Below are 72,089 nucleotides of genomic sequence, written 5' to 3' on the forward strand. Positions count from 1 at the left end.
ATTAAAGTTTGGCTACAATTAATGGCTAACAAAAACACCCTTATGTATATAATTTGTTGGGAAACGTAGTACGATAATATAAACAACATTTAACCAAATATGTATTTATCTACAAAAAACAAAAAAAACCTTCGTAAATATCGCGCTAGGCTAGGGCTTCCGAAGCACTATGAGGCTATGAAACGAATTGGTGAATCGCCTTTCAAAATGACCATTGAGTTGAGAGATCCGAACGAACCGATTCTTTAGAATGAACCGGTTTTCCCAACGCTATCATTTACGCCCATGAGCTACACGCGATTTATGACTTCTTGCAGTTCCCGTTTCTTTCCTCACAGACTGCTCTTTGGCTGAGGGGGTTGCTCTTGCATTATTGCAATAAGAAACGGATATATTCAATGCCAAAGCGAATCTTTTTTGTTTTGAATACGTGGTCCGCATGGAAACAAGGAACGGCTTGCAGGAATGACAGATCATTGTGCGCTTTCACATTGCGTTGGATTTGATGCAGTAAGAGGGTGAATGGATGATTATGTTTAATTTTAATCCGTATTGACTAATTGTCTTTCTTTTGTTTATATATAATCGTGACAAAAAAGGGGTGGGGTGACCATAATCTTGATTATCTTTAAAAAGGCTATTTGGGGGTCAGCAGTCAGGATTAATCTTTCTTCTCTTTTCCATACACATATGTATGCACTTATCCTAATGATGTTTTCTGACTGACTTCACCTTCTTGACTTCATCACTTTCTTCTCTGACTCTTCTGTAATAGTAAATGCAAGTATGTTTTAAGGTCAGTGTATAGTCGCATAATCTCTTCTAAATGAAGGTGAGGTGAATTAATTTTATTGGACATTCAGTACAGTTACAGTTTCTTAACACACCTGTGCCTTAACTTGCTGTGAATTGTTAAGGACCGCATTTTACAATAATATGTTGCTTCCTTCTGTATAACATGAGTGAGATTTTGTCCATAACACTGTCCACATGGACTTTCTTGTGCTTCTTGGTCTTTTTAGGAAACTACTACCAGCTAATATAGGCCAAATAATGCTGTTGGACTCTCTGTAAGATGCCATGCTTTTCAGGGGAGACTGAACTGTGACAACAACAAAAAAATACTCAAAATTGAGAGAGAATTGTGTTAGTAACACATTAGCAAACAGGTATTTTACCAGAGCATGTGTTGTTGTATGCTGTGTGGTTTTGACTGATAAACAGTGGAAGAGTGTGTTTCTCCTCACTAGAAATACGTAATGAGGCAATCTTTCTTGTAAAGTAGATATTTTATGTCTTTTGCACATCAGAAAACAACCGACTTGCAAACGCTGGCTCAGTACAACTCTTGTATTTTATATCTGACAGCACATGAATTATGCATTGGCCTATCTAAAAGTTTTACGCTCTCATGCGCTAAAATAACACTAAACTTTATCTCAAGAACACTACGAAGGAACAAGGCTCCCACATTGTTATTTGGGCACTTGTAATGTATTTATAAACGGTCTTTCTATTCCGACACACACATTCAACACACTCTATGCATGTCTTGAAAATGGGATCATTTCTTATGTTTAATGTTTAATACTTCAGTTTTAGTTTTACAACCCCATATCATTGTTTAAAAAAACATTCAAAGGAAGAACACGAAAAGGCACGGAGCCTGAAAACACTGGAAGTGGTGAGACATTCAGAAACTATAATACACACTTTTTGTTTTAATTTCATAGTATCTTATACCGTCTATCACAACATATGTTGACCTTTCAACACTTAGTATCTTAGTAACACTAGTATCCCTCGCCTTCTAGCAAAGGCTTCCTCAAGCAGCACCCAGAGAAGGGAGTGTTAACAACCCTTAGTACAGTTAAACTGCTGGGAGGCCTTGCTGTAAAATGTGTCAATAGAGCTCATGTGTTGGCCCTAGCTGCAATATGCTAACCACATAAGCTTGTGGTGTTTTTATTGTGAGATGAAGAGATGTAGAGCTATGGGAAAAATGATGGGCGTCAGTGGCCTTTCAGGCAGTTATATGAACAATTTTATGGTATATACTGTTTATCACTATGAATGGCTGTTACAAGCTTCAGACTGTTTTGTTGGCAGCAATCTGGGCAATGCACAAAATATGTGTATTTGCATGTGCTTTTCAGGATCTAGAAGCGATAAGCGCAGTGTTTCTATATACAAAGTAATACTGGATTGTAGGTCAAGACTAACAATATAATCAACCAAATACTTCAGGAGTGCCGTGTAGCTGAGGTTGCAAGTGTGAGATCTGCATATTTGACAAGCACGTGAAAAACGCTTTACGAATGTCTAGTAAATAAGGACTACTTTTAAATTTTTTAACAACAGCGTTTGTGATGTTTTTGACTACTATTCCTGTTTGTGGGTGTGTGTATGGTGTTTTTTCCACATCTGCTCCTTAGTGATGGACTGCACTCCACTGTACAGCTGGAGAAAGAGAGAGAGAGTTCAGGATAGTGTTCTGTTTGGGGCTGGATTGTCCTGGCTAAATATAGAGCTGCCAATGTTTCTGACACAATTATTTCATTTCCATCAGGCCTCAACACCCAGATTAAAGAGAGCGAGGCTCTGTAATGCAATTTTTCTGTTGCGATACTGTAACTCACTGTAACTCACTGTCATTCTCTCTTTCTCTGTCCATTTTGCAATAATACACACACACACACACATATACACACACACACACACACAAACATGCTGTTGACATATTTATGATTCGAAAAAGGGTGTTTTAAAGGGTGTACTGAAAACACGGCAAGTGGGGAAGTTGATAGTGATTGTGTGATATTTATCGATTTGTCTTGGAGTTTTTGCATTTTTACTTGACATAAATAAAAAGAATATCAGGAAATTATTAAGAAAAGCAATAAATGGTATTAGGATATATTACAGGCTAGAATCGAACCTGTGTCACCCATATGATCACTATATCTTCAGTTATTTGGAATATTGTTTTGAACAGTACAATACTAAATTTAAGATTATCTTAGCAATATCATTAGTACATATTCATATATAAATAATGAATGTATATCTAAAAGGCAGAACAGAATATGTATACAATTATCCATAATATTTGTAACATTGACGTAAAAATGACATGAAAACAATTTATACACATTTTTACATGAATACATATTTTACAATTTTATTAGAGAGAAAGATTATAAAATACTGAAAATGTAAAAAAGTGTGTTTTTTTTAACCACTTTACTATTACATGTAATGTATATTAGTTAAATATAATGTATAAAATATGTGTTTACACACACCACACACATCTTACTGTTTTTAAGATCTGAGTGTTCATGATCTGGTTATGTGTGTATGCTTTTATACAGTATGGTTGCTCATTCTGAAAACTCCAGTTTGTTTTCTTTCCCTTCATTACTTCTGTTCCTTTCACTGTCCCTCCCCCCTCTGCTCTCGTTCTTTCTGCTCTCTGATTTTGTCTTTCTGCCTGTCTTGTATTCTTGTTTAGTAGGTGAAGAAATGTTATTGTTCTGCTTTTGATCATCCATGACTGCCTCAAGGGCAAGGCAAATGTGAAAGTCTTGCGTGTGCATGTGTGTTTCTACATGAGTGTATATGATATGCATTACTCAGCTCTTTGAACACATGTTAAAGGCTTCGCTGGCTGAGTGGGCCTCTCTGTCAAATGATGTGTGTGTTCATGTGTCTTAGCTTTGTAGGTGTAATGGCTGTGAAAATCTGAGTTTTGATGGCTAAATGTAAAAGCCTTCAGGGACTCTCCTGCTCCAGTTAGCACTACATTTTGACTATATGCTCTAATAGCAACTGTCCATCAACTCACGTTAAAATAAGCCACTGTTTCCTGATACTGACTTCCTTTCTTCAGTGGAATGCAAAAGGGTAATTAAAAAAAAGATTTCCAAGAAAATTATAGTTAATGTGGAGCTTTCAAAAGACTCTAAAGTATTGCAGATGTGACTCATACTCTTTCAAGTCTTCTGAAGCCAATGTGTGACAAAAAGGCCGAAATTTAAGGTCAGCGGTATTAAAGGAAACGTCTACATTTATTGCAACATTCACGTCAAACACGAAGCTGATTTGAAAAGTGACTAAGTAGCTGTTCAGGCCATGAAATTCTTTTGAATTAAATTAAATTCAATAATTATCCCCATAGTTTAGAAATAGAATGCAGTGTGTCTGAGACTGTAAGCTGAGATCCAGATCTACAACAAATGTATAATTTGAGATTGGGTCCAGATAGAAGATATTTTGAAGAATGTTTCAACTGTTTGTACATACAGTGAAAGTCATTGGAGTCCATAACAATATCAAACCCTGTTGGCTTTCATTGTATGAAGAGAAAAAACACTTTTCAAAATATGTATGTGTTCCAACCGTCAGAGAGGTTTGGAACAATAAGACTGAGTAAATGATGCCAGAATTTTGATTTTGGTGAGCTATCCTTTCATTAACAAAAAAGCACAGAGAGATTTTATTTTCACAAATCATTTTTCTGTGTGCGTATTTCTGATAAACACATATTCTAAGATGTATGGTGAACACGGATATATAATACACACACTTTCTAAAATAAAAGTGATAAATGTTTATATATTTTTGAATATTCATATAAAATAACAATTTTTACATGTCTGCTGTTCATTTTTCCCATTTATTGTCTGTTAGAACTCTGAAAACTGATTAAAGTCAACAGAGCAAGCCTTGTAAGATTAGAGAACTATTCGCTCTGAATTGGGAATCTGTGTATCGCAATAACAGAATGAATTTTGTAAACCGATTTCAGTTTTCAACCGCCTCTAGACAGTTCATCTAGACAGATCACATATCAAAGTCTTCAAAAACTTGCATTCCTGCTTCAACAAAAGAGATGTATTTGGCCTGTGCTGCCCTGTGACATATGCAACAACTACTAAATTGTCTCCAGAAAAGTAATGGATCGACACAGTGCCAAAACCGAGATAAGAAGAGTGAAATCTGTCTGATGTTATTAAACGTTTGGCTGTAATTGTTATCGACTCCTTTATGATAGGGTATAATAACATAAAAATACTAAGCCCCTGGCCTCCCTAACATGATACACTTTCTGTAAGTGCATATGAGTGTACATGGAGTAACTTTAGAGGAATTATTTTTGTGTGTGTGTGTGTGTGTGTGTGTGTTTTCAGGGCACTATGAGGTAACCCCAGAGGAATGCTATGTGTGCTTGTCCAGGTCAGATTTCTCCCACTGATAAGAGAAATGAAGACTTGAAAGTGGTCAGTGCTATCTTGGCAAACTCACATACCACACGCTTATCAAGAACATACAGGTATTTACCAGTATTCTTAGATAACCAGCAATTAAGACAATCGTCCCATTCTAAATAACCACAAATTCAAAACATGCTTTGTTTTTTTCAGAACACAATGTTTAATATCATTCTTGTGATTTCAAAAGAATGGTTTGAACACCTACATAAGATATATTGATGTTGATGAGTCATTATTTTTGATAAGTTTCTATGAGAAGTCTTAAAGAATACAGATAATTGCAGCTAGAGTGAATATTTGCTGTCAGAGGGAATAAATGCAATGAATTTTAGTTTGAGCAATTTCTGTACTGCGTAAATGTGTTGTATGTAATTTCCGTGTGAATTGCAAAAATGAAGACTTTTCAAATGAGTTTTAAAAACTGTCTGCCATTGTTCGAACAAGAAATTAAATTATTTTTATATATATATAATTTAAGCTGCAGAATAGTTTGCCATTAATTAATTAATTGAGGCACCCAAACCTTCTGTGAATGTGGTGGGGAATGCAGAATATAATTCTATCATGGTTTAGTACGAGTGACTTGTGATGGAATAAATTTGCCCATGCTGTGATCTAATTTTTAGACCTGTAAATCCTCTTATAGGTGTGTATTTGTGAGTGTGTTGATGTGTTGGTTGCTTGCTTTGAGGTGGCAGGTGGCACTAGAGCGTGAGTGCACTTCAAATTAGTAATTTATGAGCGGATAAATCAATGCACAAGGTCTGTGCTGGAAGTCTCAGTATAAAGCCTTGATACTCACTCACATCAGAATACCCATTTGGTCCTGCAATCTACCATGTCATTCAAGTTTTAGCAGCTAAGAAAACTATAACTAGCTAGAAAGCTTAGTCTAAATGTGTTTGAATGCTGTGGGAAAGTGCATATGTGATTTCAAAGATCAAATTTAAAGTGACACCATGAAACTGATCAGTCAGAATTCTCTGAAGGTGGAGACCTGGGGGCCAAAACAGCTAAGAAAAATAGGTTCCACAACAGCTCAAGTAATAGCTGAGTACTAATGAAATAAAGTTGATATCCTAAGGATCATGCCTTCCGTTCTTTAATAAATTATCACCAGCAGATATATTCCAACTAGGAAGGAGGAAGCGGAAAGCAAGCGAAATGCATTTTATTACTTTAGCTTCTGTACTGACTAAAGTCGAGTAGTCCTGAAACAGATGCACGCTGATATTGGCAGCAGAGGTGCTTTACAGTGCTTTAGGCATTGCTGCAGTGAACTCTTGATGCTGTTCCTGCATTTGCTGTCAGCGTATTGGAGAAAAGCTGTGTACATCTACATTTATGCATTTGGTAGATGCTTTATCCAAAGCGACTTACATTGCATTCAAGGTACACATTTGATCAGTTCTTGCTTTCCCTGGGAATTGAACACATGGCCTCTTTTCTGGACTGCTGCACTGTATTGCAGTTATTTTTTACTAACTGACATAAGATAGCCCTAACCTTTTTTAAAAGGTTTTTGTGTTTGTGCTCTGAATTAAATTATGTATTGAATTAAATTGTTGTATTTGGTGTATTGTATAAGGACTTTGTTAAAAAATCTTTCTTTCTCTCTCTTTAGGTTAATGTTTGATAACAGAAAGCCCCTAGAAACGATCCTGTCATCTTGCACAGCTTCATGTATGTCCTGAACATCGTCAGCACTTTAACTGTCTCCGCATTCCTCCCTTCGCTGTGTTAAACCAGTCACAGCACGGACAGTATTACAATGGACACAGATTCCATCCACTCTGGTTATTCCCACCACTCCAACAGGTCACGGGGGTCAAACAAACAGAGGTAAAGGGCTGAACTGCCTGTGCATGTGCATGCATATACAGTACACCATACTCTCCTTCTCCCGCTAATGTATCTCTCTCCTGAGGATTTTCCCAGATTTCCTCACACTTATTCATGGAGAAAATTAATGTTGTCATCATGAAAAGATTTTGCATTTATTTAGAGCTTTGTGTATTAACAAAATTGAATGAATTGTTCTGTGAAATGATTCTGTTGCTCATTAGTGACGGGATATATTTAATTACTTTCAGATGTAATTATTGAGAATTTGCCTCTGATGATTCTAAATTACTTTACTTTAAAACGGTAATCAGTGCCATAACTCATTAAAGAAATGTTTTTGTTTAAAGGTTCACTCAGTATTTTGTCTTCATTAAAAATGATGTACTCGCATGAGATAAAGACTCTATTTGTGCAATTCTAGACTGAACAGACTAGACTAGGCCTGTTGAACATTTAAAATCATTTTTAGGTTTTTTTTTTTTTTTCTGTATTGTTTTAAGTTTGCTGTTTTATGACTGTTGTCATGCTCACAGATTTGGGCTGGATTTTCAGTTTATCTGAGCCAGAGATTTTCAACATATTCTCCCAGCTCTCCTTGTCATTACTTACTGATATACACTTTAATGCTATTAGACTGTGTTGACCCCACCCACTGTAATTAAGAAGTTATTTATTGAGCTCCACTATTGTTTGGTTTCCTATAAAATCTCCAGTGAAAAGCCCAAACAGGCCTGAGGAATTCCAGCATGAAAGCAGAGAATGTTTGTGTCTTCACTGAGAAAGCCACAAATGAATGTCCTCTTTCTGTTCGGCTGTTAAACTTCCTGCCACTTTTTACTTCTTTATCCCTGTTTCTTTCCATTTTTATTCTTTTCCAGTAACTATTTTTTGGATGAATCTGTGCATGCATCCTATCATCTCCGTATCTTACCATAATCGTGTCAAAGTCAAGTCAAGTCAAAGTTTATTTATAAAGCACTTTTTTTAAAACAACAAGTGTTTATCAAAGTGCTGTACATGCAAGAAGTAATAAAAAATGATACAACCAGTGACACTAAAAAACACTAAGAGACAATAAATCAATAAAAATAAGCAGCTCTCACATAGCGTTAAATGCCAAACTATAAAAATACGTTTTTAGGCTAGATTTAAAGACAACAAGTGTTTGAGCCTGTCTAATGTAGGTGGGCAAGCTGTTCCAGAGCTTCGGTGCCGCCATTGCAAAAGCCCGGTCACCCCTGCTCTTCAGCCTTGCCAGCGGGACAACCAAAAGCAAATGGTCAGCAGACCTAAGTGCTCTTAATGGAACATATGGCTTAATCAAATCGGACAGATATGTAGGTGCTACCCCATTAAGAGCTTTAAAAACAAAAACCAGAATCTTAAAATGAATCCTAAAACGGACAGGTAACCAGTGAAGGGAAGCCAGAACAGGGGAGATATGTTCCATCTTTCGTGTACCAGTCAGCAGACGAGCTGCCGCATTCTGGACCATCTGTAGTCTAGAAAGAGAGGCCTGACTAATGCCTATATAAAGGCCATTGCAGTAATCCAAACGAGTTGAAACAAAGATATGTAAAATTCTTTGAAAGTCTTTAGGAGACAGAAAAGATTTTACCTTGGTAAGTTGTCTCAACTGGAAAAAACTAGATTGAACTACAGAGTTAATCTGTTTATCCAATTTAAAATCACTATCCAAGATAACTCCTAAATTTTTAACATCAGGCTTCACAAATGGATTCAATACTTAGTTACTTCTGTTCAGTACTTAGTCTAGTTTAAAGGGGCCATATGACATTGCTAAAAAGAACATTATTTTGTGTATTTGGTGTAATGCAATGTGTTTATGTGGGTTAAGGTTAAAAATACATACTGTACATTATTGTTGCTTCTCTATGCTCCGCCTTTCTGAAACGCGTTGATTTTCAGAAGCGAGGTGTGCTCTGATTGGCTAGCTAGCTATCCAGTGCGTTGTGATTGGCTGAATACCTCAAGCGTGAGACGGAAATGTTACGTCCCTTACCGAATTGTGATGCTGTGTCCCGGCGCGAGGACACAAAAACAATAAAACCCATTATAACCGAGGCATTTGTTGCATCCAGTGGGGACATAATTACTGATTATAATGACTTGTACTGTCTTTTTATGCGTTGTATCAAGCCGCATAAACATTACCATGTCTGCATTTGTGATCTGAGAAATGACAAACAACAAGCCCTACTCTACACTGCTCAAAACTCAGGTTTGAATCATCAGTGGCAAATTCTTTAAATAAGAAAACATACTTACAGGCTGTAAGTCAGAAGCGCCAGACTGTCCTTGCAAAGTTGGAATTGCCCCACATTATAGAAACAGCCTTTTGTGCAAGCCAGCATTGTAGGCTACTCTTCTAGGTTCGGGAAATAGTCCTCCGTAAAATGCACTGCACAGTGCACACACTCTAATATTTGGGTGAAACTGTTCTGGAACAGTGTTGTAAATACAACTGATTTCTAGTTGTGTCCTCTTTTGGAAGCCCAAACAAAATAATTGCGCTTTCACAACGAAACACAGCATCTCCAGTTTCACTTGGATCAGTGGGCAGGCTCAGCTATTTTGCAGTTTACATCAACACACATTTATAATGTCTGGGTGAGGACGGACACCTCAGTGTTTCACCAGGGGCTATCATACTGCCTCTCCCATTCAGCATCAACACCCAGTTTATATAACTTATAATTACAATCCCATGCTTCCTGCAGGGCATTTAGAATACTGAGATACATACAGAGTTAAGTAAATCTGCACTGCTGGTAAAAGGGGTTTTGTTGTTTTATTCATTGATTGCATTTTTTTTAAATTCTTCGGGAATTCAGTGGCAAGACCTTTAACACTGTTAAAAGCAAAGAAAATATGTATTCTGGAGGCCATTTAGATATTTTTAGAAAGTGAAAAAAGAAAAGAATTAGAGAATATGGTGTGGTCCAACAGTTGAAGATGTGGTTGAGGTTAGAACCCACTCCAGCAGGACAAAAGAAAAAAGAAAAAAAAGCCTTGGGTTACTTTAGAGGGTCTGAAGCTATAAGAGAGTACAAAAATTTTTTTTTTAGTTAAAAAATGTTAAAATTAAATGAATTTTAATGAATATTATTATATCGATGAATATTATAAAATACTTAATATATTAATTCTTTATCTCCAAATTTTAACCTTGTACTTTGTTGTTGGAGCAGCTGTTAGGTTTAGTCCCTGTAGCTCAGCTGTGGACATGTTCTATAATATAACACAATCCAGAGTAGCCAGCGTTCCCACTCTGCCCAGGCTGTCCAGGATTAGAGTAAAGCAACAGAGGCTTAACATGTGATGACTTGCTGTATAAGAAGAAAAGGGAGTATTTTAAAAACATAAGGGCAGTATTCAAATTGGGTTTGATCAAAACATGTACCTTCATAAACTGTCAACTAGTCTCTAAATGTAACAGTTAGAGGTCAGTGTAAGACAAAAGCAATCTTCTAATCTTCATAATGCATTCTCTCTCGTCGTGCTCACTGATCTAACACGATCACAGAGTTACTTTAGAAAACTATAGTTGAGTGGTTTTCAGCTGGTGGGTCGTGAACTCAAAAGGGGTCACACATCTGCTCTGACAGGGTCATAGACTGCATAGAAAAAACAATGCTTGATAGGACTTACTAAATGCACATGATAGATAGATATATGTATATATATATATATATAATGAAAATGACATGCAAGAGTTCTCATTTTCATTGAATGAACTAAAACTTAAAACTAAAAATTACATATGCATATTTAAAAATGACAAAAGCACAACAAAATTACAAATTAAAATGAAAGCAGAAAATATTTAAAAAATGTCCAAATCAAAATATAATCAAAAACGATAATAGTATATCAATAAAAGTAACACAATACTGATTGTGATTTATTATTATTATTTATTTTTTTTTTAACGATAATTTAAAATAAATAGTCTTGTCAGTTTTTGTGTCATGATGCTGTTTGTTTTTTGCAGTGAATAATTGGCTAAACCAGGTGAAAAACCACTGGTATAGTTAAAGGGATCGTTCACTCAAAACTGGAAATTCTGTCATCAATAACAGCCTCATGTTGTTCCAAACCTGTATTAGCTTCTTTCTTCTGCTTAACTCAGAAGTATGTGGGTAACCAAACATTTGCTGGTCCACATTGACTTACAGAAGTCAAATACTCTGGAAGGTAGTAGACACTTGGTTGTGAAACAGAACACATGTGTCATCAATCACTGTAACAATGTCATTTTCATGCTTCTTTGTGAAAGCTGTATATTATTAAACACACACAGACAGTGTGAGAACAAAGGGTGTCTTTGCGGATATTTGTAGAGGTATTTGCTGATGTCAATAATCACTGTCTGAAGCTGTTTGATAGTATGTGTGTTTGAGCGTGTGTGTGCAGTAGTGTTGTATTTGATTGTTTATCTGTTTTGTTTTGTTCTAAGGCTTGCCAGGCATTAACTATGAAGACTAAAAAGACTGAGTGAGCGAGAGAGTGAGAGAGAACACTGTGTTTGGATTAGGGTCGTCACAGCTCACTGCATCTAACCCAGTTTGCAGCAGATGCTCCAGCTAGGGCATGTGCAAGACAGTGCTAGAGGAAGCCAGCGTGTGTCAGCGAGAGGATGAGGAGTGAGAATGATGATGGTGGTTATCCTGTCATTAGTCTGAGTGTGTTTCCACACTCCCATCACCATGGCGACAGCGTTTCCCTCACCTCCGTCGCTGTGTGTGTCTCTCTCGTGCAGTGAACGCAGCAGCAGGGATCGGCACAAATCACACAGCCGAGACAGCAGCAGCCGCTCGGACAAAAATGTCACCATCAGTGCATCGTCAGCTCAGCCACAGCAGCCGGATCAGGGCTCCGCCCCCACAGACGCCCAGGTGAGTCAGACACTGAATCGATTTGAGGCCCATTGATGTAGAAGTCACCAGGGGAACTGAACCTGTGAGTTGCTTGAATAAAACACCTTCTCGGAAACCACTCTATACAGACTGATGAGGATTAGAGTAAAGCAACAGAGGGCTGGGGACTGTGACGATTGGCTGTTAAAGGAAAAATGAAATGGTCATATTGGAATTAATGTTTTAATATTAAAAATATTTTAGCAAATCAAAGCATGCTATTTTTTTGTTGTTGTTTTTTGTTTTTACATGTAAACCAGTCTCCAGATTTAAAGTTATTAATATAGTCAATATTATATATCAAATATTGATATTCTATATAATATCAATATTTTATAAAACATCTATTGTAATTTCATATAATAAATATTACACTACCGTTCAAAAATTTGGAGTCAGTAAGTTTATTTAGATTATGAAATTATTACTTTTTCAACAAGGATGTTTTAAGTTGATCATTTAGTTGATCAGATTCAAATAAATGACGTTCTTTTAAACTTTCTATTCATCATAGAATCCTGAAAAAAATGTATCTTGGTTTACATTAAAACATATTATGCAGTTCAGATAAAATATATATATATATTTATTGAGCAACAAATCAGCATATTATACTGATTTCTGAAAGATCATGTGACGCTGAAGACTGGAGAAATGACTGCTGAAAAGTCAGCTTTGCCAGCACAGAATTTTATATATATTTTGATATATTAATATAGAAAATAATTATTTAAATTGTAAAAATGTGTTTCACAATATTACTGTTTTACTGCATTTTGATCAAATAAATGCAACCTTGGTGAATGTAAGAGACTTCTATTATAAACATTAAAAGGTCTTGCTGACCCCAAACTTTTGAACTGTAAGTTGATATGGTAATGATATATGTATGTGTATATATTATATATTATTAAGTAATTTTCTTATCTTTATTTCACTCATTGCGCACATTGCAAACCAAGAAAAAGTCTCACATGCACATACTTGCATACAGTACATATAGTGTAGATGCACGAAAACAAACATGCTTGTTGTTTTTAATGCTGCACTGCATATGCTATTGTGCAGAATGCATTTGATGAGACTGTATGTGATGGGGTGAGGGTGTCATCCTGACCTCAGCTCAGAAAATACACAGGCATAGTTAACAGAGTAAAGAGGATAACAGGGATTTCAGACATGCTCCAGAAAATAGAAAAATGCATTAGATTTACTGAATGTTATGTGCTGCCAGAGTAATTAAATTGTGAAGTGCTCAGTATTTTGACAGATTAAAGCAAAGAACCTCAAAGAAAAGAAGCCCCGCCTTAAAAGGCCAATTTAGAGTCATTTACAGCTCAACTAACGAATATTATTCATGTATATAGTCCTTTATAAAAAATTACAAGCTACAAGCTTTTTTTAGCCTCCAGTCTGCTTGCCTGCTAGCACTCCATTGTAAAAAGCAAGTCCCAGATGTGGCTCATGCTGTTTCACAGCGCATGCATAAACAGCACACAAGCGGGGCTGCAACTTAACTGCCATAGCAGGCTCACATTGTGCTTTCACACTTACTGTGTTTCTGCTGCATAAAAGAGCTGCAGGTTTATACAGAAACTAAAGGGATTTTTGGTTTACCACAATGAGTATTAGGTGTGTATAATTGAGAATTATTATAACAAATGTGATTGTGAACAAGGTGGATCACACTTACAATCAAATAGTAATTCATTTACAATGGAACCCAAACTCTATAAACTTTTTAAATTATCTGGATTGACTCTGATTTACTGTCAATGTTTAAACTGAATGAAGGCAGATAGATGTTTTTTTTTTTTTGTGAAACGTCAAGTAGCTGACTCTGTTTCTTTATAAAAGCCAATATTGTAAAATGTGTTAATAAACTGGTTTATAGTGTTTCAATGTATTTAACTTTACAGGCAAAATAAATATTTGCTGCTATGAGCATGTATTGTGAAACAGGAATAACGTTTATATATCAGTTTTCCTGTGATGTTGGCATTGGTTATATGTTGGCATATAGCTGCATTTGAGTTATATAAAAACACATGTACAGGAAATAGTCAGGTCACAGGGAAGGTGAGGTGACTGCTGGAATATTATCAGAGAGACAATGAAAAAGGGAATGACAGAATACGAGGGTAAAGTGTGTGTGTTAAAGGAGGGGGTTTTGTGGTATAGACAGATATGGAAAATAGGAGTGACATACATCTCAGTATGAAGGGACGCCACTTTGTACTTCCTACTGGGTCTCAGTTATTCTGACCTACTTGGCTCTCCCTCAGGGGCAAAAGGCATACAAAGTTTTTATAGGTCCTCATGTCTGTCTACATTAATTTGTGCAAGTGTGTGCATGTTTAAGTGCTCTACACTTCTGACTAAAAAAGACTTTAAAACATGGAGGGAGTCTGATTGATTGTGTTTTTAGTGCATTAAATTTTATAAATCAATACTGAATAAAATTATATTTGTACACTACTGTTCAAAAGTTTTCCTGTTTTTTTTAGAACAGATTTTCTTTGAATACTCATATTCAGCAACTTCATATCTATCAAATAATCCTGAAAATAAATGTATCTTGGTTTCCACAAAAAGCAACATAAACGTTTTTTAAGCATTAACAATAATAAGAACCACTATTAACTGAGCATCAATAATAACTGATGATAACTATAATTGATAACTGATAATAATAATAATTACAATGTTTTCTGAACATTGGACAGTGAAGACTTCACTCACAGGTGCTTCATGATGCCATAGAAGAACCTCTTTGTCTAAATGGTTCCATGAAGAACCTTTAACATCTGAAGAACCTTTCTGTTTCACAAAAGGTTCTTTGTGGCGAAAGAAGGTTCTTCAGATTATAAAAAGGTAAGAAAGAGATTTTGACTGAATGGTTCTTTGTGGAACCAAAAATGGTTCTTCTAGGCATCGCTGTGAAGAACCTTTTAAGCACCTTTATTTTTAATAGTGTTGAGTGAAGGCTGCTGAAATATCAACTTTACCATTACAGGAATCAATAAAATTTTAAGATATATTAAAATAGAACACAGTTATTTTAAATTGTAATATTTTTCACAGTGTTGCTGTATTTTTGATCAAATAAATGCAGCCTTGATGAGCATAAGAGACTTCTTTCAAAATATTAAATTAAAAACCAAACTTTTGAATGGTATGTATGAGGAAGCAAACATATGCCAATACCAAAATTTCATGTTTGTTAAACAGGTTTCATCTTCGCATAGATAATTTGAATTACAACCGCAGATACACACTGGTGTATTTGGTAAAAAATATCATAGTAAATCGAGGAAAGCCCCTGGCACCGCTAAAAGGTTAATGCCATGCCCTTGAACGGCTGTCAGGTCTATTCTTCCCTTAGTAATTTCATCATGTTGGCTCTGATCTTCTTTCGTCTTCCTGTCATTCAGACTGGGCCTCTGGAATGTTTTCTCCAGTGAGGAAACTTTAGACGTTAGTGAACAGAATGACTTGGAATAGCAAGCATGTAAGTCATAGCTTACTTGCTAAAGGGTCTATGTTTATGTTTGCTTGTTGTGCCCTTGTTTGAGTGGGTCTTACTTGCTAGAGTCATTCTGATTTATAAAACAGATAGCTCTGGCTTTGTAATTTGATTGGTTGAATTTCAAAGGCTACATAGATATACAGTATGTTAGTCACAGACCTTATTTCATGCATTTAACAATAAACCCACTCAAAAAAAACATAGACTTCCGCACTCTATTAGCCTCTATCAGAGTGTCATCATCAATGACAGATGTCTATTTTAGTCCCTCCCCTTCCCCCCAACTCATTCTCTCATGACTGTTTGACTTTGATTTATCTCGCTGCTCATAGAATCCTAATAGCCCAGAGTCATAATGAGATAGGTAATCTTTTTCTAATGCAGCTTCTAACTTTTCAAAGCCAACCTCTGTTAAAAGGAATGTCATGGGTTCAATACAAGTTCATTCAGAATCAAGTTAAACTCTGCCGAAAGCTGTCAGGTACTACACAATATCATTTTAAATTACTGTGCTATTAGTCATGTCTGTAATTCTATAATAATGTCCATATTCATTATGGTCATTTTCATTTGGAGTTGTGAACCTGAGAAACGCATCTATGCAGGTTTATTTTGGGGAAAAAATGAGAGGAAAAGGATGGAGGGTGGAGAAGAGAGAGGTGTAGGAGTTTCTCACACTTGTTTACCACTCCCTCGCTTCCTGCTTTTCTTTCTGTGGTACAGCTCAGACTGTGGCTCTGTGAGAGGGAAATGAGCTATAATCGAGTCAAGCAGAACACTAACACACATGCAAACACACACTATTAGCTGTGCTGTGTGCTTCTTTTGTCTCTTTCAGTGGGGGAAGCACATTCAGCAATGTGGACTGTGGGCAAAATGGAACAGACCAGACCGCACTGTTGTACAAGAGTATGCTCTCTGATCACAAAACAATCAGCTCATAAGAGTTATTCAATTAACAAAGGCCTCACTTAAAAAAGATCTTTGAGGAATAATACGCCAAAAATTGAGTGTAAATATTGTTTATTATATAATGATTACAGCAGTATTTTTCACTAGTAGTTACCTCTGGTTCTAGCAAAACTCTTTTGGAAGCTGATCCTGTGACCCCATCTGATGGGCTCCTTTTTTCTTTTTTAAATAAATTGAATGTGCATCCGTGTTTTTGATTCCACCAACTTTTACAACACACTTTGCTTCTTTAACCTTTTCCATCTGCCATTTCCTCACTTCTGACGATGACCCCTAAAGTTATTTTTGCACAAGCGTTGGCACAAACCCTAAACTGTGCAACAGAAAGGGATTTTTTTTCTTTTCCTTTTTTTCTTCCCACTTACTAATAATCCCTCCCTTTTTCGTCACATACAGCATGCGCGTATCGCATATTCTATTTGTTAGTTGTCTTATTCTTTATTTCTTTGGCCCATAAGCTGTGCATCATGGTTCTTTGAATCTAACAATACCATGTTTTGCAAGGTCTGCCATAATGGTCGTTCCTAAACTCATTGAATTGAGCTTATTAAATGGTTGGATCATTAATTGCTGCATGCAGCTGTATTTTATGAATGAATTGAAAACTTTATATTAAATTCACTAAACGACATTACCATACAAAATACAGCTTCTATTCATACAAATATGCAAAAAGCAAACAAGTCCATAAATAAATATATAAATAGTTGCAGATGAATAATCTATAATGGAATTCTAATCTGTGCTGCGTTTCACATTCTACTGGCATTCACTCAGATGTCCTGCTGTTAGAAAGTTCTCATTTGTTGTTAGTCTGTCTCTCGGTTCTCAGGTTCATTTATATGCAGATGTATGTGAGTTGTGGGTATTTGTCATTAATATATGCTGATGAGGGAGACCTGGGTATTTCCGTACTGTCTGTCTGAATTAGCCGAGAAGCAGATTTGTCATCTCACCAACAGGAATGGAAAAGGAATGGGGCAAATCAAACCTGTAAATGTGTCTTTTTCTGTATTATCGATCCTGAGTGCTGGGTTTGGGCCTCTGAGATAACGGGGCTTTTAGGAGTACAGTATGTTGAATTTTTTATGTGCATGATATATCGCTGATCCCTTCCCACCCCTTGACAGGATGACAACTGGGGTGAAACCACCACAGCGGTCACTGGAACATCAGACCACAGCTTGTCTCAAGAGGATTTGGCTGGCTTCGGGAAGGAGACGGAAGGGCCAGTAGAGAAATTGAACTGTGTACGCTTCCTTCCTTTGGCCCTCACCCTCGTCCTGGGCCTGCTGGTTCTGATAACCCCCTTGTCCTTCCTCGTGCTGCCCCAGCTGATGTGGCCGGAGCGCTTGCAGGCTTGTGGTACTGCCTGTGAGGGCCTGTTTCTCTCGTTGGCATTCAAGCTCCTCATTCTGCTGCTGGCTGGCTGGGCGCTGTTTGCGCGTCCGGGACGAGCCTCCCTGCCCCGGATAGCAGTGTTCCGCGCCCTGCTGGGGTTGCTCACACTCCTCCTGCTGCTTTCCTATTGGCTGTTCTTTGGAGTGCGCATCTTGGACTCGCAGGTATGGGCAAATGTGTGTAGTGACCATGAAGAGTCAAGAGAAGCATGTTGAGATTTGTGGAATTGTGATTGCGTAAAGAAAAATAACTGTTTTCATTTTAAATACATTTTAAAATGTAATTTATTTTGTGATGGCAAAGCTGGGTTTTCAGCAGCCATTACTCCAGTCTTCAGAGCCACACAATCCTTCAGAAATCATTCTGATGTGCTGATTTGGTGCTCAGGAAACATTTATTATTATCAGTGTTGAAAATCATGATACATTTTTCCAGGATTCTTTGATGAACAGAAAGTTCGAATGAACAGCTTTTATTTCAAATAGAAATCTTTTGTAACCTAAATGTCTTCAATGCCACTTTTGATCAATTTAAAGTTTCTTGTTGAAAAGTGTTCATTTAATAATACATTACATTTTTTTTATAACACTGAACATAAAGATAAAACAGGATGTGCTTTTTCGAAGAACATCACTGAATTTAGTACATGTAATTTTGATTCGCTTCGTTTATTGCTTTACTATCTGTGCTTGACAGGATGAGAACTACCAAGGCATAGTGCAGTTTGCAGTATCATTGGTGGATGCTCTGCTGTTCATCCATTACCTGGCAGTGGTTCTGCTGGAGATCCGACATCTGCAGCCCTGCTTTTCTCTCTGTGTCGTGCGCTCCACCGATGGAGAGACTCGCCACTACAACCTGGGACAGCTCAGGTGCCAGCTGATTACAATGACCAAACTTTGATCAAAACTACTACAATATGCTGTTTAACAGTCTGTTTCATGCTCTTTAGTTAAAAGTAAAAAGAAAGAGGCTAGAGGTAAGTTTCTAGTCACACTTCAAAATAAATGTTCCTACTAGTACTAAAAAGTTATGCAGAACCACATTGGAAAATTATTTTTATGGTCTAGTTCTATAGAAAACCATTTATTTATTGATCTGTTAAAGAATCTAGAAACCAGTAAGCTGATCTGTGGAATCTTTTAGCAAATAAAGAAGCATATGCAGTGAAAATGTTTTTTCATAAGAAGTGGGTCCTTCATTGAAACCTAAGAATCATTGAAGATCCTTTATTTGAATTCTGTTTTATACATCAAATCTGCATACCAACTATATATATATATATATATATATATATATATTAACATGGAAATAGTTTTTCATAACATTAAAGGTTTTGTCTCCGTAATTGCACTGATTATATGGCTGAGCTGCTTTCTTGCTGAAATATTATATGTGCTTGTCTGTATACACAAAACTGTGTGTGTGTGTACCGTTTAATGCATTAATAATAAGTTGAGGTTGGGCCAAGGGAAAAAGGTCCATTAATCACTCCATTACAGACACTCCCTACTTTGCCCTGCATTTCTTCCCCTCTCCCTTCTCTCTCCTGCCCATCGCTTTCCTTTGTTCTTTGCTCTCATTGTTTCATTGGCTGAACATTTTTGATCCAGTGCTGCTGCAGAGTCAAGTGACCGTGCGCACATATACACACAAAGCAGAATGAAATCTATTATTAACTGACGTCCAACGGCTCTGTTTAATGAAATACATGATAGGATTGTCTGTTCCTGTGTTTTAATAGACACCCAAACCCATATTACCAGTGAATATTACAAGGTTTTTTACAATGTTGATAAGTCTCTCTCTCTCTCTTTCTCTCTCTCTCTCTCTCTCTCTCTCTGTAGCATTCAGCGGGCAGCCCTGGTAATTCTTGAACACTATTACAAGGATTTCTCAGTTCATAACCCTGCCCTACTGACAGCTGCAAAGTCCAGGGCAGCTAAACATCTGGCTGGGCTGAAAGTCTATAATGTAGATGGTGAGTATAATCTGTGTAAAATCACTGTCTGTTTTTTGACCAGACTCTTATTGTTCTCTTGACCAAGACCAGTCATTTTGGAATGGCTATAGGAAAGGCTTCAAAATTGAGATGCCCTTAATATGTCTAATATTTCTCCTAAACAGCAATGAGAGGTTATACGTCTCCTGATACACAGGTTATTGCACTGAGAAAAAGTAATGCAACATGTCTCCTCTAGAGTTTCAGAAAAGATCAACGTCAAGAACTGTCAATCAAAATGTCTGAGATTTCAACACAAACCTTTCTCAGCATGTTCTTCCAATATCAGATTATTTGAGAAATGCTATCCATGTTAAATGTAAACCCTTATAATCTGTTAACCTCAGTACAACTTCACATGATGGTTTTAATGCATTTCAAAGCATGCATTGAATCACAATACAAGACAAGATTTGGAGAAATGTTGTATTACATGCTTACCAAGGGATCCTCTGCAGTGAATGGGTGCCGTCAGAATGTCCAGCCTGCTGATAAAAACATCACAATATTAACATGACAAGTAATACACATGACTTCAGTCCATCAGTTAATGTCTTGTGAAGTGAAAAGCTTTGTGTTTGTTAAAAAACAAAACAAGGTCATTTTTTCAATCGGTATTATGGATAGAGGAATTGTATTTTTGCCAGTTGGAATGGTTTGAAGTTACAAACATGCAGCTTTTTGCTTCAAAAGGTGTTGATTGATTTACTGAAGTCGTGTGGATTATTTGTGGATTATTGTGTTGTTTTCATCAGATATTTGGACTCTAATTCTGATGGCACCCCAGGGCTCGCAAAATTTCTAAATCCCTGGTAGCCCTTCGGGCAGGTACTCTTCAGATTTTGGTAGCCCGAAAATTAATTTAACTAGCCCAAATAAAATAAAGACCATAAATGTCAATCAAAAACATTTTCAATGCACAAGTATCAACGAATATCAAGGAAAGAGTTTCATTTTACTATTTACAAGGTATTTGCAGAATTCTTAAAAATCTATTTAAGGCAATTTGAAAAATTATTTCTTATACCATTTAAAGTATTTAAAACTGTCTAAACTGTTAAAGTATTTAAGGCCTTAAAAACTCTTCAGTTTAGTTGTATCAAATTTAAGGACCCGTGGGAACAATGTTCCCTCAAATTTTTTTTCTTGCTGAGCAAAACTTTTCTCTATTGGGTGGACATTTCAGTCACCTGAGCAAAAGCATTCTTTATACCAAACCTGTACAGCACGCACACAAAAAAGTGTGTAACTTTTAACTTTAATGTGCTATTTATATTTGATTTGACCCTTGATGTAACTAAATGATGTACATGTTTACCTGAGAAAACATTTTTACTGTACAATACACTGCAGTTCAAAAGTTTGGATCAATAAAGTTTTTTAAAGAAGTTTCTTAGGCTCATCAAGGCTGTATCTATTTGATAAAAAATACTGAATATTATTTCACAAAATAATATTGTGAAATATTATTGCCATTTAAAATAAATGTTTTCTGTTTTAATATACTTTAAAATGTAATTAATTCCTGTGAAGCAAAGCAGTATTTTCAGAGTCACATGATCCTTTAGAAATCATTCTAATATGCTGATTTTTAATCAATGTTGGAATCAGTTGTACTGCTTTTTTATAAAAAAAAATTGATACTGTATTTTTTGGGATCTGTGATATTTAAAAAAAAAAAACAAAGTTAAAAAGAACAGTGTTTAGTCAAAATAGAGATTTTGTTACAATATAATCTATTCAAAAGTTTGGGGTCAGAAATATTTTTAAAAAGTTTTACTTTTAAAAAGTTTAAAGAAAGTTAAATAAACTTTATTCAACAAGGATGTGTTAAATGGATCAAATTGATAGTAAAGACTTATATTGTTAGAAAATATTTCTATTTTAAATAAATGCTGTTCTTTTAATTTTTTTATTAATCAAAGAAAAAAGAAACACAGGTTCCAAAGAAATATGAAGCAGCACAACGGTTTCAACGCTGATAATAAATCAGTATATTAGAATGATTTCTGAAGGATCATGGGACACTGAAGACTGGAGTAATGATGCTGAAAATTCAGCTTTGATCACAGAAATAAATACTATTTTAAAGTATAGGTATTAAAATAGGAAACCAATATTAGAAATTTCAATAATATTTCACTATATAACAGTTTTTTCTGTATTTTTTAAATGAATACAGCCTTGATGAGCAAGAGACTCCAAGTCAAAGACTCAAAAACAAGGTCAATTATTTATCAGGTTTATAGTATAGCCCTAACATAATAATGTAATTTATAGAATAGAATAGAATAGAATAGAAACTGAAGCCAAACTTAAGGTGAGATCTGTAAGTTAAATATAAAAAACGTGAACATATGAATTCTTCTATAGCTGTCTAAACATCGTTATGAAGTACAGTTTGTACAATACTCTTGTGTGTGACCGTACATGTTTCAGAGTTTTGTTACCTTCTTTGCCCATCCTCCGTTATTTCCGGCACTTAATCAAGCCAGTCTTCTTTAATACATGAGGACGTTTTAATTCACGTGTCATTGCGTTTGTGTTGTCTCTCATGTTGAGCGCACCGCAACCATTGAAGTATTCAGTTTCTACAGCCACTCATTTGGTGCACATCGTTCTCTTTCTATGAAACCGGTTCTAACTCTGTCGTGACATCAGCTCTATGGCGGTTTGCCCGTGCATTGCTATTCTTTCCCTTTTACTACGGCATTCAATCAAATGGCTTCCCAACTCATTTTTGTGTGCGCGAGGGACATTATTTCTTCTGCGCGGCCGCGGTGGAAGAAGAGCGCGGTCGCGCGCGCGCTCAGCTTAGAGGGAACACTGCGTGGTGGGAGCCCTGTATTTAAGGTAGCCCGTCGGGCAGGGCAGTGATACATTTTGGTAGCCCGACTGGAAAACACAATAGCCCCTGGACGTCAGGCTAGCTATTTTGCGAGCCCTGCACCCATTCACTGGATATTATCCTTTGGTGAGCAAGTGATGCAATGCTGCATTTTTCCAAATCTGTTTTGACAAAGAAACTTAATTTATCTATGTTTTAGGTGCCCTGAGGCTGAGTAAATATTAAACACATTTTCGTTTTTTAGGTGAACTGTTCCTTTAACCTTTGTGTATTATTATGTATAAAAATTTACATAAAGCGTTATATAAAAAAAATATATTGTTTTTATTTATATATTTCAAGTAAATTATTTTTGTATTTGACCAACCCTGCTCTTCTCCCCTTTATGTAACCAATTGTCTCATTTGTTTTTATTTGTATTCCTTGTGAGGAATTTTAATAGAAACATCTGAGACTGAAAAAAGTTGGAAAAAAATGACACTTGGGATGAGGATAAACTCTTATACATCAAGTCTCCTATGCTGTGAAGTTATATTGTCCTGAAGTTATTAAATGTGTGTAGACATACCAAAACAAAAAATCATGCACGCTTTTAATGCAGCAACCGTGTCAATCAGTCGCCACCATCATCTAATAAAGTTTCTGTAATGTTTCTTTCTGCAGAGTTTAAAGCCAAACTGAAAAGCTATCTTTTCGATTGTAAGTTCAGACTGTGTAATGCATTCAGAAATCCTTTCACTGAGACACTGAATTGTTGAGTGCTCCACATGTCTTGGTTAGTTGCTTGTGCATGCAGTCATTGTACACTGTGCACAAGGTCACAGACTCATCTAAAAAACGATTTGCATCAAGAAATCCTTCTACATGTCTTGTCTGCCATGAAGAGGGTACTCATCTCTGCACTCACTATGCTCTAAAAATCTGTTAAAAAAATCAATAATTCTTACTCATCCCAGATCTCAAAAACACCCAGTATCTCTCCCTCTCTCTCTTTGTTTGACATTTATGATGTGCTGTCAGTGTCAGCACAAGAAATGTACATACGCCATGATGCAGGGATGCATACTTGGATCAAGATAACCCCGTAAGCACTCAAAACTTCCTTCATGCCTGTGGCTATCGAACGAGGCCAGGAATTTGTGTGTGTGTGAGTGTGTGTGTGCATGTATTTGAAAATCAGCAGTGTGTAGCTCTTTGTGCTTTGCTCGGATTGTCAGAGTATTAATAATGTATCACTAGGAAGAAAATCCTCCCCCAAAAAAATTCCACATTTTTTTTCCAGGTTTCAAAGCGCTCTGAAATAGTCTACACTCAACTACATGTTATTGTCAGTGTTTAAAATTATTTTCCCTATTTTTATGTGTATGTGCATTTTTTTTGTCTTTTGTAATGTTACTCACAAATAACAAGTGAGGAAAGGGTGGTTTCAAGATTTGCTGGTCCATTTTCAGTATATGATTTTTGGAGGTGATTCAGTGAGCTATAGAAGAGACCACATACCTGCTCTGCTACCAAGGAGAGTCATGCTGCCCTTGTTATGCATTATTAATTATATCTGTGACCTGAATATGGATAAATATGCATAAATGATTCTGTTCACCACATTACTATGCACACAGAGCTAATAATATGCATTACGTGTGATCATAGCCCGTTTCCACATGAAGATGTGCTTGGCTGCCAGTGATCTTTTTTTGCAGTAGATATACCATGCTGTTCTAAAGTTTGGGGTTTGGTAAGCTTTTTAAAATGTTTTTAAAAAGTGTCTAATGCTCACCAAGGCTGCATTTATTTGATAAAAAAATATAGTAATATTATTACAATTTAAAATAACTGTCATTTCTTCCTGTGATGGCAAAGTTGAATTTTCAGCAGCCATTACCACAGTCATCAGTATCACGTGATCCTTCAGAAATCATTCTAATATTTTGATTTGGTGCTCAAGAAGCATTTCCTTACTATTGCAATTGCTGAAAATGCTGCTTAATACTTTTGTGGAAAGTTGTTGAGGGGATTCTTTAATGCAAACAAAGTTCAAAGGAACAGCATTTATTTGCAATATGAATTTTTTGTAACATGAATGTCTTTACTGTCACCTTTGATCTATTAAATACATCCTTGCTGAATAAAAGTATTAATTTACTTTAAAGAAAAAACATCTTACAGAACCCAAACTCATGAAAAATTAAAAAAACACAGTGAATTATATTAATTATTAATCGTCATAAATCAATATGACTGCTTTTGAATTATACATTTACATAATAATCTGCAAGGGTATCTGTCTGGTAATATAGAACAATGTCAAGGTGACTTTTTCTAGAGTTTTTTTTTTAATTGTTGAATTGCATTTGGTCTGTCCCATAATGCTAATCTTTCTCTTTCCAGGTTCTGGTAGCGATGCTGCAACCGCTCAGTCTCGGGCTAAAATAGCAGCTGCCGCCCGACAAAGAGACACCAGCCACAATGAGCTGTACTACGAGGAAGCAGAGCATGATAGAAGAGTCCGAAAGCGCAGAGCACGGTAAGAGAAGCTACAGAAAAACAGAGTTATGTGTAAAATGATGTGATGGAGCATGCAGTTAAATGAAAGAATACAGTTGTGGTTTCAGTGAAAACTACTGCAGCTTAAAATGCAAGATTTTCTCATTCTAGGCTGGTCGTGGCAGTAGAGGAGGCGTTCACACACGTCAGACGGCTGCAGGAGGAGGAGAAAAAGAAGCCGCCGGGAGATGAGATGGATCCACGTGAGGCAGCGCAGGCCATCTTTCCCTCCATGGCTCGAGCACTGCAGAAATACCTGCGCACCACCCGTCAGCAGCACTGCCACAGCATGGACAGCATTCAGGCCCACCTTGCTTTCTGCATTACAAACAACATGACTCCAAAGGTGAGACAAACACTGACACAACATAGTGTGTGTGGAATGAATCTCAACGTCTCCTAATTGACACTATCAAAAATGCCCTCAAATATATATGATTAAAGCGCCCATAACAGGATAGAACCTAAATATTTAGGTTTAATTTAAGTGTTTTAATTGTATACATAATTTACATCCATTTGGATTACAGAGTTTTAATATAAACTAAATATGATGCATATTTGTCAGTCATACATAAATGAAATGGGTAAAAACTGATTTCTGTAATAGTACTAATAAACTGAATTTGTTTTAAATGCATAACAACAAGGTTTATATGTTTAGCATCAATATATCTTATTGGTCAATCCCATACTAATAACTAATCAAATATTGGCAGACATATTTTTACCATGTTAATCATTTTTAACTGAATATATTTATCGTTTTCATTATAGATTGACACTGATCCTAAGCCATCTGAATAAATGTATTTTGAAAATATGATTATTTCAATCAAATCAAATAGATGGGAGTAGTAAATAATAAATATGCAATGATTTTTGAGTGCAGAATTTTTACCTATTTCTTACCCATTTCATTGGGTGACAAATTTACATCGTAAATATAGCCTAAATATTCACAACTGATATTAGTCATTGACCTCTGTGTAAATGGGCAGATATTAATAACTTCAGGTTATAACATCAGCATAAACACTACTAAATACGAGTCGGTTGTACCTTTATATGTAACCTTACGTATAAACTAAATATTTACAAAAGACTCCAAATGTCAGGGTTTTGGACCCGTTTTCCTTGTTTTACCCCTGTCTGTGTTCCTGGTTTTCCTTTTATGGTCTTTTTCCTGTTCTTGTTTAGTTAATTGATTATTCCTTGTTTAGTTCATCATGATTCCTTGCACCTGAGTTCCTTATAATTCTTGATTACTCCTCACCTGTATCAGTTCTCCCTGGTTACGTTCCATGTGTTTATAAGCCCTGTGTGTTCCTCAGTTCCCTTGTCTTGCGTTGAAGTTGGTTTGTGGTGGTTGTCTCCTGAGCTCGTGTGCCTCGTTTTAGCCACAGCCTGACACCAATGAGGAATAACATTTTGAAATTAAATGTAATTATATTTTTGAGAGCAATTGGATGCAAATAACTAAGCTGCTGACTGTTTATTTTCAGAACAACAACCATTTAAACTTTAAAATTCACTAATTTACTATATTTTCAAATAGAATGTTTTACAATCTGACAGTGTAAATAGAATTTGAAAGCTTACAAAAGCTACATTTTTATTCACTCCTGCAAGAAGACAAAATGTTGCCATGGTTACAAATGCAGGAGTGAGTGCTGCTCCGTACACACATGGAACGATAATTTACGGGACTCACTCCCGCTGCCGCATATAAATTGGGTTGTTACTCCTGAAACTTGCAGTGTTTACGTGGCCATTGTGTCAAAGCAGCTTTACAGTAATAAACAGAAAAATAACAGAATCAATCATGGAAACTCAATTATAGAGATTATACTGTAAAACTGCTCAATAGTCAAGTCAGTTCAGTGTTGATTTAGTTCAGATCAATAACAGTGTAAAGTTCAATTTAGAAACGTGTCAAATTGTGCTATGAGCAGAAATGCCATTTATTATTCAGCTTTAGTCAGTGTTGATTTAATATAGTGTCAGTATTGCCAGATGCAACTCTAAAGAAGACAATAGTGCTATCATCCTGCTTAATTTAGTTTGAGTTTTGTATCTGTGCAGTCATCCTGATACATTTTTGAAAGTTAAGTGTCTTTCTGACTCCAACTTAGAAAGCCAAAAGGCAGCAGGAACCACTCAGGTGACAGAATTAGAGGAAATTAGTCAGGGGACCGGAACGAACACACTGTGATATTATGATGTGATACAGTATGTGATTTTGGATACAGCTTCCTCACTTATTACTGGTATATTTAATTTTACATTGTATGTTCCAAGTCACAAATATTACACACAACTCACTGTAGGATACTATAAGACATCAGTGAACAGATATGGATACTGTTGTTCCCTGCTAGGCATTTCTGGAGAGTTATCTGACGGCTGGACCCACACTGCAGTATACGAGGGAGTGCTGGCAGACCCGGCAGTGGACGCTGGTCAGTGAAGCATCGGTCACCAGTCCCCTCCGTCACGGCTCTGAATTCCAGCTCAAATCATCTGACTTCAGCTTAGTGGTCACCAGCAAAGCTATCCCTCACCTCAAACTCAGTGAAGAGTACGTCCACCCCAAGTCCCACAAGTTTGTTCTACAACTACAGTCCGAGACCTCCGTCTGATGGATTCGGTTGCTTTTGTCTGTTTGGTTTTTCTACACATGTAAATTTTGGACTAGTACTATTTTGTTTGAAATTCTTTTTCACTTTTTCACAGTTTATAAATGGCATTTTACATAATGGATGTATTTTGATATAATATTTGTTATTAAGAACAGAAGAGGGGAAAAAAACAAACAAAAAATATATACATGTACAGTATGTATCCAATTACCTTGTGCTGACTGGTGTGATTGTGTGTTTGTGCTGCTTGCTTGTTTGTATGTTTCTTTCTGCATAGAGCAAATGCTAATTATTGGCTGTGATAAGCATCAGACTGAGGCATCATGGGTAAAGGTTTTACAAGTAGATATTATTTAGGATATCTATGTTTGTGAGACATTTTTTCAGAGATGGAATTCTGTAAGATCTAGTAAGGTCAGAAACATTGGTTAGAGAGCCTGATTTATCAATGCCATAACAGTGGTATAATAGCCATTATTCCAACATACATGATCATTTTTAGCCTGTTGGATTTTTTTGAGTTCTACCATTTTTATATGTTTGGAAAAAATGGGTAATATATTGTGAGAAAAAACAGCTGTTCCTTTGTGATTAATAAATTGTGATTTGTAGTTTGCCTCTATTTTGTGTGGCAATTAAATTGTGAATAAGGTATTTTTACGTTAAATATTTTTAAGTGTGTGTGTGTGCATCATCATTAAAACAACGACTTGTGTTTGTAAAATACAAGCCCGTTAGTGCTGCTTAACACATTTATAAGCCTATATATGCTATTGACTGCGTTTTTGTCCAAGCTTGACGTTTTTTGCTTATGAAGCAAAAGTAGAGGAAAGAACTGTAATGCCTTTTTTTTTTTACTGCTCTAGTGAAGTTTTCCACTAAGGATAATATGTGATTTTTTTTGTATTTAATGATGAAGAACAATTATGTTTTATATTATTTCCACATTTTCTAGCTATGTTACGGCATATATTTACCCATTGTGTGTTGTAAGTTCTGTCCTATCATACAAGCCCATTCCATTCAGTTTGTCAGGAATTATCAACAATTTATGCCATAACCCGTTACAAGCCACAAACCTGCTTCAAAAATGATTTATTAGTGTTATATTGCAGATTTATATTGCAGATACAGTTTGTATCAATAGAGAGCACTCTGTAGATCCTCTGAGCATAACAAATGAACAATAGTCACAAAAAGTTTTTCATCTATTAAACTGTAAGTTCAATGTAAAAAAAAGTTCCTTTAAAAGAAGAGTCAATGCTTTGCTTCATTGCGTCAATGTAATGCAAAGCCTTTGGAGGACATAGAGAAGAAACTAAATCTAATTTCCTTGGGCAAAAACATTTGAAATAAATCAGATTTCACATTTCAGATGTAACTTTGTGTTTTGCTTTTTAGTGTAATAAATAGTGGAACTGTTTTCTGGTAAGACTGGTCAAAGATCCAAAGGGCGTTTTGTGCCATTTTTTGATTGTATGACATTTCATGTTGGACAAAAGTATTGGGTATTTCTTGCATCATATGTTCAGCAAGAACATGTTATGATTTGTGGTAAATTCTTAGTCACTTTCAAACTGGAATTTCTTATGTTCTTCAGTTACCCATATATCTGTATGCACATTTATATATATATGTAAATATGGAATATTTAATGTGCTGTATGTGTAAAACAAAATGTGCGTTATGTATATATTTATTTAGGCTATTAGTGTATTTAGTTTAAAATCATTTTGTGTACACCTCTGCATGTGCATTTGTTTTTATTACTGTAATCACCATAATTTCCACTGTGGATATAAAATATAACATTTTGGACAGTTGAATCAGATTGAAATGAATTGTTTAGATTTGGCTGAAAAGATGCACAGGGCATGGGGATTTCTGACTAATAATTGAGCAGCCCAATCATTCTCACCAAAGTAAGAATTTTTGACATGCCGATTGTCATTTTAATGTTCAATGATTGTTTGATGGTTTATTTTCTGTACCAAATATATAATGTCATAATGGACCCATAAGTAGCTTACTAAAACAATTTTCTTAAAACGAGGGAACGAATTAGTAATTTGTGCACACAATTATGTGCGGGGCTCCGTAAATTCTATATAGTCTAATAGTTGGGAAGTAATCATTTTAAAATATTTCTAATAGTTAATTTAACTATATAATTCACTCAGGCTGACAGTAATATCCAGTGATGAAAATCACTCAACATTTTTCCTTAGTGTACATTGTCAGCTAATTAACATTTTATTTGTTTATAAATTTTAAACCAATTGTCAAAACTTAAAGGTTTCGCTACTTCAGTCTTTTTACCTCTCTCTTTCAATGTTAAACCTGATGCTTTGCATTGGAATTTGTGCTATGCTTTGATTTGATTGGTCATTTTAATCTTTTTAACATTGACAAATGTTGCTAGACTGCTGAGGCGGACCAGCCCCCAAAGATGCAACTTTTAAACCGTTTTGCCATCCTAACAACAAACAGCACAGCACAATGAAGTGCAACAGAGCAGTGCAAGGATCTTGGAATATTGGGGGAGACAATTTGGCCATTTTTATTTGTCCTCCGGGACTTGTCTTGGTAACACTTTATTTTAGGATCTCTTAACTAGTTGCTTGTTAACATGCATATTACTAGAATATTAGCCATTTATTAGTAGTAATTAAGCACATATTAATGCTTTATGCTATATGACCTTATTCTACATCCCTAATACCAATACCTAAACTTAACAACTACCTTACTAACTATTAATAAGCAGCAAAATAAGAATTTATTGAGGGAAAAGTCGTAGTTAATAGTGAATAAGTGTTCCTTATTCTAAAGTGTTACCCTTGTCTTTCTCAGTGTTTAGAACGTTTCAGTAAAGCCTTGTTAGTATATAAAGAGAAGTGTCTTAGTCTGTCATCAGGATAAATGGAGTGAAAGAACGTTCGCTTGACACGTTTGGTTTAAACAGCTCGTTCAAGTCTTTGTACAGATATCAGAAGAATTCCAGCATAAGGAACAAGTGAATAGTTTATTTTTAATGGCATCCCGGATCATGTCAGAGGATTGTTCGGACTTCAGAGCATGTTGAATCCAATCGGAGTTATATTAAAAATTGTCCTGGCTATTCCAAGCTCTATCATTGCAGTGGGTGGGTGTTTCTGCTCAACAGTCCAAAACATGTCAAATAAAGCATGCACATCCATAATAAAACGTTCCTCATACGGCTCCGGCGGGGCCAATAAAGGCCTCCTGTAGCAAATCCATGCATTTTTTGTAAGAAAAATATCCATATTTCAAACGTAATAAACACTATCCAACCGCCATGGCTTCCGAAGCATGAAATAAATTTCAAATACATTTTAGTATATTTATTTTTCACTATCTGTTAAAATGATGGAAAAAACTTTTAAATATCACTCAATGTTAATATTAATTAACATTTTTGATTAAGGCAACGTATGTTACATAATAAAGACATATTACTACAAAGATATTGAAGTGCACGATATTGTTGTGGAAATAGTCAAGCTTTTAGGGTTATCCGTACGGTGGCTGAGAGAGCTCAATGCCCTGTAACTTCAGAAAACACATGCAAATAGAAAAAGCACCAGCAAATCAAGAAAGCATCTTCATAAATTTGACAGCAGGTCGTGCAAATGCTCACAACACAAACAAGTAAAGAAACGCACTGCAAATGCTCACAACAAAACCAAATAAAGAATTGTATTTGCAGTGCATTTCTTTGTTTGGTTGTGTTGTGTGCATTTGCAGCGCGAGTGTTGTCAAATTGACGAAGTTGTTTTCTTAATTTGCAGGTGTTTTTCTATTTGCATGTGTTTTCTGAAGTTACAGACCCAGACCCCAGCCAACCCACCCTGGCTCCTCCCTCCATCTGATCTACCTTGGCTACCCCTGTCTCCATCCTGGTTCCTCCCTCCATCTGATCTGCCCTGGCTCCTACCTCCCTCATCTCCTCCCTCAACTCTGTCTGTCGTCCTCCTCCCAGGTGTCTATCCACCACCCAAACCTCCACCTGTATTGTCCGCCTGCCTTCCTGCCAGCCCTTCGCTGTCCCCTGTTACCATCCCTTCTCCACTACATTTTTCCTCCTCCACAAGTCCCCCTCTGTCCCTCCCTTTGTCTCTACAGCGCAAGGTTGCGCCTTCCGGGAGGGGGGTGATCTGTCACACCATTGTCACTGCCTGTGTCATTATTATTGTCTTAGTCTTCCCTGTGTGATCTAGTTTCTGTCTCCCCTATGATTTTGTCATTATGTTCAGCTGTGTCTTGGTAATTATCCTCATGTGCCTCCCTATTTAAGTTCTAGTCTGTTCAGTTTGTCTTGGTCCAGTGTTAATGTTGTGTTGTGTGTGTGTTACCTGCCTGCCTGATGTAGATAGCCTCTGTGTGGACTAATTAAAGACTGTTTACGTTATTCTTCTTCTTTGTTCGCTTATTGTACACCACAACCATGACACTAATATTGGCTGACATCATTGTAAGCTTTTGAAATATATGTAAGGTTTTGGATATTAATGACTTAAGTGTTGCTACATCCTTCTGAAGAAATTACTAATTATTTGGATCAGTATTCTAAAAGATCTTGGTAACCCAATAGTAATGATTTAAGTTTTACCAAAATCTAGCAAAATTAATTACTAACCAGAACCTTACAAAAACCTAAAATGTTTGCAATGATTTCAATAATTAGGCTACTAGGGAGTTATCATGATCTTCACTTTAGAATTTTGATCCAAAAAATTTGTAATTTCTTTACAAAAATGTAGTAACACCCAGTGGCGGAGCTCAAGTTTTATACATGGGGTGGCCAGGGGATGGCCAAGGCTAATTCAGGGGGTCCATGGACCATGACAGAAAATCAGTGTATAACTCCAACCTGGCATAAATAAGCATGAATAAATCCTACGATTGCTGATTACTTCACATTACCACGCATTATCTATACATTCCTACCGTAACTTCAAATGTTAGTCTATTGAAACTTATTTCTCTTAATTCTATCACCTCATTAACCAGTGGCTGGAGCAGCCTGGAGTGAGAATTATTCATAAATAATTAGCAAGTCTGTGATTGACACTACCAGTAAGAATTTTAATATTTTATAATTCTCTTCTGCTCACTAAGACTGCATTTATTTGATCCAAAATACAACAAAAGCAGTAATATTGTGAAATATTTTTACTATTTAAAATAACTGCTTTCTATTTTAATATATTTTAAAATGTAATTTATTCCTGTGATTTCAAAGCTGAATTTTTTAGATAAAAAACACTTATTATTATTATGTTGAAAACAGTAGAGTACATTTTTTTCAGGTTTCTTTGATGAATAGACAGCATTTATCTGAAATAGAAACCTTTTGTAACATTATAAATGTCTTTATCGTCACTTTTTATCTATTTAAATCATCCTTAATTAGAAGTATTCATTTCTATAATACCCCCCCCCCCCCCCAAAAAAAAAAATAATAATAATATAAATAATTCAAACTCAAATGACTCAAAGCTTAAAAAAACTTATTTCAGATAAATGCTAATCTTTTTATCTTTGTGTTCATTAAAAGAATCCTGAAAAAAACTCAACTGTTTTAAATATTTATAATAATAAAGATAAAAAATGTTTTTTGAGTAGCAAATAAATATATTAGAATGATTTCTGAAGGATTATGTGACACTGAAGACTGGAGTATGATGCTGAAAATGTAGCTTTGATCACAGGAATAAATTACATTTTAAATATATTCAAATAAAGCAGTTATTTTATATAGTAAACATATTTCACAATATTACTGCTTTTGCAGCATTTTGGATCAAAGAAATGCAGGCTTGGTGAGCAGAAGAGAATTCTTTAAAAACATAAAAAATCTTATTGTTCAAACACTTTTGACTGGTAATGTACTCTTTATTTTTTTCTAAACTAAACTATACAGGGAACCCTATTGTTAAGGTTAAAGTAACAATTGGTTTGTATACAAGTTCATTTTAGACCATTTTTATAATAACATTATATCTATTCATTTTTATTAATTATAATAAAAAAGCAATTATGAGTAATTATTTAAATGTAAGTTTTGCTAAATTCTCTTTTTTCGCACAAGTTATGGACACTGTGTGGATTTTTACTTGTTATGTGACTATAATGTAGTAACTAGACTACATTAATGTTTTCTATAGTAATGTAGTAACTAGACTACATTAATGTTTTCTAGCTGCTGTCTTTCCGCGGTTGAAACACTCATTGAGTGATTACATGAGACACTATACAGTCAGTAAGTTGTAGTGTATCTTTCACCATGGATCGGATGTTCATTCAATGTTCCTACTTCATGCTAATTAAATGCACTCCTTAATGCACAAACTTAAAAAGCGGGAGCGCGCATGATCCGTCACGCCAGCCACTGAACAGCCTCAAAACTGTATTTAATCGTTTAAAATTCCTAATAAAACTAACAGAATTTGATTTTTTTTTTTTTTTTTTTTTTTGCGGATCTTAAATTTTTGTTGGGAGTTGAAAAGTTTTGCTTGCGAGTTATGTCTCAGTGGGCGGTCTCTACCCACCAGGATGAAAGGCCTTTCTATTGGTCACTCTAGATTGAAGTCCAAGTATAGGTCTCTGCAGCAAAGTAATGGGAGTTACCATATCGGGGCGTTTTTAGACCATGTGTCCTGATTGGCTGACGTCATAGTGATGGTAGGTTTAGGGGTGGGGTTAGGTAAGGGGGATCATTTTGTTTGTATGATTGAGAAACTCCCAGCAGTTTGAAAACACCCACAAATTCAGAAACGCCCTCTTTTACTCTGCAGAGACCTCAATCTCTTGAAGTCACAGGTCGACCACGCCCACTACGTTTCCCCGGAATCCCCGCCCCTGCCGCCGCCAGAAGAGCAAGCAGGTTGTATCGAGCAACACGTCGTTTACTGGGTAAGATAACCAGTGTTGGGGGTAACGCATTACAAGTAACGCGAGTTATGTAATAATATTAGTTTTTTCAAGTAACTAGTAAAGTAATCATTACTAGTAAGTAAGCATTAATTTTAATTTACAAGAAAATAGTGTAATGATTATGAGTCGATTGCCTGTGCTGGTTATTACACTTAAGGCATGTGATTGATGTTTGGAGTTTCTAATTAAGTGTGCTTTGCATGAGATGTCACCATATTTATAGTGTGCTGTGAATCTGGAATGAGTATTTGATTCCCTTTTAAATGCGTGTTCACGGTTTAATGAACTAATATGACCAGTATATGTAATCAGGATATTTAAGTGAGACAATGCCATATGGCTGCTATTGTTGTTAATAAAGTGTAATTCTTTATAATTCTTGTTTTGGAGTGTGTTTTGTGTGCTCCTCCCGGACCAGACCGGGTCAGAATTAAAGGTGGTGGCAGCATAGGTCATAATCCGCAATAAAGCTCGCCAGTTCATTACACTGGTGGCAGCGGTGGGATTGAACTGTAATATACCCATTTTTTGCGGGGTGGTAAATTATTAAAATGGAGCACACTGAAAATGCACATTCTAGTCAGGAGTTTTCTGCTGAGACTGCTATGAGTATGACTGCTTCTGCTAATAGTTTAGTGAATCGTCCTGTGTTCATGCCAGAGACATTTACAGGTAGTGGCCGTGATTGGTCTGATTGGTCACAGCAATTTGAAATGGCTGCAGAAGTGAATAATTGGAATGGGGATTTAAAATTGAAGTTTATGTCACTTTTGTTGTGTGGCAGAGCGAGAGATGTGTTCTGTGGTTTGACCATAGAAGATCGTAGTAGTTATGCCAAACTTAAAGAAGCATTAAGCAAGTGTTTTGATCCTTGCGAAAGTGAGGATTGGAATCGTGCAAGTTTGTCAGTTAGGCGACGATTACCAGGTGAAAGCGCACGTGAGTTTGGTAATGCTTTAAGGCGATTAGTAGCCAGATCTTATCCAGTGGCTAACTGTGATACTCAAGATTTACTCGCACGTGAGCATTTTATTGCACATGTTGGGACCGGTGAGCTACGAATACAGCTCCGTAGTGCTAGACCAGCTACATTAGAGGCAGCCATAAATTTGGCTTCTGAATTAGAGCTCATTCGAGAGTTAGAGCTTAGTCAGACTACACCTGAATTGAAGGTGCGCGGAGTGTCTAATAACAATCCTAACGATATCCAAATGGCTATATTGCTTGAAACGGTAGAAAGCTTGCGCCAGGAAGTTAGAACTTTACAGGTGTCTGTTCAAAATCTTACTAAGACTCAAGTTAATAATGCCTCTTCTTTTAGGGCTCCTTCCCATTCGGAATTACATGGTTTTAGTCGGGGCCAGAAGGGCCGGGGAGATGTATGTTGGGAGTGTGGTTGTGATCGCCATTTGAGAAAAGAGTGTCCTTATGTACAGGGAAAATAGAGGGGGCGGGTAAAGAAGGCCAAATGCTCGCCCCCCTCCCCGATTATACGACTGGCCTGCAAATTAGTGTGTCTTGTAGTGAACAGGGGGTCGGGGTGTTTTTATCAGCTAAAGTGGGAGGTGTAGTCTGTGAGTTGTTATTAGATACCGGGGCTCAGGTGTCGGTAGTGTCTAAAGAATTCTGGCAAAAAGCAACAAATGGTGGCTCTGAATTAGTGCCCTATTTAGGGAAGGTGTCTGTAGCTGATGGGGGACAAATGAATATTGTGGGAAAATGGCCAACTGTGTGCCAGATAGAGGCGTTGGTTTTGGCCACAGACTTCTTAGTGGCTGACATACCTTTGCAGGAGATCATTTTGGGCACCGACTTCTTGAGGAAGTTTGGTGCAGTAATTGACCTAAATGCACAGTGTTGTACCTTAATGGGGAAGAGCTTACCCCTACAATTGGGTAATGTTAACAACAAGACCAGGACTGTATCAGTGAGGCAGGATGTGATTGTGCCCCCAAGAACGGAGGTTATAATCCCTGGTAGTGTGGAAGGAGTGGGGCTAGAGTGTATGGAAGGAATGCTGGAACTAGGGATGCACCGATACCACTTTTTCCAGTACTCGCCCGATACCGATACCTAAATTTTTGGTACTTGCCGATACCGAGTACCGATACCAATACTTTTATTGTATTTGTACATTTTTTAAATATTGGGTAAAGAAAACAAATGAGTATGTAAAATGTTAGTTGATTAACTTCATTTATCAAATAGATAGATACTGTCAAACCAAAATTTATTCAGACACCTTCAACATTTCTCACATTTTATTCGCTATAGTTTAGAAAATGCTAATAAAATATTACAAGAACTCCAAGTTAAACTGTGTCAGAACAAATTTAGCTTGATAATACCTTTCTATCAATCAATCAAAATTATTCAGACAGCTGTTGGTATGACAATATTTACACAACTATCAATACTTTGTCGGACCACCCTTAGCCTTAATGGCAGCCTGTAGTCTCCTGGGCATGCTGTCAACCAGGTTCATGAAAGCCTGAATTTTTTTTCCATTATTTGGTCTGAATAATTTTTGGTCTCACTTTTGCATCAATTTTACTGATAGTCCACTGTATGAAGAATTTTTGGGTATAATTTGTCACAGTTTACTTTATTTTGCTATCCTCAGTTACTTAAATTAACTATAGTGTCCTGCACCCACTAGTAAAAAAAAATAAAAAAATTATATCTGGTCTCTGAATAATTTTTGGTTTGACTGTATATCCTTCGGTTATTTTTCACACTTAATTATGCCCATTAAAATGTAATTTACAATTTTTTGTTACTTTCACTGTTATTTTTTTATTTATTTATTTGCTCTATGGTACATCATCTTAAATAGCATTAGAGCTGCTCCATTGCCGCGGCTCAGTGCTGTAACCACGCTTTTTGCTGTAATTATGCAGGGAACCACTCGTTATAAATCAATCATTTTCAGATATAGAATTTTTTTTTTTCATCTGAAACATGCTGCGATTTAGATTTCAAAGCCATATAATTGCAGAAACACGCATGAAGCAAGGAAAACACGCACAGCGCGCGCACTTATGTGTACCGGAGCAGATGACAGGGACAAGTACAAAACAGCCTAGCGCATTTCACACAGGCTGATAGTTTCACTTGTGTTTCACTCGTGTTCAATGCTTAAGGTTAAAAATAAATGATGTTTAAAGTGAATGAATGTCCCTAGATGTTGTCATATATTTACGATTTAGTTTTAATTCAAATGATGCGTGCTGAGCGAACATCAATAAAGATCACACCACAGAAGTGCGCGCGCGCGCTCTCTCTATCGCTCTCTCTCCCTACTGTTAAGTAACTTGTGCATTGTTTTACTTACTCGTTTTTGACATTTCCGACCGAAGTACAAACTTTCCAGTGATATCTGTGAGAAAGGGATATTCACTCGACAAGCTCGCGCATCTGCGCCGCCGCGCGCTGGATCCACTCAGCGTGTTTTGCTTATCAGCTTGCTCACATCAGCTATACAGGCATTAATACTGAATGTTTAACATTATATTCATTGCATGTACATTTTTAGACATCCTTAATCTCTAATAACTACATTATGCTGTCTGTTTTTCTGTTGTTGGTGTTTCTTTGTCTGAATATGGCACTGATCACATGCGTGGTATCGGCGTTTAGTATCGGGGCATTTTAATGAGTACGAGTACGAGTACATGAGCTCAGTATCGACCCGATACCCGATACCAGTATCGGTATCGGTGCATCCCTAGCTGGAACCTTCGGATAGATTGGTTACTGAAGTTCTGGTGGCCCGTGTGTTATGTAGGGTGGAAAAGGGAGTGCTGCCACTAAGGGTTATCAATGTGACCAGTGAGGAACTTATTTTGAGGAAAGGGATGACTATTGGGACTTTGTGTACCGATGTTCAGACAGGGGACAGTGCAGTTAATTCTCTAGGTTCACTGAAAGATTCATTAGAGCAGCCATGGACAGCCGAAGTGCTGTTGCAAAATCTGGGGTTGAATAATAGAGGCCTGGAACCCATACAGTTACAAGCTGTTCAAGAATTATTGAGTGACTATCTTTCTGTTTTTAGTAAAGGTCACACGGATTTGGGGCGGACCCATTGGACCCTCCATCAAATTGACACAGGGGATGCAAAGCCCATTAAATTGGCCCCTCGTCGGGTACCACTCCATTTGCAGCAGGAGGTGGCAGATCACGTGAAGCAGATGCTGGAAAGTGGTATCATACGACCGTCTTGTAGTCCTTGGGCTGCTCCTGTCGTTCCAGTGAGAAAGAAAGATGGTGCATTGAGGTTTTGTGTCGATTATCGCAAGTTAAATGATGTCACTAGAAAGGATGCATATCCCCTTCCACGTATTGACGATGCATTAGATAGCTTAACTCATGCACAGTGGTTTTCTACTTTAGACTTAGCTAGCGGCTACTGGCAGGTCGAAGTAGACCCTATTGATCGCCCCAAAACAGCCTTTATAACAAGACAGGGGCTCTTTGAATTTAATGTTCTTCCTTTTGGGCTGTCCAGTAGTCCAAGTACATTCCAAAGGCTTATGGACTTGATTTTGGCAGATTTGCAGTGGTCGGTGTGTTTAGTTTACTTGGACGACATTATAGTTTTCGGGAAGAATTTTGGGGAACATCTTCAGCGGTTGGGTCAAGTGTTGTCCCAATTGCAGGCTGCCAATCTCAAAGTAAAACCATCTAAGTGTAATCTGTTTGCCACCAAAGTGCAATACCTTGGTCATGTTATTTCGGCTGAGGGGGTTATGGCCGATCCCAGTAAAGTGGAAGCTGTACAATCATGGCCAATCCCTAAAAATCAGACGGAGGTACGAAGCTTTGTGGGCTTAGCCTCGTATTATAGACGATTCGTAAGGGGTTTTGCTGAGTTGGCTAGACCATTACATCGGTTGACAGAAAAGGGGAGGCGATTTCAGTGGGATGATTCTTGTCAGGTGGCTTTTGAGAAGTTGAAATTGTGCCTTGTTACTGCTCCTGTTTTAGCCTATCCAGACCCCCAGCGCTTGTTCATCCTGGATACAGATGCCAGTGACGTGGGGATTGGGGCTGTTTTGTCACAGGACGTCGATGGTTTGGAGCGAATGGGGGCGTACGCTAGTAGAACTTTGAGTAAACAAGAACGTAAATACGCCACCACAAAGAAAGAACTTCTTAGTGTGGTTACTTTTACGAAGTATTTCAAACATTTCCTTTTAGGGAAGGAGTTTTTGCTGCGAACAGACCATAACTCTCTTCGTTGGTTGCATAATTTTCAGGGTTTGGAAGGCCAGTTGGCCCGCTGGTTGGAACAGTTGGCTGTTTTCCAATATAAAATTGTTCACCGACCAGGTAAAGATCACATTAATGCTGATGCACTATCAAGATTACCGGCTTATTCTGGGGAGGTTGTGGCTAGCTCTGTTAGCTATGTAGAGGTAAAATCTTCACCTCAGGGTGGTGCTTTGGAACAGGGAGAGTTCTTGAATCAAGAAACCACGGGGGTGGAAGGAGGAAAGAATGATTTGACAAGAGCTCAGCATAGTGACCCAGAGTTGAGTCTGATGTTAAAATTGAGGACTCAGAAAGGTAACCGACAGGAAGTTATGAATGCCTACCCATCCCTTAAAAAGTATGCCTTGGTCTGGGAGCAGATAGAGGTTCAGGGGCAGAGGTTGGTAAGGGTGTTGCCTTCAAAAATTGGTCTGAGTGCAAAAACCCAAGTTATTATTCCACAGTCTATGGTGCCAGACATTCTGAGGTTGCTGCATAATATAACTACGGGAGGCCATTTGGGAGTGCAAAAGCTAAAAGAAAAGGTGAGGGGTCGTTTTTATTGGCCAGGATGGTATAAGGATGTGAAACGATGGTGTCAGGAATGTCCTGAATGTGCGGTTCATAAGGAAAACGGTCCGGTTCCCCGGGCCCCTCTTATTCCTTCTGTAACATCTCGTCCTTATGAACGAGTTGCACTTGACATATTAGGGCCCCTCCCTGAGACCCTCCTTAAAAACAGATGTGTGTTGGTTGTGGGGGATTATTTTTCAAAGTGGACAGAAGCTTACCCCCTCCCAAACCAGGAGGCAAAGACCATAGCTAGAGTACTTGTAGAAGAGTGGGTGTGTCGGTATGGAACCCCTAGAAGCCTGCATTCCAACCAAGGTCGAAACTTTGAATCAAATTTGTTTGGGGAATTGTGTCGGTTGCTAGGCATTAATAAGACAAGGACATCTCCATATCAACCTCAGTCAGATGGAATGATTGAGAGGTTTAATCGTACATTGCTGTCTATGTTGTCTTTTTATGTTGATGACAATCAGCAGAATTGGGATGTCCTTTTGCCTTATGTGATGATGGCTTATAGAAGTAGCATTCATTCCAGTACTGGCTTTACCCCATATAAAGTTTTATTTGGTCAGGAGATGGTTTTGCCTATTGATATCATGATGAACGTAGATGGACAAGAGCGATTTGCAACTGTGAATGAGTATGTGAAGGGGGTAGCTGAAAGTCTTGCAACAGTAGTTGGGGCAGTGAAAAATCATCAGACGAGAGCCTCGGAACATCAAAAGTTGCATTTTGACTTTAAAGCTAAGTTTCAGTATTATTCAGAGGGTGAGTTGGTGTGGCTAAAGAATAAGTCTAGGAAGAAGGGGGTGAGCCCAAAATTGCAGAAACGGTTTAAGGGCCCATATAGGGTTGTGGAAAGGGTATCTGAAGTGTTGTATAGGATACAACCAGAGGCAGGAGGTATAGATCATGTGGTGCATTTTAATCAACTGAAACCTTATGTCCCTTCAATAGTTGCAGAGTCTGGGGGTGGCCATACAAGAGCCAAATCTGACCAGGAGATTACATCTGCCCAGACTACGGGGAAGAAAGAAAGGGGTCCAGGCTTTGGGTCTAGTTGGGTGTTTCGACGATCGCGGCCACCTGATGTTCCTGTTGCTGTTGGGGACATCCATTCATCTGCTTCTTCTAGTGCCATTGAGGGGTTGCAGTTGGTTGTTTCACCTGCTGCTGCTGGAGTACCTGCTTCACCTGGGCTGTCGGCTGCTATCAGGGGCTCTCAAACATCGCAGCTTTTTGAGGCTGAGCTGTCTTCTGCTTCGACAGAAGCTCCAGTTGTGGACAGCTGTTGCCCCCCTGTGTCTCCGGTTATAGTGAGAGAGCCTCCCTTACCTGCTGGATCTACTGTTGCTGAGGGGGCTAGCAGGAGCGATTTGTCTGTGGCTGGGGAGAAGTTGCCCACACCAGCTATACTTATTACAGAGCGGGGCCGTCCCCTACGAATACGAAAACCTCCTGTGTGGTTCAAGGATTACGATGGACCTGTTTAGGGACTCGGGGACGAGTCCCATTTTCTTTCAAGAGGGGAAGTAGTGTAATGATTATGAGTCGATTGCCTGTGCTGGTTATTACACTTAAGGCATGTGATTGATGTTTGGAGTTTCTAATTAAGTGTGCTTTGCATGAGATGTCACCATATTTATAGTGTGCTGTGAATCTGGAATGAGTATTTGATTCCCTTTTAAATGCGTGTTCACGGTTTAATGAACTAATATGACCAGTATATGTAATCAGGATATTTAAGTGAGACAATGCAATATGGCTGCTATTGTTGTTAATAAAGTGTAATTCTTTATAATTCTTGTTTTGGAGTGTGTTTTGTGTGCTCCTCTCGGACCAGACCGGGTCAGAATTAAAGGTGGTGGCAGCATAGGTCATAATCCGCAATAAAGCTCGCCAGCGGCCCCTAGTGGTGGCTGAATTCATTACAATATCTTGTGTTCTTGAGTGAGTTACTTTTTCCCCATTTATTGACTGACAGTGCGCTGTGTGAACATGCTGTTACTGTAGTTCTGGACTAAATGTGAATGCGCATGAATTCATCCCACTCGCAAAAAAACAAATTTAGTATTCAGCTAAATGGATTAAAACTGTGAAATGCAAACTCAGAATATGACGCAAACCTGCAATAATTAAATATTTTAAATAACACTACGGATTTACGGATTCATAAATTATGACCGTATGCACACTCAAGTCTATTCTTGGCACCCAACAGCTGTTCAAAATCATGCCGCGCCACGTACAGTTTGCCATTCAAAGTTTTCTAAAATACAACGATTTGGGACTGATGTCTGTACATTCTGCCTTCACCCTTGTCTGCAAGACTGTGTATTGTGCATTTTAATAACAGGTTTGTTTTGTACTATCTTTAAGACATGCGCACTGACAATTGCAAATACTTCAATACTTCAGTTGTGTAACTTACTTCAATTACTTCAATTGTAACGAATGATAATCAGGATTTGTCAGCCAGTACCACTGTAGCCTTGCAGAGACTGCTTTGAAGACCTTTTAATGAACTAACTTCCACATTTCAATATGCCCCTGACTTCTATGGGATGTTTCTTTTTGTGACTACTCCCAACAGCCTAGAATTCTATCAGTACAACATCACATTTTTCTTTTCTGTTTGCAGGAAGAGCATTTGGTGTTGATAGAGGGGGCGATATCTTCAAGGCAAAACCTTAGACCACATTCAACATCATCCAATGTTGCAATCACCCTCAGGAGGTACACAAGCAAAAGCTAAAGCGAACATTGTCAATTATCGATTCCTATTTTACAACATTTGCCCTGCATACATTTTTGTCTTTAATGTGTAGGCACTTGAAGCCCAGTGCCCAATATGCACAGGAACATTTCCAGTGTCAGAAGTAGAACTGTTTCTTTGAAAACTACCTGGTTTGACCAGGGTTGGAGCTAAATTCTGCAGGGCTGTGGCCCACCAGGAACTGAGCTTGACACCCCTGGTATACGCAGATCCATAAATATGCCTAGACGAGTAGCTGTGTGATATTGCTCTGTATCAGCATGGCTGTAATTCGGTTGTGGGCATGAGGCTGCAGTCATGCTGATGTGAAAAATTAGTCTTTCTGTGAAAAATGTAAACATCTTTATGACCGATAGGTGGTGCTATGTCCAAACTGCTCTTCTTGACACCCCTGAATTAGAGTTGCATTTAAGCCATTTTAAGACATAAAGAAACTTATGGGAAAAATACTTAAATATGTCATTCTGATTATCAAAAATGAGTTTTAGGTGATAGAATAGTGACTGCTGGGTTACTTTAAGAACCAACATCTGAAAGACTATTAAAATATCAAGATGGCGGCGCGAACACATCGCGAGGCTCAGCGTCTTACCAGATTTTGGAAAATAGTGTTAATTTACCTGGTTATTTCACTCGTGTTCGCGCGATCCAGTTATGCGAACTACAGCTATAGTAAACAATCACTTTTGGACATCAACAAACAGTGTTCCAACATAGTTTTAGATCATCCTTTCGACTTCAGCGAACTCCCGCCGGAGCTACTGAGATCACCGCGGACAAGCGGATCACTCGTACCGACCGGAAGTGCTCGGCGTCGGCGTCGAGACCGTAAACAAAGACGGGGAAAGCGTGGAGGGCTGCGTGCTAAGCTAAGGCTAAACCCACATCGACCAGCTCTGCCCAGCATCTTCCTTGCCAATGTACGGTCTCTGATGAACAAGATGGACGAACTAAAGATCTGGACCCTCACACAGAAATGGCTTATGGACTGTAATGTTATGTTCTTCACTGAAACATGGCTCTGCAACGATGTCCCAAACAGCGTGGTGCATATGGATGGACGTGCTCTCTTCAGGGCTGACAGAGTAGCAGCAACCTCTGGTAAAAACAAGGGTGGTGGAGTATGCATTTATGTAAATAAATCATGGTGCAAAGACTCTGTCATTGTTGATACCTACTGCTCTGCTGAGCTGGAGTTCCTGATTATCAAGTGCAGGCCATTCTATCTACCACGTGAGTTTACTTGCATTGTTGCTGCTGCAGTTTATGTACCTCCGGACGCTAATGCTAACGTGGCTATGAAAGAACTCTGTGCTGCTATTAGCAAACTACAAACCCTGCACCCGGATGGAGCCTTTATTGTTGCTGGGGACTTCAATCACTGCACTCTTAGATCTGTTCTCCCTAAATTTAATCAAAATGTCTCCTGCACTACAAGAGGACATAAAACATTGGACCACGTTTATACTAATGTGAGTGATGCCTACAAAGTCACACCCCTCCCCCACCTGGGTCAGTCTGATCACCTCTCTTTGTTCCTGCTCCCCAAGTATACCCCGGTCATCAAACGTGTGAAACCTACAACAAGGACTGTTAAAATCTGGCTGGAAGGTGCTGACTCCACTCTTCAACATCAATTCCAGCACACAGAATGGAGTGAGTTTGCTGCCCAGGCCACCACAAACTCTCAGATTAACATTGACACTTACACCAACTCTGTCATGGAGCACATCAACAGCTGTGTGAGCAGAGTGACTACACACAAAAAAATAAAAATCTTCCCCAATCAGAAGCCCTGGATGAACAGAGAGGTTCGCCTCCTGCTCAAAGCAAGAGATGCAGCCTTCAGGTCTGGAGACCAGGAGGCTTACAGCTCAGCCAGAGCCAACCTGAGGAAGGGTATCTGCCAGGCCAAACTCACACACAAACAGAAGATTGAAGAACACTTCAATTCTTCAGACCCCCGGCGTATGTGGCAAGGCATACAATCTATCACGGATTACAAACCACCTAACTCTGTGCCCCCCTCCAGCTCTGCCTCCCTCCCAAACGAGCTCAACCACTTTTATGCTCGTTTTGATCAAAATAATAAGGAGATCTCACTCAAAGCTGAGCATCAACCCAGTGAACTGCCTCTCACTCTCTCCACATCAGACGTTTACTCCACTTTGCGTAAGGTGAATGCACGGAAGGCAGCTGGCCCTGACGGAATACCTGGTCGTGTGCTTAAAGCCTGTGCGGAGCAGCTAGCTGAGGTCTTCACGGACATTTTCAATCTGTCCCTGGCCCAAACAACTGTCCCCACTATCTTCAAAACCTCCACCATCGTACCAGTACCGAAACATTCCACTGCCTCGGTCCCTAACGACTTCCGTCCTGTTGCACTCACCCCCATCATTGCCAAGTGTTTTGAGAAACTGGTTGCATCCCACCTAAAATCCTGTCTCCCTGCTACACTGGACCCATTCCAATTTGCCTATCGCCACAATAGGTCAACAGAGGACGCCATCTCAACAGCGCTTCACTCTGCCCTCACCCACCTGGACAGTCAAAACACACATGTGAGAATGCTGTTCATGGACTTCAGTTCTGCATTTAATACAGTAATCCCCTCCAAGCTGATCTCCAAGCTCAGCCAGCTTGGAATCAGCACACCCATCTGTAATTGGATTCTAGATTTTCTGACTAACAGACCTCAGTCCGTCAAGTTAGATAACCTCTCCTCCTCCATCATCACCCTGAACACCGGCGTGCCACAGGGCTGCGTACTGAGCCCTCTCCTGTACTCCCTCTTCACCCATGACTGTGTTCCTGTTTATGGCTCCAACACCATAATCAAATTTGCAGATGACACCACGGTGGTAGGTCTGATCAAGGATGACGATGAATCAGCCTACAGGGATGAGGTGCAGCACCTGGCTGTATGGTGTGCCACCAATAATCTACAGCTAAACACCCAGAAGACAAAGGAGATCATTGTGGACTTCAGGCGGACTAGGAGTCATGCACACACACCCATCTACATCAACGGAGCTGAAGTGGAGCGTGTGTCGAGTTTCAAGTTCCTTGGCATCCACATCTCTGATGACCTCACCTGGTCCCATAACACCTCTACTCTGGTCAAAAAGGCACAGCAGCGCCTTTACTTCTTAAGGAGCCTTAAGAAAGTTCACCTGAATCCCAGGATCCTTGTGGAATTCTACCGCTGTACCATTGAGAGCATACTCACGAACTGCATCTCAGTATGGTACAGCAATTGCTCCGCATCTGACCGCAAAGCACTCCAGCGGGTGGTGAAAACTGCTCAACGGATCACCGGCACCCAGTTAACTTCCATTGAGAACATTTATTATAAGCGCTGTCTGGGCAGGGCAAGAAACATCATCAAGGATGCCTCTCACCCTAACCATGGACTTTTCACCCTCCTTCCATCCGGCAGGCGTTACAGGTGCCTACGCTCTCGCACCAGTAGGCTCAGGAAGAGCTTCTTCCCCGAGGCTGTGACACTTCTGAACGCCACACCACCAATCTAACCTGCACCTGCTTATTACTGCACTGGTCACAGTACTTTAAACACATGCATTTGCACTACTCATATTTTGCACAGACTGCACATCGTTCAAGTCATTACACTATAAACTGTTTAAAGTTGTTACTGTACAAGCACAGTAAACTATTTCTATAAAATATTGCACTACTGCTATTTTGCATAGAATACATTGTTCTATCAATACTTTGCACACTCATCCAGCTGTATTTATTTATTACCACTGTTCTCACGTTTCTGCTGTTCATAATGTGTATATATAATCTGTAATCTATATAATCTACATTGCTCTGTTCATAATGTACATACAATCCCTACATTGCATTCCTATTTTATATTCTGTATATACTCTGCTCAATACTGTATATAGCAATTCCACTGTATATTCTGTAAATCATATCTTCACTTACTCTGCACTTATATGTATATAAAACACTATATTCTTGCACTTCTGGTTAGATGCTAACTGCATTTCATTAGCTCTGTACTTGTACTCTGCATAAATGACAATAAAGTTGAATCTAATCTAATCTAATCTAATATCGTTAATACATTTTGAGTTTCAGGCAAGCAAACTTTGGGAAAAATTGAAAAGTAAAAACAATTTTTTATTTTTTTTCATATTTGAACTGAATTGGCATATAATGCAACAAAGTTAACATATTTGCTAGACTTGCCAAATTGTCATTTTGAACACCCTCTCTCCCACACTGGAATTTAATATTTTAAATTATATCATTATATTATATATATCACTATATTACATCACTATATTAATGTTTGTCTTTCTTCAGAAAACAAATATTAAAAAAATCTAAAATTTAATTTGAGGACGTTTCTGAAATTTGGTTGATTTGACATGAAATAAACCCTTTTGCTTTTGAACTTTTCAATCAAATGGCCTAGAAAGCATACTTTTATTTTTCCATTTTGTATTTTTTGTTAAAAATATACTTATTGAAACCATCTAAGCCTCAATTTTCCTCAAAAAGCCTTTAGATTGAGGCCAGAGACTTTGCATGAAAGCACATTTTGCAAATATTTAAATTATTTAAATTAAAATAGTCTTTAAATGTTGACTTGAACAAATATTATCATCTCCATTTTCAATATTGTCATGGACCACTGCTAGCATAAATAAAGTTCTGTTGGTGTTGCAAAACCTTTTCTCAGATCTGTTTCTTTCTACTGTACAAACAGACCACACCTCAAAAGAGAGAAATGCTTTTAGATTATATCTTTTTTTATATATTTACAGCATTATTTTTCATGATTATTTATGTATCATGTTCATGTGTATATATAATATAGCCATATGGAATACAACAATCTTCATGCAGCACAGCTTTTTCAGATCATTGCCCCATGCAGGAACCTGGCTTTTATACATCAAGTGAGTATAACAGGGATGATACAAGATGTTTTTGAAAATAATAATAGTTGTAGTGATAATAATAATGATGATAATAACAATAATAATAATAAGCTCCTGGGGCTTCACAAAATCTTCACTGAAATTTAGAAGGCACTGATCTGAAATCCAAGGTGTTTTTTTGGGGGGGGGGATAACTTTGAATAACTGAATAACTTTGTCTTCAAAAAAACATCCAGAATCCAAAGAGTGTAATACAGTATATAACTGAATAACCATATAAAGTATTATTATTATTGTTGTTGACTTTTTTTATCAAAGTAAAGTTGTCAGCACGGTACGGTCCCTCAGGAAGGCGATGTCTACCATGGTGGTCCAAGAGCACCATCTCTGGCTCAACCTGGTGGAGATGAAGGATGTTGACAAAGTACGCTTTCTCGACGCTCCCATCTCCCCGGTTGGGCTGTTCGGCGACACTGTCGAGGGATTTGCCCAGCAGTTCTCGGCAGTGCAGAGACAGACAGAGGCGATCCAGCACATCCTGCCCCGGCACGATGCACCGGCAACGGTTGCCCCCGGGTCCAGGCCTCTGTCTGCTCGTCGCCGTGGGCACCCCTCTGCGTCCTCCAGAGCTGCTCCGCCCCGTGCCGAACCAACACCTTGGCCGGCGCGTCGAGCCTCTCGTAGGAGGGTGGCGCCAACCGCGTCCCAGCCGGCCCCAAGTCTTCCAGGAGATCAACGAAGCGGCCCTGACGCGGGCAACCCGGAGATGTTGGAGTTTGCTCTTTCTCAGGAGACGGCGAAGATAGCGCCGCTCCTTCCCCCGGAGGAGGGTCGGGTGGAGAATCTTGTGTTCCCTTTTGTTTCTGTTCCGCCGTTGGCCCAAGGGCCGGCCGTACCCACAATTTCACAGAAAGAGCAATTTCCTTTTCCTCCGGGTTATCAGGTTCGCGGGTTGACAGTGTGCGACGTGCTGCCTCCTCACTCTCGCCCGCGACCCATCTTGCCAGCGGCCAAGAAAGTGCGGTTCGGGGACGCAGTGCCTCCCCACGCACCTCTAGCCAGTCCCCTTTGGGACCCAGGGAGTTCGGTAAGGATGCTTCAGAACGCGCTGCCTTCTGTACCATCCAGCCCTACTCCTCTGCGCTGCACCACCGCAGGTACGTCGATTGTGCCGTTGGAGCCCCTTGCACGGCGTCGGGAAGAGTGGCTTGCGCTACCCAGGCCGTCTCGGTGGCTCGCGTGCACAATTCGGCTCGGCTACGTGATTCAGTTCGCCAGGCGACCTCCCAAGTACAGCGGCGTTCTCGAGACCTCAGTGGTAGCTCGGAACGCCTCTGTCTTGCGCGAGGAGATTGCTGTCCTCCTGGCAAAGGATGCAATCGAGCCAGTCCCTCCAGCCGAGATGAGGCAGGGGTTTTACAGCCCTTACTTCATCGTACCCAAGAAAGGCGAGTCTTGAACCGGGGCCTGCACAGGCTCCCGTTCAAGATGTTGACGCACAGGCGCATGATCAGGTGCATCCAGCCCCAGGATTGGTTTGCAGCGATTGACCTGAAGGATGCTTACTTTCATGTTTCGATCCTTCTGCGACACAGACCGTTCCTACGGTTTGCGTTGGAGGGTCGGGCATGGCAGTACAAGGTCCTCCCCTTCAGGCTCTCCCTGTCTCCCCGTGTCTTCACGAAGGTCGTAGAAGGCGCCCTTGCCCCGCTACGGAAGTGGGCGTCAGGATCCTCAACTATCTCGACGACTGGCTCATTCTGGCCCAGTCCCGAGAGCAGTTGTGGAATCACAGGGAGCTGGTGTTACGGCACCTCAGGCAGTTGGGGCTTCGGGTCAACTGGGAAAAGAGCAAGCTCTCCCCTGTGCAGAGAATCTCCCCAGCAGGCACACAACGTCATATGACGTTAAAATTAGGTTGGATTTAGGTCGCGACGTCAGGTGACCAAAATTCAATGTCAAGCCAACGTCTAATGACAACGTTTATTTGACGTCCAAGACCGACGTCAATTGACGTTGATATTTAGTTGTTTTCAGGTTGTGTTGGGAAGTAACCAAAATCCAACGTCGAGCCAACGTCTAAAGCCAACGTCATATTGACGTCAAATACTGATATACAGTCGTCGGGTATGGCAACCAAAACCCAACGTCGCCTAGACGTCATAATGGTAACGTCCACACAACGTCAGATTCTAACATCATTTGACGTTGTTTTTAGGTTGTGGCATTTAACTAACCAAAATCCAACGTCGAGCCAACGTCTAAAGCCAACGTCATATTGACGTCAAATACTGATATACAGTGGTCAGGTATGGCAACCAAAACCCAACGTCGACTAGACGTCATAATGGTAACGTCCACACAACGTCAGATTCTAACATCATTTGACGTTGTTTTTAGGTTGTGGAATTAACTAACCAAAATCCAACGTCGAGCCAACGTCTAAAGCCAACGTCATATTGACGTCAAATACTGATATACAGTCGTCGGGTATGGCAACCAAAACCCAACGTCGCCTAGACGTCGTAATGGTAACGTCCACACAACGTCAGATTCTAACATCATTTGACGTTGTTTTTAGGTTGTGGCATTAACTAACCAAAATCCAACGTCGAGTCAACGTCTTAAGCCAACGTCATATTGACGTCAAATACTGATATACAGTCGTCGGGTATGGCAACCAAAACCCAACGTCGTCTAGACGTCATAATGGTAACGTCCACACAACGTCAGATTCTAACATCATTTGACGTTGTTTTTAGGTTGTGGCATTAACTAACCAAAATCCAACGTCGAGCCAACGTCTAAAGCCAACGTCATATTGACGTCAAATACTGATATACAGTGGTCAGGTATGGCAACCAAAACCCAACGTTGCCTAGACGTCATAATGGTAACGTCCACACAACGTCAGATTCTAACATCATTTGACGTTGTTTTTAGGTTGTGGCATTAACTAACCAAAATCCAACGTCGAGCCAACGTCTTAAGCCAACGTCATATTGACGTCAAATACTGATATACAGTCGTCGGGTATGGCAACCAAAACCCAACGTCGCCTAGACGTCATAATGGTAACGTCCACACAACGTCAGATTCTAACATCATTTGACGTTGTTTTTAGGTTGTGGCATTAACTAACCAAAATCCAACGTCGAGCCAACGTCTAAAGCCAACGTCATATTGACGTCAAATACTGATATACAGTGGTCAGGTATGGCAACCAAAACCCAACGTCGCCTAGACGTCATAATGGTAACGTCCACACAACGTCAGATTCTAACATCATTTGACGTTGTTTTTAGGTTGTGGCATTAACTAACCAAAATCCAACGTCGAGCCAACGTCTTAAGCCAACGTTATATTGACGTCAAATACTGATATACAGTCGTCGGGTATGGCAACCAAAACCCAACGTCGACTAGACGTCATAATGGTAACGTCCACACAACGTCAGATTCTAACATCATTTGACGTTGTTTTTAGGTTGTGGCATTAACTAACCAAAATCCAACGTCGAGCCAACGTCTAAAGCCAACGTCATATTGACGTCAAATACTGATATACAGTGGTCGGGTATGGCAACCAAAACCCAACGTCGACTAGACGTCATAATGGTAACGTCCACACAACGTCAGATTCTAACATCATTTGACGTTGTTTTTAGGTTGTGACATTAACTAACCAAAATCCAACGTCGAGCCAACATCTAAAGCCAACGTCATATTGACGTCAAATACTGATATACAGTCGTCGGGTATGGCAACCAAAACCCAACGTCGCCTAGACGTCATAATGGTAACGTCCACACAACGTCAGATGCTAACATCATTTGACGTTGTTTTTAGGTTGTGGCATTAAATAACCAAAATCCAACGTCGAGCCAACGTCATATTGACGTCAAATACTGATATACAGTGGTCAGGTATGGCAACCAAAACCCAACGTCGCCTAGACGTCATAATGGTAACGTCCACACAACGTCAGATTCTAACATCATTTGACGTTGTTTTTAGGTTGTGGCATTAACTAACCAAAATCCAACGTCGAGCCAACGTCTTAAGCCAACGTTATATTGACGTCAAATACTGATATACAGTCGTCGGGTATGGCAACCAAAACCCAACGTCGACTAGACGTCATAATGGTAACGTCCACACAACGTCAGATTCTAACATCATTTGACGTTGTTTTTAGGTTGTGGCATTAACTAACCAAAATCCAACGTCGAGCCAACGTCTAAAGCCAACGTCATATTGACGTCAAATACTGATATACAGTGGTCGGGTATGGCAACCAAAACCCAACGTCGCCTAGACGTCATAATGGTAACGTCCACACAACGTCAGATGCTAACATCATTTGACGTTGTTTTTAGGTTGTGGCATTAAATAACCAAAATCCAACGTCGAGCCAACGTCTAAAGCCAACGTCATATTGACGTCAAATACTGATATACAGTGGTCAGGTATGGCAACCAAAACCCAACGTCGCCTAGACGTCATAATGGTAACGTCCACACAACGTCAGATTCTAACATCATTTGACGTTGTTTTTAGGTTGTGGCATTAACTAACCAAAATCCAACGTCGAGCCAACGTCTAAAGCCAACGTCATATTGACATCAAATACTGATATACAGTGGTCAGGTATGGCAACCAAAACCCAACGTCGCCTAGACGTCATAATGGTAACGTCCACACAACGTCAGATTCTAACATCATTTGACATTGTTTTTAGGTTGTGGCATTAACTAACCAAAATCCAACGTCGAGCCAACGTCTAAAGCCAACGTCATATTGACGTCAAATACTGATATACAGTGGTCGGGTATGGCAACCAAAACCCAACGTCGACTAGACGTCATAATGGTAACGTCCACACAACGTCAGATTCTAACATCATTTGACGTTGTTTTTAGGTTGTGGCATTAACTAACTAAAATCCAACGTCGAGCCAACGTCTTAAGCCAACGTCATATTGACTTCAAATACTGATATACAGTCGTCGGGTATGGCAACCAAAACCCAACGTCGCCTAGACGTTATAATGGTAACGTCCACACAACGTCAGATTCTAACATCATTTGACGTTGATCTTCAGTTGTTTTTACGTTGTGGCATTAACTAACCAAAATCCAACGTCAAGCCAACGTCTTAAGCCAACGTCATATTGACGTCAAATACTGATATACAGTCGTCAGGTATGGCAACCAAAACCCAAGTCTCCTAGACGTCATAATGGTAACGTCCACACAACGTCAGATTCTAACATCATTTGACGTTGTTTTTAGGTTGTGGCATTAACTAACCAAAATCCAACGTCGAGCCAACGTCTTAAGCCAACGTCATATTGACGTCAAATACTGATATACAGTCGTCGGGTATGGCAACCAAAACCCAACGTCGCCTAGACGTCATAATGGTAACGTCCACACAACGTCAGATTCTAACATCATTTCACGTTGTTTTTAGGTTGTGGCATTAACTAAACAAAATCCAACGTCGCGCCAACTTCATATTGACGTCAAATACTGATATACAGTTGTCAGGTATGGCAACCAAAACCCAACGTCATTTGACGTTGTTTTTAGGTTGTGGCATTAACTAACCAAAATCCAACGTCGAGCCAACGTCTTAAGCCAACGTCATATTGACGTCAAATACTGAGATACAGTCGTCGGGTATGGCAACCAAAACCCAACGTCGACTAGACGTCATAATGGTAACGTCCACACAACGTCAAATTATAACATCGTTTGACATTGATCTATAGTTAGTATTAGGTTGTGGCATAAAATAACCAAAATCCAACGTCAAGCCAACATCTTAAGCCACGTTCATATTGACGTCAAATACTCATATACAGTCGTCAGGTATGGCAACCAAAACCCAACGTCTCCTAGACGTCATATTGGTAATGCCCACTCAGTGTCAAACTCTAACATCATTAGACGTTGGTCTTTTGTTATTTTTAGGTTGCGGTATTAACTAACTAAAATCCAAAGTCGAGTCAACGTCTCAAGCCAACGTCATATTCATGTCAGTTACTGACATTCAGTTGTTAGGTATGGCGACCAAAACCCAACGTCACGTATATGTTATAATGGTAATGTACACACAACGTCAAATTCTTACATCATTAGACGTTGATCTTTTGTTAGGTTTAGGTTGTGGCATTAACAAACCAAAATCCAACGTCGAGCCAACATCTTAAGCCGATGTCATATTGACGTCAAATACTGATATAGTCATGAGGTAAAAAAAATAAATAAAAATTTCACAAGAGAACTGTACATTTAATGCTGTTTTTACAGTATTTTTCTGTTATTTTAAATTATTAGCAAAATTCTTTAGAACAACTTCTATAAATTAACAAATGTTATTTTAAGTAGCTATAATGTTATTAATCACAAATTATAGTAGTTCTCATTTTTTAAGACAGGAAAATGGTTGTATTATTTATACTAAATTTTTTTCTGTTGTCTTAAATTGCATATAAATTAATGTAAATTCATACAAATAATCTGTAATATGTAGCTCATTAAAGGTTTATGTCCATAGCTGTTTAGCATTTTTCTTTGTAATTTTAAAGCACATCATATCAGTTTTATATTTAGGTGTTTTTACATTTAAACTCTGCAATTCTGAACACAAATATAGCTGACTTATTTCATTACATCAAAATATGCATAGTCTGTTTTTTAAAGCTGCACTACTCTCCAGGTTGAAACTTTCATGCCTCTGCTCACACACCATCTGATCCAAATAGCTTTGCAATGGAAATTGTGAACAGAGAAAAGTATGCATAATCTTTAAAAGCTCAAACAAAAACAAACAAAAAAACATTGACTTCACAAACACGTCATACATACATCGAAAAATATTGGTATGCTATCTGATCAGAGTATGCATTTGTTATTTGTGTGAGAGAAACCCTATACCTACTGAGAAATTTGAAATGAGAAAAAAACAAGAGCATAGAGAAAAGGGTCTGAGAGGACTGGAATGCATACATTCCATGCAATGTGTAGAAAACATACATTCAAATATGGAAAATGTAGAATCCTCAATTTGTCAAATATGCATGTCTGCGTTATGGAAACACCTTGCTGTGAGGTGACTGCATAACCACGGAGTCATTTGCTGTTGCAAGCAATACAGTGATGAAATGAATAAGAGTACATTCATTATCATAGGCCTCAATTATTGTTGAATTAGTCGCACATCAACATTTACAGTTTACATTTTCCCATACCACGAATGCTGTAACAGCATTGCCACTGCAGTCAACAGTGTAATCTGTAGACAAATGTTGCAATTATGACAGTGTTTGTAGTAAGTGTTACTGTGGACAAAGGAATAAACCTAAACCAACAGGTGGTGTAACACTTACAGCAAAGGGTCAGATATAGAAAATGCCACAGTTGTAGGCACAGCTGCATTTAGGCATAAGAGTGGTTATACAGTTGAGGCAAGGGATTTGTTAAAGTTCAAAAGGGTCATCATTGGTCATGTGAATGTAACTGTAATTTACAAGTATAGCCAGACATGTACACACCTTCTCTGTACTCCTAAACCTAACCCTATTTTAACTATAAATTCATATGGAAATTATAGGTGAATAGTGAATGGCACAGATGTACCTGACCCTGGTTTTGAGCATAAGTGAAAACACAATTTTACCAATTACTTACATGTAACAGCCTAAAAAATAAAAATCAATACATATTTGCTATCTTTTGTTTAAAACATTTTTTTTTTCTACAGTTACAACGTTGTTTGACGTCTCTATGTTGCTTTGTTCGTGATTGGTTAATCTGAATGTCATCCAGGAATCTGACCAATGACAGCAGGGCACGCCTCCTCCCGCTCAGATTTGAATATTGAGCTCAGTCGTTACAGCAGCTCTGTTTATCTGCAGTCCTGCTCCGTTCAGTGCTCTAGGAATGGCTTTCACATGATTGTCGCATATCTGACAGATGAGTTATTATTTTGACCGATTTTGAGTTATGCGGTGTCGATTGAGAACACAGACACAATGGCTATGGACACATAATGGAAACACAGAAGGTAAGTACCTCTTATAAATGTTTTTTTGTTACTGTTAAAGTGATATGATAATCGCGATGACAAAATCTGTTACTGTGTTTTGTTATTATGTTTTAATACTGTCCAGATAAGGCTGTGTGACGATGTCTTGGGCATGATTAAAAGTGACTCGTTGTTGTTGTTTTTATATTGCGAAATGTAAATATATCCGCGTAGCGTTAGTACTACAAGTTCTGGAGGTTTATGTAATAGATACATATAACGTTACATGAATGACAGAATAAATAGCGGGAGCTGGACCTTAATATGAGTTAAGTACTGAAGGCCGCCTTTTGCTGATCTTATTTTTAATAACAGAATGAAATAGTAAAAATAACGATATTGTTATTTTATTGTAAAATAAAATGTCTCACTCTGGAACATGAACAACTGACATGTGTTCAACAGAGAGATCATGAAAGCACCTGAAGAATACTATGCAAACCATGCGTTCGGATCCAACTTACTGCTAGCTGCTAACGTTAAGTGTTTGTATAAAGCTGGTGAGTAGCCAAACTTTCTGTAAGCCTGTCTGTCTCTGTCTCTGTCAGTAAGTCAACAATTACTATTGTTTTATTAAACCTGTTAAATATTTGTGTGTGTGTTTTCCGTCTCATGGTCCAGAGGTTTTGGGATTGAAAATCTTCTGCCATATGATCTTCTGTAAAAGTGAGTATTCATAATGCTTTAATGATCATGTGCCGTTATATGTGCTGAAATGTGAACATGGGCAAAGCAGGCAAACTCTGCACCAAGGCACCACTCTGATTCAAACTTAATTCTTGAGTTTAGCTCACTCAAAATCAAAACTCCCTCATCATTTTCTAACCCTCATGTCTTTTTTAATCTTCTTTTGTGTTCCACAGAAAAAAAAAGTCAGTTATGCAGGTTGGAAAAGACATAAGTGAGTAAATGATGACATAATTTTCATCATATCCACCTTATTCTTCACATAAAAATGGCCCATTTATAGATTTTATGGGTCTTGCTTCCAGATATTTTTACTTTTTTAGCTGTACAGAACTGCTCGTTTAGGTGCTTGATATTGCAAATTGGTTTGTCATACCATATTATTTTAGTGTATTATCTTAATTATGAACACACTGGTTTGTAATACAAACAGCTTTAACAACTGCATGTTGTTATTGTTATTTAAGGCTAATGAACTTGAAGTCTCGCCCATAGGCTTACTTCTGCGTTTAGGAATAAGGTGGATGAAGTATGAAGATACTTGAGTAATTTAATGATCTCCTCAAGTACATTTGTTAGACATCACCCACGTGTGATAGAAAAGCAGTGTAAACAGATTAATAATTTTATTAGTTAAAAATATACAGGTATTAGCATTTTAGCAATTGATAAAAATATTATATTTATTTTTTTAGTGTACTAATTGCCATTTTTTTTACATCTGGGAAAAGTTGTTATTTGTTGCGAATACTCATTTCTTTATTTGTATTTCCTGTAGCTCAAATAGTAGAGCATGGCGCTAGCAACGCCAAGATCATGGGTTCGATTCCCAGGGAAAGCAAGAGCTGATAAAATGTAGAAACTGTAACTTGAATGCAGTGTAAGCCGCTTTGGATAAAAGCGTCTGCTAAATGTAAATGTATTTATAATTACAAGTAGGGTTAACTTGTAACTTGCTCAAGGGTACCTCAAGCCCTGTTTACACTAGTGGGTTTCCTGCCAGGACTGAGACTCGAACCCATGACCTTCAGGCTACGAGTCTGCCTCTCTAACCATTAGGTCACAGCTAAATAATTAAATTAGTCAGAATATCTCAATGTCAAATGTTGTTTAAAGAAAAGGTACATAAATGGAATCCTCCTTTTTAAGGACTTTTCAATAAATCTGTCGTCTTTTTTTTTTTTTTTGTATTTTTTTTTTTTATTTAACCCCCAGATGCAGCAAGGATCCAGCTGATTACTTCAGATTTGGAGGACTGCTCTTTATCTACTGTGTCTGTCACTTCTGGTGCAGAATCATGGACCTTTATTTGTATGTTTTGATTTTACTTTTTATTACACTTGTGTAGCTAGTATTCAGGATTAAAATACAATGTAATTTTTTTCCACATATATTATCAGAGCTATATTGGAGCCCAAAAGGGTCAATCGAATATTGATAAAAACACTATAAACCTGATTGGGATAATACAAGCTAAAGTACAGTTCCCTGCACAATCTTTTTCAAAGAAAAAAATTATGATACTAACCCTAATTTTTTCAATTGCTTCTCAAGAATTCCTCTTCAGGAAATTTGTTTACACAAATTTACATCTGAATAATGAAACAGTTTTAAAGAGATACTCCACCCCAAAATGAAAATTTTGTCATTAATCAATTACCACCATGTCGTTCCAAACCCATAAAAGCTTTGTTCGTCTTCTGAACACAATTTAAGATATTTTGGATGAAAACCGGGAGGCTTGTCAATGTCCCATTGACTGCCAAGTACATTACACAGTCAAGGTCCAGAAAAGTATGAAACACATCGCCAGAATACTCCGTCTGCCATCAGTGGTTCAATCATTATGTTATGAAGCGACAAGAATACTGTTTGTGTCAACGTAGCGCCATTTTGGAGATTACGCCCTGGACACAAAATGTGTACACTCTTCTGTATCAGCCTCGACACAGGGATGCGTCTTCTGCGTTGATTTATGCTTTGATTTGAACGCAAACAGCGCATCCCTGTGTCAAGGCTGATACAGAAGAGTGTATGTGTTTTGCGTCCAGGGCATAATCTCCAAAATGGCGCTGTGCTGATGCAGAGGAGACGTTACGGTGCCTAATTGTTGAATAAAGTCATTATTTTTGTTGTATTTCTATATAAAAAGTATTCTCATCGCTTCATAACATTACATAACATATTCTGACAATGTGTTTCATACTTTTCTGGACCTTGACAGTGTAATTTACTTGGCAGTCAATGGGACAGACAGAAGCCTCCCGGGTTTCATCCAAAATATCTTAAATTGTGTTCCGAAGATGAATGAAGCTTTTACAGGCTTGGAATGACATGGGGGTAAGTGATTAATGACAATTTTCATTTTGGGGTGGAGTATCCCTTTAAGCCTGGAATACACTACACGACTTTTAAAAATCTGAACAGATTTTTAAATCACCAGGCATCATACACTTACCGATTTTGTAAATAATGACAAAGGAAAGCTGGGCATCATATATAATTAGGCCTGGAATACACTACACGTTTTTTGTCCTGATTTTCTGCCAATTTACAGTCTGGAGAAGTTGACACTAGTTGCCGAAAGTCAGAGCCAATCTGCAGATTTGATAGTTGACCGATTCAACAGAAAATCGCATAGTGTATGATAGTCACAGACTCCGGTTTTTTAGCTTCAGACTCAGATTCTATCCAGTTGGAGGATATCAAAAATGTTTGATATTTTCAGCCGATTTTAGAACGTATATTGTTTCCATTTGTCACGCGTCTCCAAGGCTCATGTTTCTGAGTGAGTTTGTTGTGCTCGGAACAACTTTAAAGTCTGGTAGTGTATGATCCTCGGTCATGTAGTGTATGATGCCCAGTTTTCCTTTGTCACGATTTACAAAGTCAGTATACAGCCAGGTCCATAAATATTGGGACATCGACACAATTCTAACATTTTTGGCTCTATACACCACCACAATGGATTTCAAATGAAACGAACAAGATGTGCTTTAACTGCAGACTGTCAGCTTTAATTTGAGGGTATTTACATCCAAATCAGGTGAACGGTGTATGAATTACAACAGTTTGCATATGTGCCTCCCACTTGTTAAGGGACCAAAAGTAATGGGACAGAATAATAATCAAATCAAACTTTCACTTTTTAATACTTGGTTGCAAATCCTTTGCAGTCAATTACAGCCTGAAGTCTGGAACGCATAGACATCACCAGACGCTGGGTTTCATCCCTGGTGATGCTCTGCCAGGCCTCTACTGCAACCGTCTTCAGTTCCTGCTTGTTCAGTTTTGTCTTCAGCAAGTGAAATGCATGCTCAATCGGATTCAGGTCAGGTGATTGACTTGGCCATTGCATAACAGTCCACTTCTTTCCCTTCAAAAACTCTTTGGTTGCTTTTGCTTTGCTTTGGGTCATTGTCCATCTGCACAGTGAAGCGCCGTCCAGTGAGTTCTGAAGCATTTGGCTGAATATGAGCAGATAATATTGCCCGAAACACTTCAGAATTCATCCTGCTGCTTTTGTCAGCAGTCATATCATCAATAAATACAAGAGAACCAGTTCCACTGGCAGCCATACATGCCACGCCATGACACTACCACCACCATGCTTCACTGATGAGGTGGTATGCTTAGGATCATGAGCAGTTCCTTTCCTTCTCCATACTCTTCTCTTCCCATCTCTCTGGTACAAGTTGATCTTGGTCTCATCTGTACATAGGATGTTGTTCCAGAACTGTGAAGGCTTTTTTAGATGTCGTTTGGCAAACTCTAATCTGGCCTTCCTGTTTTTGAGGCTCACCAATGGTTTACATCTTGTGGTGAACCCTCTGTATTCACTCTGGTGAAGTCTTCTCTTGATGGTTGACTTTGACACACATACACCTACCTCCTGGAGAGTGTTCTTGATCTGGCCAACTGTTGTGAAGGGTGTTTTCTTCACCAGGGAAAGAATTCTTCGGTCATCCACCACAGTTGTTTTCCGTGGTCTTCCGGGTCTTTTGGTGTTGCTGAGCTCACCGGTGCGTTCCTTCTTTTTAAGAATGTTCCAAACAGTTGTTTTGGCCACGCCTAATGTTTTTGCTATCTCTCTGATGGGTTTGTTTTGTTTTTTCAGCCTAATGATGGCTTGCTTCACTGATAGTGACAGCTCTTTGGATCTCATCTTGACAGTTGACAGCAACAGATTCCAAATGCAAATATCACACTTGAAATTAACTCTGGACATTTTATCTGCTCATTGTAATTGGGATAGTGAGGGAGTAACACACACCTGGCCATGGAACAGCTGAGAAGCCAATTGTCCCATTACTTTTGGTCCCTTAACAAGTGGGAGGCACATATGCAAACTGTTGTAATTCCTACACCGTTCACCTGATTTGGATGTAAATACCCTCAAATTAAAGCTGACAGTCTGCAGTTAAAGCACATCTTGTTCGTTTCATTTGAAATCCATTGTGGTGGTGTATAGAGCCGAAAATGTTAGAATTGTGTCGATGTCCCAATATTTAAGGACCTGAATGTATGTATGATGCATAGTGTTTTAAAAATCTGTTCAGATTTGAAAAGTCATGTAGTGTAATCCCGCCTTTAGAATTAATAGTCGTTTGAAACTTGTAGATATTTTGTATTTCTTGTGCTGAGAATATTTAATTCAACTCATTAACTTCTCCTCAAACTGTTCTGTTAATTGGTACAGTATTTTAAATGTTGAAATGTATTTGAAATGTATTTCCTTTCAAATTTGCACTGTTTTACTTCAAAAACTGAATGATTGCATTTTCAGTTTTGTACAGTATATGTAGAGACTTTGTATTTTGTCTTTCGTCTTTCAAAATAAAACTTTTAATTTACAATTGTCAGCATCCTTTAACACTATAATTTTTTGTTTTTTAATAACCTGTAAAATAAGAAGTGTTTCTCTGTAGAACGTTTAGACTAGTATTTTACTTTTAGCACTTTATTGAATGCGTTTGATCATAATAATCTAGGAAAATCTGTGAAAGGACAGTGTTCCTCTGTACACGGTTTAGTGATATCACTTTATTTAATTGGTCAGTAAAAAATCCATAAAATAACAGTTTTACACTGTTAAAAAAAAATAAAGAAACGGTCAAATGACTGGCAGTAACGGTTGCCAAACATAAAACTGAAGTAAATAAAAAATGGGACAAACCACGCTCATATTGATGTAATGTGGAATACCATTCATATGCCTTAAATATGGGATGATTCTATGTTAATGTCAAGCCTTGTTTGCAAATTTGTGCTAATATTGCCAACTTACAAAATAATGACAGACTGCTGATGTTACTGAACTCATAGTGTGAAATATCCAAAAACATTGCTTTTGGTACCATATAAGAGTCATAATTTGCTCAGTCAGTTGTTTGTTCTCTCACTTTTGTGTACATACAACAGACCCAAGTAAATGTTTGAAATTGTGCAATATCAGTTTTGTCTTCAGAAGATAAAAGCATAGCAATTTGGGTGGGCCCATGATCTTCCATCTAGCACCACAGTAGAACCAATGTGACAACTACATTAGATATGACAAACCTAACACAAACTATAACAAGCGGTTCATAATGTGTTATGTATAATTAATTATTTGGACATTTAACTCCTCTTCCTTTTGTATTCACAGGTTGATAACAAATGTGGTAATGGCCAGTTTCGATAGGGATGTAATGCAATGTTTGTCCACTGTTGGAGGCTGACAAAAATCAGGTTGACATCAGAATTTAATGTAAGATTGACGTCAACCTCTAATGTTGGATAGATGTTGCATTTTTCATTCTGACGTCAATCTGACGTTGGGTTCTGACATCAATCTGACGTTGGGTTCTGACGTCAACCTGATTTTCATTTTCAACCAAAATACAACGTCTGTCCAACGTTGGGTTCTGACGTCAATCTGACGTTGGGTTCTGACGTCAACCCGATTTTCATTTTCAACCAAAATACAACGTATGTCCAACGTCGGAGATTGACGTCAATCTGACGTTGGGTTTAGACGTCAACCCGATTTTCATTTTCAACCAAAATACAACGTCTGTCCAACGTTGGGTTCTGACGTCAATGTGACGTTGGGTTCTGACGTCAACCCGATTTTCATTTTCAACCAAAATACAACGTCTGTCCAACGTTGGGTTCTGACGTCAATCTGACGTTGGGTTCTGACGTTGGGTTCTGACGTCAACCCGATTTTCATTTTCAACCAAAATACAACGTCTGTCCAACGTCGGAGATTGACGTCAATCTGACGTTGGGTTCTGACATCAATCTGACGTTGGGTTCTGACGTCAACCTGATTTTCATTTTCAACCAAAATACAACGTCTGTCCAACGTTGGGTTCTGACGTCAATCTGACGTTGGGTTCTGACGTCAATCTGACGTTGGGTTCTGACGTCAACCCGATTTTCATTTTCAACCAAAATACAACGTCTGTCCAACGTCGGAGATTGACGTCAATTTGACGTTGGGTTTTGACATCAGTCTGACGTTGGATTCTGACGTCAACCCGATTTTCATTTTCAACCAAAATACAACGTCGGAGATTGACGTCAATCTGACGTTGGGTTCTGACATCAACCTGACGTTGGGTTCTGACGTCAACCCGATTTTCATTTTCAACCAAAATGCAACGTCTGTCCAACGTTGGAGATTGACGTCAATCTGACGTTGGGTTCTGACGTCAACCCGATTTTCATTTTCAACCAAAATACAACGTCTGTCCAACGTTGGAGATTGACGTCAATCTGACGTTGGGTTCTGACGTCAATATGACGTTGGGTTCTGACGTCAACCCGATTTTCATTTTCAACCAAAATGCAACGTCTGTCCAACGTCGGAGATTGACGTCAATCTGAAGTTGGGTTCTGACGTCAATATGACGTTGGGTTCTGACGTCAACCCGATTTTCATTTTCAACCAAAATACAACGTCTGTCCAACGTCGGAGATTGACGTCAACATGACGTTGGGTTCTGACGTCAACCCGATTTTCATTTTCAACCAAAATACAACGTCTGTCCAACGTTGGGTTCTGACGTCAATCTGACGTTGGGTTCTGACGTCAACCCGATTTTCATTTTCAACCAAAATACAACGTCTGTCCAACGTCGGAGATTGACGTCAATCTGACGTTGGGTTCTGACGTCAATCTGACGTTGGGTTCTGACGTCAATCTGACGTTGGTTTCTGACGTCAATCTGACGTTGGGTTCTGACGTCAATCTGACGTTGCGTTCTGACGTCAACCCGATTTTCACTTTCAACCAAAATACAACGTCTCTCCGACGTTGGGGTCCAACGTCAATCTGACGTCATATTGACGTCCGGTGCCTGCTGGGTCTTTTCTCGGTGTGAAGTTAGACTCGGTGAGTATGATGGCGCGAACTGCCTGAGTTCCTTCGGAGGCAGGACTGTGGTGCCACTGAAACAGTTTCAGAGGCTCCTGGGGCATATGGCATCCGCAGCTGCAGTCACGCCGCTCGGATTGCTTCATATGAGACCACTTCAGCAGTGGTTGCACTCCCGAGTCCCGAGGTGGGCATGGCGCCACGGTTCACTTTGGGTGTATATCACACGGGAGTGTCGCCATTCCTTCAGCCCCTGGACGGACCTTGCTTTTCTACGGGCCGGGGTGCCCTTAGAACAAGTGTCCCGGCAGGTTGTTGTCACAACTGATGCCTCCAGTACGGGCTGGGGCGCTACATGCAACGGGCAGGCAGCCTCGGGGCTCTGGACGGGGCCTCGACTGCTTTGGCACATCAGTTGCCTGGAGCTGTTGGCTGTGCATCTGGCCTTGTGGCAGTTTCGGCCACTGCTGCTAGGCAAGCATGTGTTGGTCCGTACGGACAACACTGCGGCTGTGTCATACATCAACCGGCTGGGAGGTATACGATCATGCCGCATGTCACAGGAGTCACATGCGGCTCAGATCGCTGCGTGCTGTCCACATTCCAGGGGAGCTCAATTGTGAGGCCGATGCGCTCTCACGACAGCTAATTTTCCCCGGAGAGTGGCGACTCCATCCCGGGACGATCCGGCTGATCTGGAGTCGATTCGGGGAAGCTCAGGTAGACCTGTTTGCTTCCGGCGAGTCCTCCCACTGCCAGCTATATTTCTCCCTGACCGAGGGGCCCCTCGGCACGGACGCACTGGCACACAGCTGGCCTCGGGCTTTACACAAGTATGCATTTCCCCCAGTGAGCCTGCTCGCACAGACACTGTGCAAGGTCAGGGAGAACGAGGAGCAGGTCCTGTTGGTCGCGCCGTATTGGTCCACCCGGACCTGGTTTCCCGAACTCATTCTCCTCGCGACAGCCCCTCCCTGGTGCATTCCTCTGAGGAAGGAACTCCTTTCTCAGGGGCTCGGCACCATATGGCACCCGCGTCCAGATCTGTGGAACCTTCATGTGTGGCTCCTGGACGGGACGCGGCAGACTTAAGTGGTCTACCACAGGCCGTGGTAGACACCATCACTCAGGCAAGAGCTCCTTCAACAAGGCAAGCCTATGCACTGAAGTGGAGTCTGTTCGCGAACTGGTGTTTTTCTCACCGGGAAGACCCCCGAAGATGCACGATTGGAGTAGTGCTTTCTTTCCTGCAAGAAAGGTTGGAGCGTAGGCTGTCACCCTCCACCTTGAACGTGTATGTGGCTGCTATCGCGGCCCATCACGATACAGTGGACGGCCGGTCCCTGGGAAAGCATGATCTCATCGTGAGGTTCCTGAGGAGTGCCAGGAGGTTGAACCCCCCTAGGTCACCCCTAATGCCCTCCTGGGACCTCTCTATCGTCCTGGTTGGACTTCAGAGGGGTCCCTTTGAGCCGCTGGACTCAGTCGAGCTGAAATTCCTGTCAGCTAAGACAGCGCTCCTGACCATGCTCACTTTCATCAAGAGGGTCGGGGACCTCCAAGTATTTTCGGTGAGCGAAGAGTGTCTTGTGTTCGGGCCGGACTACTCCCCATGCCACAATCTTGAACCATCGCTGGTTGCCGAGGACTCGTTCTTGGCTCCTCAGCAGGTAAAACCTGGTAAGTGGATGCACCTGTCGCCCTTTTATACCCGTATGTACGGGGAGCAGCTCAGGTATGCAAAATCCACTAGCCAATTTTCATTGGCGTTATCTCTTAAGTCAGAGATGTTTGGGCTTCCAAGTAAATCCCCTATGTCGTCACGACATAACTTCTCCGTTCCCTCCATCAGGGAACGAAAGCTACGTACGTAACCGAAACGTTCTGTTGGTGTTGCAAAACCTTTTCTCAGATCTGTTTCTTTCTACTGTACAAACGGACCACACCTCAAAAGAGAGAAATGCTTTTAGATTATATATTTTTTTATATATTTACAGCATTATTTTTCATGATTATTTATGTATCATGTTCATGTGTATATATAATATAGCCATATGGAATACAAAAATCTTCATACAGCACAGCTTTTTCAAGGATTGTGAGTTTAGGTCACAATTTGTTTTGCTCTTACTGTCTTTCCAATGTCATTCACATCCTCCACTACCCCCTTTAATAACAATTTTTTTGTCAGATAGTTTAGAAAATTTGCCTTTAGTTTACAGGAACATTAAAACTTTTTTTAATAGTTTGTTAATATAAACCTAAAGAGGTAGTTCTCAAAAAACAAAAAATCAGGTGTTATTTACTCACCTTTGTGTTGTTGTATGACCATTTTACTTTTTTAGAGGGAAATATTTAACAAAACAAAAATTTAAGGGCTGCCAGTTTAAAATAAAAACAGCAGAAACAAACTTTAACTTGTTTCTTATAACAAATATAATATTTTTGTTAGGCAACGGCTATTTGCACTAAGTGTAAATAGCAATTAGATTCTATATTACACTAAGTGCAAATCGAGATGGATGCTATACACTAAGTGCAAATAGAGATGGATGCTATACACTAAGTGAAAATAGCAGTTTTTTTTAACAATATGCTATTTAATCTAAGTGCAAATAGCTATTATATTTACACTATGTTAAAATAGTAAGATTTTCTGCTATTTATACCACTTATTGCAAATAGTGGCAATTATCTGTACCTCAGTATTGTAGAACGCAATAATAACGTATTGAGTGTAAATTTTAGTTTTAATTCAAATTATTAAATGGATGCCACCTTATTGGGACAATAAAGCCCTCCCTACACCTACCCTAACCCTACCCGATACTTTTATTTTCAACTTTTTGATTATTTCCTTCATTTTTATTGAAAATAAATGCCTTTCTGATGCGATATGAGATTTGAAAAGGGAGAAAAAAAGTTCAGAAACAGGCAGGGACTCTGGTCGACCACGTCAAAAAGCACATGTCTTACCATCTTCACCACTGAAATTAATGTTGAAACAGTGTCTTTTTTCAGTGTTGACTATCCCAATCACACGTTGGCAGGTGAAGCTTCTGTAAATAGCCTTTGCCAACAAGGTGGGCTATTTGCACTTAGTGTAAATAGACACTCCATTTTTGTTTATTGCATATTTTACTTTTTCACTACAATTAGTTCAAACATTTCTTTATCATTCGTATAAAGATATCCTGATAAACACTAAATTTAAAATAAAAAAAAAAGGGAAGAAAGACTATTTTAAAAATGTACCTTATACACACGGAGTTTCTTCTTTGTAAAATTACATATAATATATATATATCATATGTAAAATTATATTTCAGATCATTGCCCCATGCAGGAACCTTGCTTTTATACATCAAGTGAGTATAACAGGGATGATACAAGATGTTTTTTCACAAAATCTTCACTGAAATTTTGTAGGCACTGATCTAAAATCCAAGGTGTGGTTTTTGTTTTTTGTTTTTTTCCGCCACAGAGACCTACTGATTAACTTTGTCTTCAAAAAACATCCAGAATCCAAAGAGTGTAATACAGTATATAACTGAATAACCATATAAAGTATTATTATTATTGTTGTTGACTTTTTTTTAAAAGTAAAGTTGTCAGCACACCTGTCTGGTAGTGTTTGGGTTCCTTGTCACTTTGATCTGAAAACACTTCACTTTCAGAAACGTGTCATCATGCTGTTGAATCCATTAGTTATTACCACCAGTTTGTTAGGTCTGACATCATGTGTCATTGTTTTCTATCAGATTCCAAAAGCAAACAACAAGTAGTGCTAATATACACGGATGGTGTGCTGTAATAGTGCTAAAAATCATGATGATGGTGAATTGTTAAATAAATGACACAATCCCAAAGACTGTATTTATACACCGTGAGTTTTTAAACTAGAAATGGAAAGTGCTCATGAACAACTACTGAGATAGTATTCTTACCTGAAATTGAATTGAAGCTTGGACCTGGAAATAGTATTAATTATGTCACAAATTACCAAGCCGATATAGTTGAACAAAAGTATTAAAGGACTTTCACAAAGTTTAAAAGAGCACTGGATGTTTCCAAAAAGTTCACAGTATATAGAAGAAATGGACCATATTTATATTTATGCTAATTCATTTTTTCATATCCTCTTACAAGTAGGCTATAGGGAGAGAATTTCCTTTATGACTAATATTTAACTTAACAATAAATAAAATAAATATTTAATTAAGATAATATTGAATGTTTTTGACAGGCTCATCTTAACACATTCTCCCATATTTGGATTTGGATTGTGTACACAATTCCACAGATCAAACACTCACATTCTCTCTCATCCTCGTGACTTACACATCAAGTAAAGTATAAAAGCAGGGCTCTTTCTGGAACTTTACAAAATCTTCCTCTGAGATTCTGAAAGCAACGATCTGAAAACCAAGGTGAGTTTTTAGCACAGAAACCTACTGAAATACTTTGTCTTTAAAATACGTTGAGAATCCACAGTGTGCAGCATATGAGTACAGGCAGATCACTTTTCCTGCTTATTAATTTTCAGGTTCATAATGGCAATGCTGGGAAGTCTGCTGCTTCTTTTCACTGTGTTCTCCATGGGGAATGCAGATGGTAACCAAGACATTTATTTATATAAATCCTCATTCTGCCAAACCTTTTAGATTTTGTGTAGAGGGATAGAAAGAAATATACATCATTCTGTTAAATATACATTACTCTGTCTATTTGCATAATAATAAGAGTATGATGTGAATATTACAAGATTAACATTTATGTACTGGATACAGTTGATATAGATGAAAAATGCCCCTTTGGGTGGACAAATTTTGGAGTCCGATGCTACAAGTTCTTCTCTCAGCCGGCTAACTGGATCACAGCAGAGGTAAAGTGCTAGTTACAACAAGGCAATTGTTTTGTTTTTTTATTACTTTACCTCATATTTGTTTGAAAAGGACTTACTATGTTTTAAAAATTAATTTATGCTTTTTTCTTAAAAGACTATATTTTGTATTGACAATATACAAAAATCTCTTTAGAGAAGCTGCATAAGTCTGGATGCAAATCTTGCATCTGTGCACAATAAACTGGAAAACAATTTTCTGCTGAGTCTGTTGCCTTCTTCTACACGTTGTTGGCTTGGTGTTCATGATGGTGTACAAGTAAGTTAAATTGTGTGGTCTAATGAGACTTTTTTGCTTGTCTAGAATAAAATTTCTAAAGTTTCGAATGAAGACAGTTTGACTTCAGAGTCAAACTAAATGACCTTCTTTATGGAGTTATGAGTAGTGCACTCTTATAACTGTTGGTTCTTTAGGAAGGACAGTGGTTGTGGAGTGATGGGACTCCATATGACTGCACCAGCTGGTGCTCTGGGGAACCTAACAATCTGAATACCGAGAACTGTGGAGAGATCAACTGGAGCTGTAAGAATGCAGTGTGGTGTTTGCTTTCAATGATTATTTACAATCCTATAATTTCATATCAACAAGTAAAAAAAATTGGCAAATTTTCTAACACTAACTTATTTCATTTGTTCACCCTACAGCTAACCGTTGCTGGAATGATGCAGCCTGTTCAGCCTCACTGGGTTATATTTGTGCTAAAGACATGTGAGATCATATGCAGTCATCCTACTCCACAGTTACTTTGATTGTACTATATTTTCATCTTCTGATCTTATCTTCTGATCCTCTAATCAATAAATGCATTAAAGAAAAGCTTGTGTGTTGTGGTGTTAAATCAAAATAATTTATAACATTATTGCGAGAATATGATTATTAGAAGGCCAAAAAAGCAATTAGTATTTTGCAATTCTAATGCAATTATCAGCAGTAGATACAAGATTAAAAGTTTGATTCATATTAAAACATTAAAATACAACCTATATGTTTTTATTATGTAAGAGCTTATTGGGAATGCAGTGTCAAAATGTATTTGTAACGACAAATTGAATTAAACACTAATGCATTCAATATCCGAACAACACATTTAAATTACTACAATTAAAATGACTTAAGTGTGGATTCATTTGTAATGAATTACTGAGCCTTTATCCACAAAGGCAACGCTCTTCACATAGAACATTGTTTTCATAGAAGAAATTTAAAGAAATGTACATTGACTTAAACTGTTTGATTAACAGAGTCAGTGTTTTCACAGTCCATTCTAAAGTTATAGACACAAGTCAACCTGCCCTCATTAAACTTCAAACTTACTAAAAAAAAAAGAGCAGATTATTTTAGACACTGCGATCAAACCTGACATTAGAAACAAATTCTTAAGTAGGCAGTTTTCACAACACACAATGAGTATTTCTAAAAGGTTTATATGAAAGATAAAAATGTATGATTAGTATCCTAATCACTGTGTTAGCACTAGTCTTCCGATAAACGTGACAGAATGAAGCAGCAGTGTTGGGAAGGTTACTTTGGAAATCTGATAGGTTACAGACTACAAATTACCCTATTTCAAATTTAATAAGTAGTGTAACTATTTCAATTACTTTATTAATGTATCTGATTATATTTGGTTACTTTTTGATTATTTTTCTAAATTTCTAGGGAATGTTTTCAACTGTTAATCGTTTTCAAACATTTAAAACAGGCAGGGTTAGGCCTAACCTTACAGTAGTGTTCAACACTGATTACTGTCAGACTTTCAAAATCCTTCCTCACTTGAATTATGATTATAATCATATAATTTTAAATCACAGCCACTACAAATTCAAACTTTACCACCTCTTTTTACTATGAGATCATGTGTGAAAATATTCAGATGTAACCCCCGTTTGTAATCATTTACATTTTCATAAGTAACTGTAATTACATGATTACAGTTAGATTGATTTTGTAATTAAATGACGTAATCAGCTACATGTAACTAGTTATCCCCCAACACTGTGAAGCAGGTAGGCCTGACATGACATGATGTTATCACTGTCTCTGAGGATGAGTTCAGAGGGCTCTGAACCAAGTAAACATGCCTAATCAAAGGTAACCAAGCTCGTCGTAGAACAAAATTACCATCCAATCACAATTCGTTGTTGATTAACTTGCAGTTAGTAAAGGCGGGATAGGCAGAATCACGCTGAATGACACACACCAGAAGTGCTTTCTCTTGCAGGCGATCCCAGCAGTGCAAAATCAGGTCTTCATGCTTCTGTACTGTCTGTCTGACAGTAGCAATGGGAGGAGTCCATGACTGGGTGGCGAGAATCTTTGATCGTCTGAGCTTTCCTCACACAACGTTTGTTGTAGATGTCCTGGAGGAAGGGAAGGAAGCCCATGTGCTGGATGCTACTTCTCTGCAGTGCTTTGCGGTTTACAGCAGTACTGTTACCAAACCAAATAGTAATAGAGCCAGAAAGGATGCTCTTTACAGTGCATGTGTAGAACGATCTGAGGATGCTGGAGCCCATTCTGAATTTCCTCAGTCGTCTCATGAAGAAGAGGCACTAA

The 72,089-nt window shown here is 38.5% G+C and overlaps 1 protein-coding gene across 2 annotated transcripts; it reads left to right on the forward strand.

Moving 5' to 3' along the window:
* The first annotated feature begins 287 nt into the window (after positions 1 to 287).
* Positions 288 to 30,044, forward strand: LOC306876762 (vang-like protein 1). 2 transcript variants are annotated; one of them, XM_079428163.1, is made up of 9 exons: positions 288 to 518; positions 6,901 to 7,118; positions 11,602 to 12,040; positions 17,693 to 18,127; positions 18,660 to 18,835; positions 19,811 to 19,944; positions 25,202 to 25,337; positions 25,469 to 25,703; positions 27,739 to 30,044. In XM_079428163.1, exons 3-9 carry the CDS (start codon positions 11,852 to 11,854, stop codon positions 27,997 to 27,999), a joined length of 1,566 nt encoding a protein of 521 aa, XP_079284289.1. In that variant the 5' UTR covers positions 288 to 518; positions 6,901 to 7,118; positions 11,602 to 11,851; the 3' UTR covers positions 28,000 to 30,044. The 2 variants fall into 2 exon arrangements, with proteins under 2 accessions (XP_079284289.1, XP_079284288.1); XM_079428162.1 differs by having other exon boundaries at positions 11,905 to 12,040; positions 27,739 to 29,822.
* The last annotated feature ends 42,045 nt before the right edge of the window (positions 30,045 to 72,089 follow it).

Source organism: Barbus barbus (assembly GCF_936440315.1).
Source record: "Barbus barbus genome assembly, chromosome: 11".
Lineage (NCBI taxonomy): Eukaryota > Metazoa > Chordata > Actinopteri > Cypriniformes > Cyprinidae > Barbus > Barbus barbus.

Excerpts from the sequence above, each read along its gene's own strand:
- LOC306876762 (XM_079428162.1), top strand. The coding sequence starts at position 7,048 with ATGGACACAGATTCCATCCACTCTGGTTATTCCCACCACTCCAACAGG. Across the intron at positions 12,041-17,692 it reads CCGCCCCCACAGACGCCCAG|GATGACAACTGGGGTGAAAC; the intron begins GTGAGTCAGACA and ends ACCCCTTGACAG. Across the intron at positions 25,338-25,468 it reads GTCCGAAAGCGCAGAGCACG|GCTGGTCGTGGCAGTAGAGG; the intron begins GTAAGAGAAGCT and ends TTCTCATTCTAG.